The following is a 60,948-nucleotide window of genomic DNA, read 5'->3' on the forward strand; positions in this document are numbered from 1 at the left end:
TTGAAATCTTTTTGAAAAGGCGATTATTGTTAGCCATATATTTTGTGCTTTGAATGTAGTTATGTTTTTGATTTTTATGGTATCCCAACATATTTTACTACTTTGGATGACACTATCTATTTGGTCACTTTCAGTGAATCAATGTATATGGTAATGATAGGTGTTGCCATGTTTTTTAATACAATGGGTGACACTATCATTTTGATGCTGACTGTACATGGAGCTTGTTGCGGCATTGAACTTTTAAAAATAACTGTTGATGATGCCAAAAATAATTTATTTAAAAAAGTAAGTTATTTAATTTAATTTTTTTGCATGGTTAGTTAATTCGATTTAGTTGTAATTTAATTGTAATTTTGATTTTAATTTGTATTTTCTATGGGTTATGCCTGAAATAAATGATTATTATTATTATTATTAAAAATCACTCAGATGATTTACTGTTATTATTATGATGGGTACTCACAATATATATTTTATTATTAATTTTGGCATCGAAAAAATCGGCATCAAATTAATAATAAAATATATATCATCATAATGGGGGTACCACAAGGGTCTATTCTTGGACAGTTCCTCTTCCTTATCTATATAAATGATCTTCCTAATCTTATAGAGAAAAAACATAAGGTAGTATTGTTTGCGGACAACACTTGATTTTCAAGGCGAAAAGAAACCAAGCTATGTGAACGATATTTTATCTGACATCGTGTACTGGTTTAGTGCTAATAACATATTGTTAAAATAGCAAGAAAACTAAATACATTAAACTTACCGTAACAAATGTCAAAAATGTAAATGCAAATATTTTGTTAAACGGAGGGGTGATAGAACCGATGGAATCTGCTATATATCTTGGCATAACTCTAGATTCCAAATTACAATAGGGCCCCCATATTGAAGGATTAGCGAACATACTTAGTTCTGCAGCATACACGGTTAAAAAGATTAGACAATTAACTGACATAGATATGGAGCGACTAGTATACTTTAGTTATTTCCATAGTATTATGTCCTATGGTATATTGCTATGGGGCAACGCTGTCGATATTAATACAATATTTGTGCTGCAGAAGAGGGCTATTCGCGCTATTTATAACCTAGGTCCTAGAGAATCATTGAGAGCAAAATTCAAAGAAATTAACATCTTGACTGTTGCTTCTCAATATATTCTTGATAATGTAATGTATGTTCATAGGCACATAAGTGAATTTGCCAGAAACTGTCATAACCATAATGTTAACACCAGGAACAGACATAAACTGATGATGCCTACTACTCGGCTAAGTCGAGTTAGTAAGTCTTTTGTGGGGCGATATATATGCTTTTACAACAGGGTCCCAGAAAATGTTCAAAACAAGAGTATTACGTTATTCAAAACAATAGTTAAAAATGTTTGTGTGGTAAAGGTTACTATAACATAAATGACTTTCTTAATGATACCACAAATTGGGAATGGAGCGACCGCCCTCAGGCTATTAAATAATAAGTTTAATTGTACAATGTTACTTTAATTGTAAAACATATTTTTGATGAAAAAATAAGACCGCTGAGTTTGTTGCGCCCATTCTTCTCAGGCCTGAGGCATTCATTTTGGAATGGGTGGTAGTTTTTTGACTTTCAATAAGTGATTTCACATCCTATTTTGAATACAAATATTTGAATTTGAATAATTACAATGTTAAAGTTCCGCGGTGATAAAAGTTTTAAAACATAGTTTTACTGTTAGTAAAACTGACAGACACAAACAAAAATTAACCTATCCTTCGTAATCCAAGAAGAATACAAAACTATTACACAGAAATACCTAAACCTGGGTCCTGCAGATATAAAGACCAATTGGTTTGTCATCCATTATCAAAATGGCAAGTGCTTCAAACAAGTTATAGAAAAAAATTAAATTTCTAACATACCACAAGAAATTGCTACTTAATTGAAGTTACCAGATTTCAAGCTGTACACAGGCCATTGTTTCCATCATACTTCTGCTAACCTTTTGGCAGATTCTGGAGCGGACTTAACTATTCTCAAGCAACATGGAGGATGGATGTTGTGTGCTTGGGTAAAGGGTTGGTAAGCAAAGGGATATATAGAAGATTCCATTGAGAGCAAAAACATGTAAATATATAGTGGAAAACATTAGATTGCAACCTTCAGTTAATTCATCCATTTCCATACCCATCTACATCCAAACAACATGGTTCACTATCACATTTACCTCAAAATGAGCCAGATTCGGAAATTATTTCAAACATGCAGAATATAAAATCTACAACAATAAATTTTTATAATCGCAAAAATGTAATGTAAACATGAGTTTTTACTATAGATACTATTTATATTCATTTTAGTTGTTACTCTATTTATTAAATAATAATATTACAAAAAATATGAGGCCCCTCTTAGTGGTTGATGAAAAGTAGTCGAGCGCAAAATATATTTCTGGCTTGGGCGATTACATCGCCAGAATTCTACTGAAGAATCCCTCGCCTGGATTTAAAAAAGAGCTCTAGCCGAAAAAATATTATTTTGCTCCCATACAATCTACTATTAACATACTACTTTCAACTGCTGAAGACGAATAAGGTATAAAAAAATGTAATGAACTTACCATAGTATAAAACTTTACGATTTGCTTTTCTAAAGCACCTGAAATATTTTATTTAATATCGGAAAATTTGAAGTGTTTGACAGAACACGTACTATTATTTTTTGTCACAATAATTGAAACGCAGAAACTCTATTAGCTTTACGTAGTTAGTTATTACTTTATAAGAACTGAAATAATAAATATAATATAATAAATTATTATAATAAATGCAAAATTACTTGTTTAGTTTCGAAAATCTATATGGAATTTGGAGTTAGAAAACATTTAACGCAATGGTGATTGTTTTACTTTGTGAGACTTCTGACAAATGACAATTTACTTGATATTGACATTTGACACTCGAGAAGTTGACATTGGCTCGGCTACGGGGAGCTTTAATTAGTTTTTTAAAGCTCAGCGCTCGGAGCAATAGGCTAGAGAGAGCGTAAGAGCGACATGCGGCAATCGACTTCAATTCAAATACCAGATGTATTTAAGCCGTTTTATTTTATTTATTTATTCAGTAAATTAGTGCTTGCCAATGTAATATCGATAAATAAAAAAGTGTTAATATATTAAGTAATAATTTAATGTAGCTCTGACTCGGGAGACTGTCTTCATACAAAATTCACATAAACCTGCAGATACAATATGACCTCAAAGGACAAACAAACATATTATCACATTTTGAAATGGAAGAATGTATAGATGACAGTGAAAATTCTTGTATTAGTAAGTAAAAAATTTTTAACAAAGAAACAACCGATTTCAAAAACACTATTCCAAAACAATGGATATAATGTGCACTAAAAAGTATAAAAATAATTGCGTATTTTTATACAATCTAATTAATTAATTAATCTAATTCTAGATACGATTATTGTAATTTTTGGAGTCAGTGTCATCTAAGATAGGTTTGTTACTACATAGTTATAGGTGAGATGCGCTTGAGTCATGAGGAGGCGAGAGGCGAGAGTGGGTTGCGGAGGAAGGACACCGATTTATTATTTTTAGTGAATTTGAAGTACACTAACTAACAATTTGTCTAAATATGTGCAGACATACTAAATTTTTCAATGCAGCAATGAACTTAAGTGCTTTGCAATTTGATTACAGACAGTTAGAAATTCTGCCACAGATCGCACCCTTATTGTAAGTCGTTAAGGAGTCTTATTGATTATCATATTCGACTACGATAATTACTTGACCGTTACTATGTTATGGTAGATGACTCAAATATCCGGATAGCATAAAAAAGATTCGGCCCAGTATCGTTAATCTGCTCCTAAGAATTAAAGAGTTCCGTTACTTTGTCATGGATTCCGTAATCAAAACCTAACCAAACTCTCACCAAACTATCTTTGAAGTATATCCTTTCCAATCAAATGTACGTATGTATAGCCAATTTAAGACTTTTATGGTTTTCTCATGGATGCCATTGTCAGATCCAGATCTGACAACAATTGCAAAGGGACCACGGGGCAAGCACCAGCTTTCAAATAAAAAAGAATTATCAAGATCGGTTCACCCAGTCGAAAGTTTTGAGGTAACAAACATAAAAAAAAGAACATACCGATGAATTGACAACCTCCGCCTTTTTTGAAGTCGGTTAAAAATTATGCAATACACACATTTTCATTTTTAATACGAAATTCAAATTGTGTAAGGCCAAATATTTACACTTATTTACATGGTAATTAGGCGCAAGTAGGTATATTTAAGCCCTATACATACCTATTACCCATTTTACATTTAAACTAACAATCAACAAAATCAATGTTTTCAACAATCCCTCATAACTAAACATTAATTAAGATTCTTAAATCTCTATCTAGAGATACACCCGTAGAAAAAAAATATTGAAGAAGGATTATTGACAAAATGAGAACATTCCGACTGGTCACCGCCAGCTAAAACTGCAGTTGTATGACAAAAAGAAACTGCTTTTGAATTCGATTTATAATGTGGGCAACGTTTTAGTAACTATCTTTTTAAATTTTTTGGATTTTCAATCTTTTGATACTTATTGGTGATGCAATTTTGCTGCAATGTTTTAAATTTTTGAGATGTTGTAATGAAGTTTTTATTGTTTCACAATAATCTTTTAAGTGTTTTTGTATTTATCTTTTATTGAGGAGTGTTGTCACTACGCAGCTCATTAAATGATTCAGAAGTAGCATAATAGCATATTGAAGGTATCTAGGAATAGATCTGGCTTTCTTTGTGAGTCTATTATTTTATTTCTGGCTAACTTTAAAGATTCTCGCAATTAAAAACAAACAATAGGTACCTAAACAAAAAACAATATTTTTATAATAAGTACCAAAAATTTATGTTACTGATATTTGAACCAGTAGTTTACAAATAAGCAAAATTATTTAAATATCAAAATAACACAATAGCTATGGCTGTCTGTTTGCTTATTTCATGAAATCTACGGAACTACTGAACCAATTTTGATGGGATGTTCCGGTAAAATAATAACTAAATTGTAATTAAGAAAATATACAAAAACTTTAAATTAGTCGGAAATGATATGTGGCGTTAATTTTCAACAGGGTAACAAGAGCTATTAATATGTAGCTTATTTTGGATTATACTTTTCACATATAAGTAGGATAATTTTGAAATAATATAGTCAGCATGGCATCTCTGAAAATAACTTTTCTTCTCTTGCCCTACAATTAAGAATTTGAAACAAAATGCTTTGAGTTAAGCCGAGAATATTTTGAAAGCTTCTAATTTTGATTGTATAGCCGTCATCCAGACATCATTCAATTTTCCATCCGCCGGGAACCTACACAAAAAATATATTATTTGTTTCGTCTTCGATATCCAGAATGCAAATAGAGTCAAAGCCTTGCTTTCCAAGCGTTCTCGATACTAGCGACATCTATCTCCCTTCCGGTTTGTGCGTGCAGTGCTACCTAGTGTTTCTTTTAAGGACTAAAGTTGTTATGTTGGTATGACGCACAAAATCTTTTCCTCATTATAGCGTCGTCGTCGTTTTTCGTTGCGTTCACATTGTAGCTGTACCTACAACCAATAGTATTGTAGCTGTAACTACAACCAATAATATCAATTAATACAAATGTCCAATATCTAACTTGTAACGTAATACCTTCGTAGCATTATAGATCGTAGAAATATTAATCGTGCATAATAACTGTAATAAGCGCATGCCGAAAGATTCGTTCTGAAAAGAACATTTTATTTTAAATAACGTAATATTAGCTCTGATAAGAACCATTTCATAATGCTGTACATCAACTCATAGAATCATACAGATCACCAGTAGTCAGCTCATCGAAGTACAAGCATCGTCACGTTCTCTCGACGACCGCAGATATACTCACGTGATCAGTCATATGCTCCGCGTTACACAACCGCACAGCAAGGCCGAGCGTACTCGACTGACGCGTCGGGGCGTCGATCACTATTCATGCAATTTTAATCAATGAGCGACAGAGTAGGTGCTAAATGCTCATTGACATCGTATGATTGAGGTTCGACTCGAGTTTACACAAGCCGGCGCTCGCTGGCCGGTTTACTGCGATAGCATTAGTTTGAGAGCGAGATAGAACACATAGTATTATTCTCTATATTTGCGGACGATTTGAAGCTTTATGTTACCGCATCCCCTGTCTCCTGTGCCCAACTACAAGCTGATTTAAATAAAATATGGAAATGGTGTGACACTAACAATATGTATTTAAGTATCAGCAAGTGCTTCCTTATAAAATTTACCCGCAAAAAGAAACCATCGAATTTTGTTTACACGTTAAACATAATACAGAGATACAAGAAGTAAGTGAAATCCGTGATTTAGGTGTTCTTATCGATAGTAAACTCACATTCAATTTGCACATAGACTCAGTCGTTAGAAAATCTACGCAGATGCTTGGCTTTATAAGACGCAACACCAATAAATTCCGTCGTGTAAAAACCAAAATACTACTGTTTAATGCTCTGGTACGAAACCATATTGAATACGCAAGTGTTGTATGGAATCCTTTCCACAGTTTGCAGTCGCAACGCATTGAATCAATACAGCAGTCTTTTTCGAGACATCTAGCTTTTTCAACACCTGGAATATCTTATAGATGTCCTTATACCCGACGCCTCGACTTCTTTAAACTTCAGTCACTAAAATCTCGTCGCAGCTACCTAGATTTATTATGTCTGCACAAAATAGATAATAATAAAATAAATAATTCTGACCTTCAAGAATGCATATCCCTCTCAGTACCCTTTAAATACCCAAGACAGATGATATCCAAGATCTTTCACATTCCTTACTGCAGAACAAACATTGGATTCAACGCCCCCATCGCCAGGTTTTGTAGATTATACAACGAAGTTAACTCAAAAAATTCAGAAATCGATATTTTCAACGATAATTCAAAAAAGTTTGTAAAAATTCTCGCACATCAAGCTAACCTATGACGTTGTTTTTTTCCAAGTAGTATGTACCTATATCCTCTTCATTATAAAACCATATAAATTATATCCTTACTTTATATAAATTTTAGTACTTAGACATTTTTGACTGCATAAATCACACTGTTCACTGTTACCATTGAATGATGTGTTTATCTTTAATTGTTACATGTATCAGGATTGTACCTAGCATAAGTTTATATAAATTTGTAATATATGCAATGTTGATGATCCAAATAAATAAATAAATAAATAAATTCTCAATTCTTATTGATGATTATTACATATTATTAATGAAACGTTTTACTATTGGTTAAAATGTAAGCTTTAGCATTGGCATTTTCTGAACTTGTAAATATTTTTTAAGTAACAATTGTAATTGGTTAACTAGTTTTAAGGATTTTGTATATATATCATGTAACTTTCTAATAAATCTTCTTCCACATATTCCTCACAGTGAAGCAGTTGTTTTATTTAAACGCCAAACGCGGTGTGGTGACCCCGAACAAGAACACCGACGGAAGGAAGCCAGGAAGCCTGAACAGAAGAACATCGAATCTCTGCCCGGCTACACATCAAAGAACAGCTTCACCAGCTCTCCGAAACGACGAACCTCTGTCCATCGAATCTCTGCTCGAGGCATATCCACCCGACGAAGAAATGGAAGACACAAACCAGGCTCAGCCACTCCCAGCGCCCACCGCGACAGAAATCTCCAGAATTTCACTGTCGATGCGCATACCACCATTTTGGCGGGAAAATCCGCGATTGTGGTATCACAGCTTTGAAGCCGCCACCGATGATCTCAAGAGGAGTCAAGCCCAGCTGACACAGATGGTGCTCGTCCAATTAGAAAAAGCTGACATCGAACAAATCTCCGACATCCTATTCAGCCACCAGCATCAGGTCCAGAATCATCGACGTCAAATCAGGTAGATCACACACAATTTTTTTTTTTTTTATTTATTATTTATTTTTAGAAATACCAACATTTGTTTACATCGATGCGTTATATATTTATAATACAGACTAAATATAATGTACTTAATGTAACAAACAATTACAGGTATAGACCACATGCTTTAATAATTTTCACAAAGTAAATATTAGTTTAAGAGGAAAAAAAAATATGTGCTAACAAGTTATAATGGTTAAATGATTTGGTTTTAAAATATTATTATTTAAGATTATTATATATATTATAAAACTAAGAAACATAATTATTATGACTACATTTTATTCACTAAACTTACATACAAATAATTTACGAACTGTATGGACAGAAGTCGTGAAATTAATATCGATGTAATCGCTATATATGTTTACCATCTTGCACAGCCTAGGCATAGGAGAGTTCGCTCCAAACATACATCTTCAAATCGGTGGAACTAGCGGAATAATTTGGTTCCGGGGATATCTACTAGGGACACGAAAATTAATTTCATTCAGAAGCTGACGACAGTCAATCTTGTCATTTAAAAGTTTTAATACAAAGATAAGATCGATTAGAGTTCGCCTAAGGAAGTCATTTTGAAAAATACGAGTCTATTAGCATAGGTAGACAGACTTTTTCTTGAAAGTCCGTTCGAATAAAATAAATGCCAAATAAATCTTTTTTGAATTCGCTCTATTCTTAACATGTGTGTCGCATAGTCAGGTCTCCAAACTACCGATCCATATTCCAATATACTCCAATGAGTTGTAAAGTGAAATTTAGAAAAGGTGGTTACGAAATACTTTTATGTTTCTAATTAAAAATCCTAACATTTTAGATGCCCGAGAGGTAACATACTCTATATGGGGATCGAAAGTTAACTTAGCATCAAAAACAATGCCCAGATCTTTAACTTGATTTAACTTATGAATAGAAGTCCCATTAATGCTATAATTGTACGCTACGTTACTGCTTTTCCGTGAAAAAGTCATAAAGTGGCACTTATCTGAGTTTAATTCCATACCATTATAATGGCACCATAAAGTAATTCTCTCGAGATCTGATTGAAGTCTGGTACAGTCTTCAATTGAATTAATTTCTTTTAATATTTTCAAGTCATCGGCATAGAGATAAGGTTTTGATGATTTTATGGAATTAACGATATCGCTAATAAAAAAATTGAAAAGTAGGGGCCCACAAAAAAGTAGCGACTAGACAAATATGATCTAAACCATTCCAAAAATATGTTGGATATACCATAAGCTGATAATTTGGCGATCAAGACACTATGACACACTCGATCAAAAGCCTTACTGAAGTCAATATATACAACGTCGACCTGTTTCTGTGCATCCAGTAATTCGGTTATAGTTTCACAAAAATCTACGAATGGTTGTTGTTGATCTTGAAGGTACAAAGCCATGTTGAACTTCATGTAAGAACAATTTGAAGTGATTTTGTAGAAAAGGACAAATTAAGGATTCTAAAATTTTGGCAAATGTGGACAAAATGGGGATTGGTCTATAGTTTTTAATTGATTCCTGAGGGCCTGACTTATGTATGGGGACCACCTTGGCTGTTTTCCAATACAACGGAAAGCATCCCGTACTGAGAGATTTATTGTAGATAAATGAGAGGGGTACTGCCAACTGCTCAGCACATTCAACCACAAAAATTGAAGAAATTCCATCTGGCCCAGCTATTTTATTTCTATCCAGTGATTCCTGACATTATAGAAATATTCAGAGTTTAGACAGTTATTGTAAGGTTTTCCACTGTTATTTGTATAAATAGAGCCAAAATATGAAGAAAAAAGGTCACAGATTTGGGGGCCATCTGAAGTTATCACCTCACCATCAGTCATAAGATTGACTAAATATCGGTTATAGCAAACAGAAGCCAGACGGGTACAACGTGAACTTATTAACTTTAATTCAATATAATCTCGGGGGTTTCTGTATTGTTTGAAACGCAATCTTAACTTATTTTTTTCTTTTAAACAATTAATTAATGAACGGTCATACCAAGAAGGATATTTATGATTACATTTATTTTTTAAAGGAACCGTTTCACGTATTATTTGTTGAATATTGGCGTAAAATAAATTAACCATATTAGTAACGTTGTCATGTTTACTCATCATATCTTTCCAGTCAATTTGTGCTAATTTTGAGCGTATAATATCATATTCTGCCCTTCGAAATTAAGTTGCGGGTTATTTTCATTAAAATGTAATTTATTTTCACGCATAAATAGTATATCAATTTCCAGAGGAGGATGCAATACATCAATAGTGCTTAAGGCATCGTGTGATTGCCTGACTGTGCAAGTTGGCAAATTAGTTAAGACCAAATCAAGAATTTTCCCAGATTGGTTAAACATATTATTATTTTGTTTTAAATTCTTAGTATGTATAAAATCAATTAAGGAGCGACCTATTTCAGGAATAATATAATCACTGGGAGCGTCATTCAGTAAAGTCCAATTAATGCTGGTCAAATTAATATCTCCAAGTATACAATTCTCACAAGTTTGATAACATTCTAATATAGAGCTGCATTTATCCAAGAAACCGTTCAGCATAGAACGATTAACTGGTGGAGTCATGTAAATTACACAAAAGGCTATCTGACGAGTAATTTTAAACTTAGAAAAAGGTAAATCAACAAGAACCCAAAGATCTTCTAAGTCTGTTTCCCAACTACATATTCTACGTGAACTAAATTTTCTCGACACAGCGATAAGTACGCCACCACCGTCACTTTTGAAACTGAATTTGGAATCGTGTCTGTCTCTTCTATACACTATGTATCTCGGGTCGAAAAGCTCGCAACTCGCCACACTACTATTTAACCAGGTCTCAGTTAGAACCACTATATCATAATTATTACATAACACTTGGCGATAAAAATGATGTGTTTTAGTTTTTAAGCCTCTTGTATATATATGATAGTATACATTTAAACTATCAAATTTTAAATTAATTTATTACTAAAAATAATCTAATAATTAACACCTAAATAAGATTGTCCAGCGTATTTTTATTTTTGATCAGAATATATTGGGAACCCTCATTTTTCCTTATAAAAATTTTGCCATTGCGAATCCACGTGAATTTATATCCTTTCTCTTTTGCTTCAATTCTTGCCGCAACATGCAAGGATTTGTTAGTAGGTGATAAGTGCTCATTTACAAAAATTGGTGTTATATTATTACTCGGCAGACCCACATGAGCATTGTTCAACTTGTTTTAAGGGTTATCTTTGTTAAACTTAGAGACGGCAGCAATAACCTGAGACAACCGTAAAGAGGAAAGTTGAACAACTATGGAGCGAGGTCTAGGAGTATCCGCTTTTGTCTTCACTGTGCGAGTGCAATGAAGTACATCATTAGAGCTTAAGTTACAGTCAATGACTTTTCCTAGTTCTGTTATAATATCAATAAGGTTTTCGTTTTTGCGTTCGGGTACACACTGTACACATAAGTCTTCTATAGTATTAGTAAGGGCTGTATTTTATTTCCCAAGGTCGGCTAATTTTAATTTAGAACTTTCGTGATCTGACTTCATTTCATCGTATTGGTTACTCATAAAGTTGATTGAGTCCGTAATTGAGGACAATTCTAATCTTATTGGCTTAAGCTCTTTGTTGATAGCACTCATTAAAATATCCTGCATCGAAGAGAAAAAGTCGTTCATAGTACTTTTCACAACATCTTCCACCACCTCTCGAATATCATCCCTAGTAAAAGAAGAGATGGATTTGTCCATGGGTGGTGAATTAAGGGCTTGTCTTTTACTGCCCCTCGTTGTAGAAACATTGCGTACTATCATTTAATTATTTTTTTCTTCTTTTAACTTATTAACGAGATACGAAAACTTTTACTAGAAGTCGCCGAACTCAAGTCAAGGCCATCTCAACACTATCATCGCCACCGATTTCGCTCGTCATCTCGCAATAGAACTTCGTCACAACACCGTTCCCGCACACTCAATAGCTCACCAACACTTTACTGCTATTACCATCGCCGATTTGGTAGTGAAGCACGTCGTTGTACTACGCTCTGCAGCTTCAAGAAAGAGCCATCGGGAAACTAGAACGGACGTTAGCTGCGGCGGAATCAGGCGTCCTCCACACATCATACCGCCTTTTTGTCACAGACGAGAAAACAAAGATGTCATTCTTAGTAGATACCGGTGCTTATTTATCCGTCCTACCAAGAAAACTAGGCCTGAAAGCAACGCCTCTACCATTTAAATTGTACGCTGCAAACCACACAACAATTTCAACTTATGGCGAAAAAACATTAGAACTCGATCTCAACCTGCGTCGACCATACAAGTGGAAGTTTATTGTAGCTGACGTCGCGAAACCAATATTAGGTGCCGATTTTCTTAACCACCATCAACTCATCGTAGATTTAAAAAATCGAAGATAAATTGATGTCAACGACCTTACCCACAATACGAAGTATCGATATACAGGCCCCGTACCACGCGATACTCGCCGAATTCCCCGGTACCACGAGATTAACTTCGATGCAATTATCGCCTAAAATTAACGTGGAACAATATATTGAAACACAAGGACCTCCATTACATTGCCGTGCTCGTCCCATACCACCTCATCGTTATGAAATAGTGAAGAAAGAATTCGAAAACATGATACAACAAGGACTCTGCAGACCGAGTAAAAGTCCATGGTCTTCACCACTCCATATAGTACCTAAGAAGAATGGCGATATACGGGTATGCGGTGATTATAGACGATTGAACAGCATAACCAAACCCGATCTTTATCCAGTGCCGAGAGTCAAGGACTTCACCCATCATCTGTCTGGCAAAACAATATTCTTCACAATCGACCTTAACCGCGCTTACCAACAATTGAAGACCAGGGAACAGGACATAGAGAAAACAGCTATGAGCTTCCTTGTGCGGTGTTTCAGGGACGATACGACATGGGTACCTTCAAAAAAAGCGCGTACACCTTCCTTAAAGGCCGGCAACGCCCCTGTGATTCCTCTGGTGTTGCAAGAGATTGTAGGCGGCGGTGATCACTTAACAACAGGTGACCCGTACGCTCGTTTGTCCTCCTATTCCATAAAAATAAAATCCTCGCATGTGTACTGGTCTGAAGAATGCGGGATAAATATTTCAGCGATTTATTCACGAAGTGCTCCGTGGATTAGACTACGTTTTCCCATTCATCGACGATTTGCTCATAGCCTCAGCAAACGAGACTGCATCTGCACTCAGCAGACGAGCATCGCGATCACCTAAGAGCAGTTCTTAGAAGATTGCCAAACGGAAGTCAAATTTCTTCGATACATCGTATCAAAAAACGGTATACAGCCACCAGAAGAGAAGATTAAAGCCATTACCGAATATTCAAAACCGAAAACTATAAAAGGTTTAAGACGATTTCTAGGCATGCTAAATTTCTATCGTGACCACATACCGAATGCTGCATCAATACAAGCTCCGCTAAATGCTTACCTACACCATGTCAAGAAACGTGATAAAACAATAATTGAATGGGCTGACGAAGCATCACAAGCATTCGAAGAGTGCAAGAATAGCATATCTAAAGCTACCTTACTCGCTCACCCATCACATGATGCCCCTATCGCAATATTCTATGTCTGACAATGCAGTAGGTGCCGTCCTACAACAATACATCGATTACTTCTCAAAGAAATTCTCAGAGGCGGAGAAGAAATACTCAGCGTATGATAGATTCAGATCTCAGCTGTCTATAAGTCAGTGAAACATTTCCGTAAGATGTTTGAAGGACGTGAATTAATTATATTCACAGACCACAAACCCCTCACATTCGCTATGAATAAATCACATACTGCAAACGAAACGCCACGCCGATCGCGCCAATTATTATTCATCAGTGAATTCACAACCGATATTCGACACTTCAGTGGAAAAAACAATATTATTGCCGACGCATTAAGCCACATAGAAACAATTACAGTGTTACCTACGATCGATTACAGCGAGATAGCATACGCACAAGAGCGAGACAGCAGCATAACACAACTCATTCAACAACCAAACTTAACCTTCAAGAAAATAAATGTACCTAACACGAACCTAGAATTATATTGCGAAACATCAACAAGTCACGTACGTATACATACCTACAGAATTCCGCAAACAAATTTTTAATAGTGTAGGTACATAATATTACTCACCCAGGAATACGAACATCACGTAAATTAATATTTCAAAAATTCTTTTGGCCTTCAATGAATATCGACATCGGGAAGTGGAGTAAAACTTGTATAAATTGTCAGAAAAGTAAAATACAACGCCACACAGTCAGCAACATTCAATGTTTTGACGCAAGCGATCGTTTTCAGCATATACACATAGATATTGTTGGACCTCTACCTACCTCTGCTCAAAGACATCGTTGGCGCTATCAGTCACGAGATAGCTCGCGAAGAACTCGAAATAAGTCACGTACTCGTCGCGAACGGACTCCCTCTCGAGTACAATTGCACGGGACGCCACCGCAGGCGTCCTACGTTAGGCAGACACCGCGGTCTAACCCCGTAGAATCACGAACGCTAGACACAATTTTATCTCGTTTAGAAATGATCAAAAACAAATTTTCGTCTACCCCCGTTTCGCAAACGGATTCAGCGGTGCCATCCGTGGCCCAAACTATAGTAGACGCAATCCACTCCATAAATCCGGGGCGTTCCCACTACTTTGTGTCAAACTTTGACCCGTCTATCCACGACATAGATTCCTAGTGTGATGAGGTGGACCGCACACAAATAGCCAATCTCTGGGATGACAGAGAGTGCCTTTCACGCGTAGCCGGTTGTTTAAAAGGCGACGCGAGAACTTGGCTAAACGAATAGGTAACCTCTGATAGATCGTGGGGCAGCTTTAATCGCGAATTCAAACCACTTTGCCCCCGAAAATTAGATTATGCCACGATACTTTTTCACACGATGAATACAACGTCTGCTAAATTCACTTCTTATGCTGAGTACGCGAGGGGTACCCTGCTCCGATTGCGCATTGTCAGGCCTTAGTGAAGAATAAATAACGTAAATAGTTATCCGTGGCATAAACGATGCACAAGTGCGGGCAGCGGCGGCAAATGCGGAACTCTCTCCAGAAAATCTTGTATCCTTCTTATCTATATATGCGAAGCCAGATCAGATGAAGGGTTGTACAGCAAAAACTGCGGCTTACCCTCCGTCACGAAAACGCGGCGCAGAACATACAGATTGGAAGCAACGTAAGACCTGTTTTAACTGTAAGGGCCAGGGTCATTTGTCTCACAACTGCCCCAAAAAGAATAAACCTTCCGAGCCAGGGTCTAAAGTACGCTCTGAGGTTCCAACTTGCACGTTCTGTAAAAAGATAGGGCATAGGGAGGACGTTTGTTTCGCCAAAGAAAGATCTTCTGGACCACAGGGTCAGCAGAACAAACGTAACGTAAATTTTTGTCAGGACACTGTGGAAGAAACAGTGACATAACCACCGCGGTAGTACATGGTATACCGGTCGATGTTTTGATAGATAGCGGTGCGCTTAATGTCTTCCTCATCTCGTCGGATGTAGTAAAACATTTGGCTTGCGCGGTAAAACCTACTAGGTGTGTGTTGAAGGGTATAAGTAACTATGAGATTGTGTCTTCGTCTTACACAACCCTTACGGTTGAGTTTGCCAATATTACAATAGAGGCGGATTTCGTAGTGGTACCCGCCGCGATCATGAGTAAACCCCTCATAATTGGAACTGACATTTTAAATAGAGAGGGCATAACGTACATTAGAACAAAGGACCACCAATGCCTCACACGTACGCCTGATTATCGGGACGCATCTCAAGTATTCACGGTCTCTGAAGAAACTGATATATCCGTAGTTACACCACTAACTGGTGCAGAGCTTGAAGCCCTTAGAAGAGTTATTGACGATTTTGCGGAGTTTTTTTTTATAACTGGCACGGCGACCCCCATGATAGAGTCATTGGTCCGAGACGTCACTTTAGAAGGCGTGCAGCCGAATCGAGAAGCACAAAGGGAGTTGCGACAGGACAACTATGTAAATCGAAACCAACATACCCCAAAAGTTTTTAATATGAACGATTTGGTTTTCGTTATTAAGTTTTCGCAGGCAACTGGAAAGATGGATCACGGGATGAGAGGACCGTACAGGGTCACACGACACACGTCACACGCACTGCCGAGTGGACGGTATGAGCTGCGCTTGTTGACCGGCTCCTACGACACGACGACGCAAGCGGCTGCTCAGTACATGGTGCCCCGGGTCGGTGCACTTATGTGCTCTATCTACCGAAGCAACGATAAAGGATTCAAGTCTAATTAATTTGACTGGAACGAGTGCGCTGCAATGCGTAGTGCAGAACGACGTGTTATGTTACATAATACCTTGGGGATAGGTCGTTTGGTCAGGTTTGACCGAGCAAGATAACGGAACATGACGCGATGTAATGACCAGTTACTCCAACCAGCCCATTCCATCAATCATATGAGAAAGGCTGTCACTGCAGCCACACTAAGACTAAGTGTGAGGATTATCAGAGTAAAGTGCTCAAATAGTGGTGCATACAATAGTGTAGCAAGGTACCAAAGTGCGTCCAAGTGCGTGAGGACGTCTGTGGAGCAGCAGGTGACAACGTGGCAACGAGCGGTGCGAGATCCTGGCTCGTTCAGGGGCTTCGGCCTTGCAGACGCATTTCTTAATGCGTATGGGTTTCAGCCTTGCAGACGCATTTCTTAATGCGTATGGGTTTCGGCCTTGCAGACGCATTTCTAATGCGTATGGGCTTCGGCTTTGCAGACGCATTTCTTAATGCGTATGGGTTTTGGCCTTGCAGACGCATTTCTAATGCGTATGGGCTTCGACCTTGCAGACGCATTTCTAATGCGTATGGGCTTCGGCCTTGCAGACGCCTACGTCAGGTAACCTGCGAGGTACCTGAACGGTCATACCATACCACCCACGTATAACGGATGTCGTGCACGTATAACGTGCTTTTTGTCGTGTAGAGGACGGACTGCGAGACGTACCTCTCGGTGATTTGGTAATCACCCTACACGATGGGTCGTGTAGAGGACGGACTGTGAGACGTTCCTCTCGGTGATTTGGTAATCACCCTACACGATGGGTCATGTAGAGGATGGACTGCGAGATGTTCCTCTCGGTGATTTGGTAATCACCCTACACGATGGGTCGTGTAGAGGACGGACTGCGAGACGTTCCTTTGGCAATAAATGCCCTACACGACGGCGAATGAACATTAACTCATGTGTTGCGTCATGTATGCATAGTGATGTTTCTGTGTGATGAATGGAACTCTATGGAATACTAAGATAACGTCTTGGTATCCCATTGACTGCTTAGCCAGTCAACGTGTGTCTGATGAATGAAAGAAAAGGCCACATAAGACGGGCTGCGTGAGAGAAAAAGTGTAGGCAAATGTGTTAGCTCCCCGAGAAACGTTCAACGACCTTGTTAGTTTCACAGAAGACGATCTGACTGAAGACACCACTTCCGCTCATCATGATGCGGAGCCAGTTGCTGGGCCTTCTCGTCCAGCTGGTGAAAACCATGAAGCGGCCGTGCACAGCCTGCCGGATCTTTCTGATGCCGTCGGGGACGACGCATAATCAGGATGGCCGTGTTGGATACTACCGCCCGGCCCGAGAACATGGGGGGGCGCGCTCATTATAAAAACCACTGCCGACGGCGGGTCGGCTCCGTTCACTCGTGTCCCCAGCAGGCTCACCGACTCACCGAGTACATTCTCATACGGCGTCAATTTCACGCTACCACGGCAGCCGTGTTTTTCGATGTCGCGAAGGCCTTCGACAAGGTATGGCACAACGGCTTAGTATTCAAGCTGTATCAACTGGGAGTGCCAGACAGGCTCGTGCGCATCATTCGAGCCTACCTTACTGATCGCTCCTTCCGATATCGAGTAGAGGGCACCCTATCCTCACCCAGACCCATCAGGTCTGGCGTGCCACAGGGTTCGACTCTCTCTCCCACTCTTTACTCGCTCTTCACGAGCGATATTCCCAAGTTTCCGAGTGTCCAGCTCGCTCAGTACGCTGACGACACGGCACTCTACTTTGGCTCCAACCGCTCAACCTTGAGCAAGAACATTAAAGTGCTTCAAGCCGCCGTCGATGAACAAGGCAACTGGTTCAGAAAATGGTGGATTGAAGTGAACCCCGCCTAGAGTGCAGCGGTACTCTTCGATAACGCGAATAGCATCCGCGCTAAAAAACAACCGACCGATGTTATTAAACTGTATGAAACACCCATACCGTGGGTGAAGGATTACAAATACTTAGGAGTCACGTTCAACAGCAATATGAACTTCAAGAAACATATTGATACGGTATGCAATAGAGCCCGATTTGTCCTCAGTCGCCTTTATCCACTTGTGTGTGGGCGAAGCAAACTTCCGCTCAAACACAAAGTGACGCTGTACAAAACCATCGTACGGCCTATACTGTCATACGCAAGCGTCGTTTTCGCGCACACCCGACCGAGCTACTTACGTCGTTTGCAAGTAGTTCAAAATAAATTCACGCGCATGGCAACCGGAGCCCCGTGATTCATCCGAAACGTTGACCTTCACTGCGACCTAGAGCTTCCGACGATAGCTCAACACTTTAAAGAGATCTCGCGACGCTTCTTTGACAAGGCGCCTAACCATCCCAACATCTTGGTTAGGAAGGCATGCGGGTACACCCCCCTCCACCATAGTCTCAACCCTATTGGTTTAAGTGTCTGGGACGTCTTATTAGACGTCCCAGACACGTAACGGTAGACCCGGATGACGACATCACCATCGCGAACGCGACATCCACACAAACACCGACACAGACACGCACTCACCGTCTTCGCAGGCGTAGGCGCGGTCAACCACCGCAAACCACTGGCACTCGTCACTCTGACGATGGCCAGCGGCCCGCACCCTAGATACACCACACATTGTTTTGATACCCGACGAGACGTTAGTCCTCGTCCTGTAATCGCTTATCGCTCACTCACACACGGACTGACTGACGGACTGACATACACCACTTACACAATCACAAACACACTCCACAAACAGACACAAACACAAACATACATGCACACAAACATTTACACTACGTACATACATACAAACACACATACATACAATCATAAACACATACATACACACTTACATACATTACACAAAACATCACCACACTCGCCGGCGAGTGTGTTCTTATCACCTTTTCATCTTTCATCTTCATTTTCATTCTCTCTCCTTCCCACAAGCACACAGCCGGTCTGAGGTTCGAGTCTCCTCAGGAGACGCCCCGCGACTGCTGTTGCGTAGTCTTTGCGGCCTCCACCGCCCACGTCCTACTTCGCTGTGTAAGCCAGGGCTGCTAACAGCACAGAGGAGGTTTTAGTCGGTATGGGGTGTCCGCTACCACGGACACTCGAGTCCGACATATTACGCCCCGTTCCGGGGCGTAATATATCGGACTATATAACATTTCGAATTTCTAAACCTACTCTAAATCATTTGCGTTCCGAACGAAAATATGAAGATGACAGCTATTTGTTCGCAATTTAAACGTCAATTTGACGAAACCAAATATGTTACCTTTTGATTTTCGTTTGTGTATATTTTGTTGCAAATTGGCTTGCTCTCGTGAAGAACATCAACAACATAGAAGAAACCGACGCCGCTTACGCATTCAATTTAATATTATTGAAATTCCCGACTTAGAGTTTGTAGGAAATTACAGAATAAATTAAATTATATAATGCTATGTTTTACATAACTTATGTATCAAGGGTGGTATTAATATTCCCGAGTTCACCGAGGATGAATTCCAACGTGAATGAAGCAGGCAACTAATTTGACATGTTTTTTACATTGCGTCTACAGACATTTTTGGTTGTCATAAGCTACTACCCAACGTTGGAATGAAATAGAACTCTTCAAATTAGTTGGATTAATATAATGTTCATTTCAATTGTTCACTATTCGTTCACGAATATTGTCTATTGTCCCGAACTTCGTCGATGTGTCCGAAAGCAATATAGAGTAGGGTCACTCCCGAAGCTTCGATTAAATTTCGTTCGCTTACGAAGTTTCGATTCGATTTTTTGATTTTTACCCCAAGATTTTTTGTTCGAATTCTTTAAAAAGGTTTCTAAAAAGAGTTTTTAATTATGGTGGTAATAAATGATCTTTTAAAGTGCTTTTTAACAAACCTCGAAGCCGCGATAGCTACTCATTATATAAGAAAGCTTCAAGTAAATATCAGATATATACTTGTTTTTCTCACAAAAATATTGCTTCTACATATAGCCATCCTTTTAAAGATAACACTTTTCAAATTGGTGGACATACGATGGTGAAGCTATACCTTTTAATTTATATGCCTGAGTACCTACTCTGAATTGGCAGTAAGTTAGTTTTCCTTTAATAATAAAATAGAAAATAAATTTAGTTCTTTTATTAATAACAAAAATGAAACTTATTTTAAAATATCACTAAAGATAGGAATACCACTCTGTTAGAAAGGTATAAGTAGGGTAAAGTTCAACTTTTATCGTTTCTAACAGTTGTACTAATGCAGTTCATGGCCTTCGACCTGCCTGTAGAGCTTGATGTGAAGATGGAGCTGATTAAAAGGGAAAATGCCTGCTTCTTTCACATTGGAGTTCATCTCTGTGAACTCTATTAATACCATCCCTGATACATAAATTCGAAATATTAATTTTTAACTGACTTCAAAAAAGGAGGAGTTTCTCAATTCGTCGGTATGTTTTTTTTTATCTTTGTTACCTCAAAACTTTCGACTGGGTGAACCGAATTTGATAATTCTTTTTTTATTTGAATGCTTGTGCTACCCGTGTGGTTCCATTGTAATTTGGTCCAGATCTGACAATGGTATCCATGAGAAAACCATAAAAGTCTTAAATTTGGTATACATACGTATAGCAAAGTGGATAATAATTTAAGAAAAACTCAATATCGCGCCAACCGATTTCGATGATTCTTTTTTTATTGGAAAGGATATGCTTCAAACTGGTGGTAGTTTGGTTAGGTTCTGATTTCGGAATCCATGACAAAGTAACGGAACTCTTCAATTCTTAGGAGCAAATTAACGAGACTCGGCTGAATCTTTTTTATGGTATCCGGTTATTTAAGTCATCAACCATAACATAGTTATAGCCAAGTAATTGTCGTAGTCGAATATGATGATCAATGGGACTCCTTAACGACTTACAGTAAGGGTGCGATCTGTGGCAGAATATCTGTATTCAAATTGCGAAGCGCTTACATTTATTGCTGCATTGTATATCTACACATATTTAGCCAAATTGTTAGTTAGTGTACATCAAATAAAAATCATAAAATAAAAAAATTACACCGTCTCCAAAAATGACAATAATTGTAACCAGAATTAAATTAATTAATTAGATTGGAAAAAAATACGCAATAATTTTATACATTTTTAGTGCATATTATAATATCTATTGTTTTGAAGTCGGTTGTTTTTTTGTTACAAAAATTTAAAATTGCTGTATCACTTCCGCTTATATTCTGTAATTTCCTACAAACTCTTAAGTAGCGATTTTCACTAATATTAAATTGATTGATTCTTGATGTTCTTCACGTAGAGCAGCCTTGATTAATAGCATTCTTGAATACATTTCAAGCCAATTTGCAACCAAATACACACAAACGAAAATCATTCTTGAAAAACATCTTTGGTTTCGTCAAATTGACGTTAGAATTCCGAACAAACAGCTGTCATCTTCATATTCGTTCGGAATGTAAATGAATTAGAGTAGGTTTATAAATTCGAAATGATTAATTGAGATTCAAGCAATGACGTTCGGGACGAAACTTCGAAACGAATGGAACCGTAGAAGGAAACATCCGAAACTTCAATCGAAACTTCGTTTTTCGTTGAATTAGAGTAGACCTGCTGAATCCTAATAGACTCCTCGCTACATACTAAATTATTAAATTCAGTAGGTAGTATCGAAACAGCCACCTCGCCGTTTATCACGTTAAACATTTTGGATTATTAACAATATCTATATAGCCACTTCTTCTCTTATTCTACTGATTTCATTTTTCAATGGCCACCTCGCCTTTCAATGGCCACCTCGCCTTTCAGTGGCCACCTCGCGTCTCACGTAGCTTAATAATTAACCCTTAACAACCACCACGCTGCTAGGATATCTTATAATGAGACTTTATTCGCCACACAGACACACACTCTCATAACTAATCATTTCAATTATAAGAAATTAAGTACTTCTATCTTACTATCATTGTCATTTGACAGATACGGATCCAGTTCAGTTGGGATATAGGATTGGGGGAGTGGACGTAAGCGGTTTCTAGCATACTTGTTTGGACGATTACAATTCAAACTCTAGAGATGATACCTGTCACCGTCTAGTATTTCAATCACCTCATAAGGTCCTTTATATTTAGGAGCCAATTTTCTTTGATTTCGTACGTGATTTTCGATTAAAACGTAATCCCCTACAGAAAACGAAGTGACTTTTACCTTACTTTTATCGAACCGTGTTTTGTCAAGACATGCGTTATTTTTCATTAACCTATCAGCTTGTTCTCTAATCTGTTCTACATATACCTCAACCTCGTGATCGTCTACGGTTAAGAAACTGAAGGGGCTTGCTACTCTGCCTTTTAACACAATTCTAGGGGGCTTGCATTGGTTACTCTATGAATTGTGCTATTTATGGAGAGCTGGACATCATCTAATGCATCTTGCCAGGACCTACTTGGGCTTGTTTCTACGACAATTAACATATTATTGAGTGTACTCATTATACGCTCTACTTGACCATTAGCACTGCAAGAGCTGGTTGCTATTAAATGTAATTGAATATTGTGACTAGCACAAAAATCTTTACAATCTTTGTTCGCAAAAAACTACCCTGATCCGCGATAACACGCACAGGGGTTCCGAAAAGAGATATGGACGCTTTAAGAGCGCTGATCACACTATTAGTATTAATTCTTGTGGAATGCCTGAGTTACACATATTTGGTAAAGGCGTCTACAAAAACAAAAACGTATTCCCTTAGTTCATTTTTGCAACTGAGCTTACCTGTGGCATCGATGTGGATTGTATGCCAAGGAATATTAGCTTTCAGTATGGGATGTAATCTGTTGTTTACCACTTCGCGATTTAGCTACTCTACATGTTATACAATTTTCAACAAATTATCTGACGTATTTTGACATATTAGGAAACCAATAAATAATGTTCATATGTTTTCTCTAAAGTTTTATCCCATCCCAAATGTAGAATTGACTCAAGAATATGATTTATAATCGATCAACGAAAAGTTCTAGGTACAATTGGTAGCTAAATGTTGCGATTGTTCCTTTGAATTTTCCTGTAGAGCACATTAGATCGTAATTCATAGATTCTACAACTCGCTAGGCCCAGATCATCGCTTTCAAGCTTACTAATAATTTCATTGTATTCGGGGTCTCGTCGTTGTTCTGCTTGTAACCAATACGAAGATAACTTAGCTATATTGACGCATTTTTCTCCTACATAATTTCCTCTACCTAAACTATGAGTATCCCTGACGACAGTGCTGTTCGCCTCAGGTAAGTGATTCCTCGAAAAAAAGTCAACGTGGGCCATTCTCCTACCCTCCCTGTACTGTATATCAAAACCAAAAGCCTGGAGAAAGGCCCACCACCGGTGCACTCTAGGGGTTAAGTCTAGTTTAGCTCTCGAGGCTTTCAGAGAATTGCAGTCAGTAACGACTGTGAAAGTCCTGCCGTACAAATAATGGCGGAAATGCTTAACCGAGTTAATAACTGCTAGTGTTTCTAACTCATAAGAGTTGTATCGAGACTCCGCATGCGTAGTGCGTTTACTGTAGTACTGTACCGGATATCGTTTTGTACCAGATCTTTGGAAAAGGATCGCGCCGTAACCTTTGCTACTAGCGTCCGTATGTAACTCTATAGGTAACTCTGGATTGAAAAGCATCAAAACCGGGGATGAAGTCAATACCGATATTATGTCTTGTCATTTGACAACAATTATGTTTCATACTCTGCTGTCCAAATTATTTTAGAATTATTGTTAGCTAATACGCGGTAGAGCGGTGCCATCTTAAGCGAAAAGTTATTGACAAACTGCCTAAAGTAGGACGCAAAACCCAAAAATTGTCTGAGCTGAGTGATGGTCTGTGGTGGTAGGGAACTAGTCAACGCGGTTATTTTACGGGGGTTAGGCCTGATTTCACCCTCTGATATTTAATATCCCAAAAACTGGACCTGCATCTATAGAAAGGCACATTTTTTCATATTGAACGAAAATCCAGCATCACTAAGAGTTCTTAGTACTACGTTTAACCGTTCCAGTCCCTGCTCTAAATTATTTGCGGGGATAACCAGATCATCCATGTAGCCGATTGCGTAAGAGTGCGCTAGGTCACCAAGAGCCGTATCAATAACTCTCTGATACACAGAGGGAGCGTTTCGTAGGCCAAAGCGCATGGCAGTAAACTCATAATGAGCGTCCGGGGGGTAATAAATGCGGTTTTCTCTATCGAATTCGACTGTACATTTATATAAACTTGATAAAATCCACTAGCCATGTCAAGACACGTATAAAATCGCGCGCCTGATAACCTTTGAACTTGATCACCGATTAAAGGTAAGGGGTACCGGTCGGGAACCGTATTAGAGTTTAACTCTCGGTAATCTACGCACATTCGGTCTGTGCCATCGCGCTTCTTAACCAAGAGTATTGGGCTAGAGAAGGGCGATTTGCTTGGTCTAATAACTCCAGCAGATAATAGTTCACTACACTTATTACGTACTATACCTCGCTCTTCAGTGCCCAAGTGATATGGCCGCCGTTCTACGATTTTGCTAGGATCTACTAAATTAATTTCTAATTCACCTGTCTTTTTACTAGTAGGCGTGCCTTCAACAAAAAGAGGTCTTAAAGCAGCTAAGAAGTTCTATTAGTCGTGGTTTAAGGTCAGCAGGTATATCGGTATCTAAATCATGAAAGTCAGCCACCGCGTTACCAACGTTGCAAATATTAACTAAAGAGGGCTTCTCAACTAAAGTAACTTTATCACTTGATATGTGCACTGACAACCCTAAGGCTAACAAATCGCGTACAATCAAATATCGTTATCATCCGGTATAATGTGAAATAAAATCTGTACGTCATGACCACTAAGAGTAACCCTAGATAAAATTTGTGAGTCACACAATACACTAGATTTTCCTATACAAGTCAAAGTAACAATTGCACGCTGCAATGTACCAACAATCTTACGAGAGACGCTTTCTTTAATTAAGGAACAATCAGCACCGGAATCAAAACAAAATGCGAACGGCTCACCAAATTGCGTAATTATCCCGGTGACAGGTTTCATACCACACACGTCCACTCGTTTCACAACGCTGAGTACGGCGGCGGGCTGTGCGCTGTTGCTCACAACTGGCCATGTTTTTGAACACCGTGATGCCACATGACCCTCAACACCACACTTACCCGCGTAGCAACGGCCGTGTTGGGGCGCTCAGAGGTCGGAGTTGTTTGCTGCTTGTCATGCGATCGCCTGAAACATTCAAGATTTATGGCCAAATTTTCCACAAGCGTAACATTTTGTTGAAACAGAACTTAAGCTAGGGCGTTTATTATCTTGCGTAGTGCTTGCAACGGTCTTTGAAATCTCTTGGTAACTCCGCCTGCGATAAGAAAAAGCCATTAGTTCACGTTGCATTTTAGAGCAGGTAGTTATTTCTTCAGCAAAAATATTGCGTTGAAACCTTGGCTCGATTTGCCCCATGTGTGCAAGCATTAAGGATACCACCATTTCTTCCATGCCTAAATTACTCCAACGTGACATGAGTAAAGTAACGGCTTGCATATGCAGCAAGACATTCACCTTCTTGCGGTTTACCATCTTTAATATCGTCGCTGCACATGTTTCTAACGTATCGAAACGAGAGAGAAAAATTTCCTTAAATTCTACCCACTCCATATTAGGAAAAGCTATCTGAGAGAACCACGTTGCGGCCGAGCCTTTCATGGCTTTACTAAGTATGAGAATTAATTTACTTCCCTGTAAACCACGATCCGATAAGCAGATGTCCGCCGTTGCCAGCCAAGCCCGGGCGTTAGTGTCTGCATCTTCCGGTTGAAATTTGGACAGCATGATGCTCTTATCCTCGGTGCTCGCTGGGTTGGTTAGCGCCTCCACGACTAGCCTCATGCTGATTTATTGGGCTTCGAATAACGCGCGCCATCCGTCATTTGCCGCTGTCTGTTCGGTCACGTTTTGTGCCAGCACCGATCCCACTTCTGATGTCGTAAAAGCATTGTTCTCGTTGACACCGTCATTAGTGGTTGCGGACTTGGTGGGCGTCATCAGGGTAAAATGCAAGCACAAAACACGATGATCACAGTTTTACACTATTTTAATTTAAATTTAAACAATATTTTGTCACTTCACAATAATAATAAACTATCAAGAATTAACAATTAAGACCGAGCAGCGGATTCAGCCTTCTTACTTTAACCGACGATATTACTTTTAACCATCCAACTCGATCAGTCGCTATCACTTGAATCTTCCCAAAACTGTCGGCCTCGCCAAAGTAAAGATGGCGCCTTGACCCCGCTCGAGGCTCGTGCTCTGCTCTGATTGTTCTTTACGCAAATTACAATATTCCTAACTTTTATTAGATTACTAAGGTACTTAAAAATGTTAAAAAATCAAATAAAATAAATTAAGAATTTTAACACTCTCCACGATATTTAATAGTAGCAGTGTTTTCCATTTTGTTGACAACAACAGTTTCCGTGTCGGTTTGGACAGGTGTGCTCACGAATTTTAATCGATGTAGAAGGCTGACTAGATTTTGTATTAGTGATAAATTTGGTTTTATTGACGTTTAGAGTAAGGAGATTTTTGGTCAGCCACCTCATAACCAAGTGGTCAAGGCATACTCAGAGTTGAGGCAAGTATCAGTCCAGTCCCTATCATGAACAATTAGAGCTGTGTCATATATACTATTGCAGTTGGGTAAGGATAACTGACATAGCTCATTCATGTATATAAGAAAAAGTGGCGGACCCAAGACACTGCCCTGGGGGACACCAAAAGTGAGAGTCTTCTGGTTGCTCTGGTAAGTCTCAAGCTTTGTTATTTGTTTACGACCTCTAAGATAACTCCTGAAGAGACTGTGGGCCGTTCCACGAATACCAAGATGTTCTTCTAGCTTTGAGAGAAGAATGGGAATGGATACAGTGTCGAAGGCTTTGGATAGGTCTAAAACTATGCCTATTGTTTTGTATTTATGTTCCCAGTGTCTAATAACCGTATTAGAAAGTTCCAGTACAGCATCTTCAGTGGATTTTCCACTCCTAAATCCATACTGATTATTAGAAAGAAGCTGAAATTTACTTAGGTATTTGGTGAGTCTATGGTTTATCACTTTTTAGAATATCTTTGAGAGGGTACTCAACACTGATACGGGTCTATAATTAGCGACTTTGTCCTTGTTTCCCGACTTATAGATAGGGTGGATAACTGCAGTTTTGAAAACATCAGGAAAAATTCCTATTGAAAAAGACAGATTAAAGATGAAAATGAGAATAGGAATAAGATTGTGCCGAGTCGCCTTCACTACTGCGGGGGATATACCGTCAAATCCAACTGCACAATTTTCTTTAAGGCTAAGGATGATGTTTTTTAGGTCAGCACTATCCACGCTGTAAAGAGCCATTGATTGAGGTGGTGATGACGTGGCCCAACCACCCAGTATCTCAAATTCACAACGATTCTCGGAGATATATTTATAAAGAACAGACTGTTTGATATTAGCCGCCAAAATTCAACCCATATTCGCTAAGTAATTGTTGATATTATTTACAACCTGCGACGGTTCAGCACTACTGTTTAGAAGGCCAGAGGCCGTATCTCTGCTTTTGCTTTAGCTTGCTACCCGTTTGATGAGTTTCCATGTAGTTTTTGTACTGTTTCTAGCCTGTTCGAATTCGGAACGTTCATATTGACGCTTTACTTTTTTTAAGAGATTGTTACAGAAGGTTCGATAGCGACAGAAGATCAGTTTGCGTGTCTCATCTTCTGGGTTTTTTATAAAGCTCCGGTGCAACTTATCCTTGTGACGTATGCACTTCAGCAGGCCAGCAGTAATCCATGGCTTAATGATGCGCTTTCTACTGGGAATTTGAGAAATTTGTGAGTGCGATTTGATGGCTTAGGACATGATGGAAACTAGACATTCGGCAGCCTCATTCGGGTTATGACACTGAAAGATTGAGGAAAAATCTGTGCTGTTAATTTGTTCCACAATCTGAGGCAAATCAATTTTTACTTTGGTGGAGTGGGGGGTTTTGTTTATTACGTTGACGTTGCAAAAGGTTATAATAGGAGAATGGTCAGTGATGGGAGAATCAATTATAAGAGTAGTAGCAGAGCTTTGAGTCCGGAGTATCACATGGTCAATGCAGTTTGAGAGTCTAGTAGGTAGAGTGTACGCTGGTAACATAGCATGCGAAGCTGTAAGATTGAGGTATTCATCAGCATTTGGGTCGGTGTTCCCAGGAGTAATGTTTAGATTAATGTCACCAATGATGGCTACGGTTTTAAATTGAATTAAGCTACTGAGTAAACTGTCCAGGCTGCGCAGAAAATTATTCAAATCTCTATAAGAAGAAGGACGATAAATTGCGATGAAGGCAGCTTTATTTGAGAATTTAAGAAGAAGAGCATTTGCCTCATTTAAAAAAGGTATTTCGACAGTGGTATCAGAGAAATCGTTGAGATAGACAACGACGCCCTCATTTTGTGTTTTGTACGATGAAATGTGCGAGGAGTAGCCAGTTAGTAAGGGAGTATTTGGGCATTTAGTCAGGCAGCACTCAGTCAAAATAATAATGTCTGGCATGTATGTTAAACTACTCAAAAATACCTCTAGTTTATCAAAATTGCTCTTAAGGCTACGAATATTTTAGTGTGTAATATTTTAATATCATGGAGAGAACAATTAAAATACTTATCACTTGCTTCTGGGGTACAAGTATAGCAATTTGAGACGGCTATTTGCTCAACTTCATTTGTGATCACAGTCAGATCATTCATTTTTAATTATAATAGCAACAGTGTAACAAAATTTTTTGCTAGAGTAATCATACTCATGGTCACAATGTAGCAGCCCTAGGGATAATGGACTAATAGTAGCACATACTGAGTGTTTTACTGTAGAGGCGCTTTTTAAGCGTATTGTTTGGGAAATACCTACAGAGTTTGTGGGGAGTGCAGATGTGTATATAGAAGTGTGAAAATATGTTTAGGTGTGAAAGATGATTTTTGTTTAACAGTGTAACATTAATATCAGTAAGAATCCGAAAACTATATTCTGGTGTACAGATATAAAATTTTGAAACGGAAATATTTTCTGAGTCATTATTTACTATACATAATATTATGCAGACTAGTCATTCAACGTTATTAGGATTGTCTAGGTTTTTCAAATCTTGTTCATTGTTGATGAGTATTAGGTCTGTTCCCTCTTGCTTACGCAGAAATATCTTCCCATTAGTCACCCAACAATACTTGAAACCATTTGACTTAGCGTAGTCCTTCGTGATATAAGGCAGCCGTTCTGTTTGAGGGGATAAGTTTTCTGATATAAACACTGGGTTGCACGGGCCATTGATACCCATAGTCTCCGTGCTTAGTTTACGAGAACAGTTTGTTTTATTGTAACCTCTATATTTTCGTAACAAAAGTTTCTTTGTGAGTACACTGTTAAACTCTATAATAATGGTTTTATTAGAGGGATCTCTGGTGCTAATACGGAAAATATCCTTCGCATGCTGGGGGTCTATTGTGGTATTTAAAGCATTTGATAAGCGTGCCAGTTGGCTCAGGTGAGAAAGTTTGGTTTCACCTTTATTATGTGGTATATTTCTTATTTCTACACATGTAGACCTTCTGTGACGCTCAAGGTTTTCTAACTTGTGTTCTAAAGCCTGGATATATTGAAGGTTTTTGTTTCGGTCAGATACTTGTTTATCAATTTGATATTGAATGTTTTAAGAATTGGAAGAAATACCTGTGCAAAATAATCTCACGCAAAATGAAGGTATTGAAAAATTATTTAAAGAAACATTGTTACGTGACAAGAAGAAACATTTTTTTTTAAATATTTGTTATAATATTTCACAATTTATAAGTAACATCTAAGATATTGAAGTATCGACTAACTGCTATAGCTCTAGCTAGAGCTTATATTATGCCAAAGGAGTCTACTTAACTAATGTATTGAAGATAACTAAACATGGGAACAGTAAACAATATATTAAACAATGTCGTTACTAATTACTGATTACGATTTAGGAAAAATACATAAACTGAGTCATTACGATATAAATGTTGAATATAATTAAGTACTATGAGTAAAGAATAAGTGTATAAGAAATATTATGTATTAAGAGTAAATAATAGGAATAAACAATGAATAACTATCGTAAGCAATACATAACATCGTAAGGCAATACATAACACCGCCCCTCTTAGAACAAAGATTGGGCGTTAGTGCCTGATCTTTGCCATGGATGTCGTCTTCGACTTCAGAGATGCATGATGTTGTTGGTTGAGCTAGCGTAGACAACGGGATTGCAGCGCTTATGTGTTGCACGACGTCGGGACGATGAGTCGAAGCAGTTATTGAAGATCTGTATACAATTGCTGGAGTTACGGCGGCGACGTGTATTTGTTCTAATAAAACTATTGGGCCATCGTTGACAGCATTCGAAAGTTTTAAATTATGCCGATAATGAAATAAATCCATGAGAAACTCGATTGATGCTTTTGTAGAAAAATTTGGTATCTTATTTTTTTCTAATTCATCGGAGATTTTGTCGAGATGGTGTTTAATTTGCTTTATTGCATCTTCTGGCAATTCACATTGGAAGCAGAGTTGGAGTTTTTAGATTTTTCATTTCCTCGAAGCAGTCTTCTGTTCTAATATCAGAATTGGAATGTATTTACTCGTTCAGTCGTTTTATGTTTTTTGATAAATAATAGTTTAAGGTCTCGGTATATGATAAGTTTTCATGACTCGTCTGAAGGAAAAATTGAACCTTCTTCTAGAAAGAATAAACTTGAATGAGATGGTAATGGTTGAGTAATATTTATATTGGTTTCGGCAGCGGCGATTGCCCTGAAAGAGACGAAACAGTCTCGTTAAATTTATTTGATTTAAGCCTATATTAAATAAAAGATTTTATAAATTTTGTACATTTTGTATAAAATAATATATAATATAAATTTTATGATAGAACCGATGGTGAAACTGATATGAGGATTATTAATCAATTCGTTAAATGAATTGGATTTTGGGGGAAGATATTGGGCTGTTGCTAGATTGCTGGCCTTGCAATTGAGTTAGATTGCTAATTAGAAGAAAGTGATATGTTGTAATTATTTTAATTATAATAAGATATAACTTTTATTAATCAAAAATTTTAAAATAAAAATTCGAACAAAAATTAAAATAAGAATTAATTTTTAATTGTTTCTTGGGTAACAAAAGGTCTTAAACTATTTGCATGAACTAGCTGATTTTTGCCGGCTTTTCGGATAACATAATTTTCATTAAAACCTACACGTATTATTTCGTACGGGCCGTCCCATTTATCATCCAGTTTTGGATTTCTTAGTATTATTTGGAAGTTAACTATATTTTTGATTTGACTGCCGTACCGCTCTTTGGCTTTTTCCTTCATAGATTGAACATTACGTAAAGCGGAGTCTCTCGCAGCCATCAGGCGTTCATTTAAGTCTTTTAAATAGTCACATGCTGTTTATTCTGGAACAGATTTTATTGAATAAAATTGACTTGGAAAATTGAATTGAAAAGGTTTTCACCATAGAAGCTTGAAAGGATTTTCTTTGAATTTTATTTCTTTGGCAAACAAGACATTGTACCGTCCAGCGGCTAATACGCCAAAATGGCGGCACCGTGCCGTAAGCGGCTTTACTTGGTTCCAGGTAAATAAAACTAGATTCGCTTACCGAGCAATTTATTATCAAATTTTGCCGCGGCTGGCTTGTGGCACACAAATTTATATGGTCGTGAGTATGGGGACTTAATATCTGCTTTTACTCTTGGTTTGTGAGTACTCCCCTGTATGTATGGCCAAAGATGTTGGATGGCCCGGGTCGAAGAAACTCGGCTACCGAAGCCGCGTTCAAGCTGCTTCTAGCGGGATGAAGTTGACGTATCTTGAGCTCCGTAACGTTACTAGAACGGTGTATTTTATACTTCGTATTTTACTCCTGAAATTTAAGAGCACCAAAACTTAGCACGTGGCCTTTCATTTTCGTTCTGGGGCACCAACGTCGGCAACACGAACAGGTTCGATATTAACACATAGAAGAGTTGCCGATACTGTAGGTACAACCGGAACGAAATTTACAGTAAATTAAAAGCTGAAGGCTAATAGAAAAGGGCAATAGAAACAATATTAAGCTAAAATACAAGCTAATAGAAAATGTTATCCTTTTTGAAATTTGTCTTGTAAAAAGATGATGCAGTAAAATTGAGCTGTTACAATGAGTAGACAAATTAATACTAAACTATATCAAAAGTGAATAAGCAAAGCTGAAATAAACATAATGAATAAATGAAGACTACTATAATTACATACACAAAATGAAAACTAAAGGCTGAAATAAAAGAAGCTAGCTATAAATTATGATAAAATGATCAATACCTATTAATTATATGTGCCATTCAAACTTACCCTAATGCGGGAGAAAACACACACTAATTGAAAAAATGAAAGTATTAGTATATTATAATTTTTATCTTGTCCTCTGTTAATACTCTTTCAGAGTTGGTCGTTTTATTTTCTTATATTTCTTTTAATATTGCGGCCTCAATGCTGTCTATTTTCCTTTTATTTTTTGACGGCTCCTTCTTTGGTTCATGTATAGCAACATTATCAGAATGTTCATTATCATTATCAGCGATCACTTCATGCTCCTGTTCTGTTTCTTGCACAATGTTGGCATCAGTTTCAGCTTTTTTTGTAAATTTCAGTAAAAATTTTGGGTTTTTATGAAACACATATGGTTTTTTTGCAGCTTGCCCTGTATTTACATTAAGAGATCTAATGAACGCGTCTCTTATATTATTCCATTAGTTTATAATAAGTTGTGCTGAAACAATAATTAGCTTATTAATACAAGTGTACTTAGCTATTATTACATAGTTTACATAAGCTGAGGCAAAGTTTATGTAACCACAATTTTTTAAAGAGCATTAATGAACAAGATTACAATTTCTTTTGTACTTTTCAGGTACCTGGCCAGTGGTTGCTCTCTACCAATCTGCACTGCAATTACACGCTAGTAATCAGTACATTGAGTGAAATTATAAATTTTGTTTTCCAAAAAATATGGGAAAACTTCCGTAGCGAACATTTAGAAAATATGTCTGAACAAAAGTGGAAAACAGTGGCAGAGGGTTTTAAAAAAAGAGCATTTTTTCCAAATTGCCTCGGTGCTATAGACGGAAAGCACATACGCATTCAAAATTTTCCACATGGCGGTTCAATGTATATGAATAACAAGAAATTCTTTTCAATTGTCCTTTTGGCAGTTGTAGATTCAGATTATTCGTTAATTTTTGTTGATATAGGCGCATATGGCAAAGATTGTGATTCCTCTATACTACAAAACACTCATTTTTGGAAATTGTTGATGCAACGAAATTTACACATTCCACAGCCAAAACCCATTACTGAAGGAGGACTTACAGTTGCCTACGTATTTGTTGTTGATGATGCATTTCCAATGAATGAACATATGTTACGAAGCTATTCTGGCCATAATTTAAGTCAAAAACAACGCGTATTTAACTACAGACTTTGCAGAGCACGTCGGTATGTTGCATAAAAAGTCATCGCTCTAAAATCTTTTCGACTTAATTCCATTTTCGTTGCGTACGTAGAACTTTGATGTGTGATAAAAACAACTGACAAATGATTTCCCGCCAATTGTTTTTTTTTATTACTAAGAAGGTTGCACAGTTTCAAAAAATATAACATTCGAAATTCAAATAGTTCCGATTAGCTAGAAGTGCAAAACTTTTAGTGTGTCCCATGTATGATTTTTAATCAATTTTACGTAATTTTAAAGGAAATCAAAAAGAAAATTAAGACTTATTAAAAAAAAGTGATTGCCAGAGTTCAGTCAGCCGCAACGTTAGAAGAAAGAAAGAAAGAAGAAAATATATTTATTGACAAAAATGGATACATAAAAATACAAAATTAGCAGCGCTTTCCGCACTTGGCATGCCTGTATCGCGGAAAACAAGTGAACATACAAATACAATTAAGTCACAAAACCGGTTCATGAGTGAGCTAAAAATTAAATTTTTAAATGAGTGTTGAAAATATGGTTTGCCCTTACCAACTAGGAGAAAACAACTTTAAATTAATTATGTATTTTATTTATTTCAGCAAGAGTCACTTGGTTACAAACTCACATTGTTACTGTACCAAAGATAATAAAAGTACAGTGCTGCCAATTTAAAAGTTACTGGTGTTTTATTTTTTCCCATCAACAGTAATTTTAAGTTATATAAACAATAATAAATCAATTTCGCATGACAAATTTCATTTTACCTAAGCCTTCCCTTATCACACTATTTCTAGACTAACCCTTAAAGTGTATGGACTACTCTTGAACAACGTTACTGATAAGGTAGCCATCTTATAAGAGGTTTAAGACTCTTGTTAATACTAATAATTAAAACAGTATTATAATATTTATAATATATGGTAACACCCCCTTAAATATTACTTAGTTACTTGTTAGGCTGAATTTTTACTACCTATTTCCTTATATTATTTACTTATTAACTTTACTAAAACTTATTTTCTACTTAGCTTCTAATAATAATGTGAAACACTTTACCTATAAACTTACAACAACATTAAATCTCTGAGTTTGACAAATTGTTGCTTACCCAATGGCTTTGTAAATAAATCTGCAATATTACAGTTACTTCTTATGTACTCAATTTTTATCAAACCAGTATTTATATTATCAATAAGACAATGATTTTTGATATCCATGTGTTTCAATCTCTTATTGTTGTCATTACTCTCTACAATTTTTATTACACTTTGGTTGTCTTCAAAAATTTTACAATCAACTTTATAATCAAAATCTAACAATATTTTTTTCAACTATAAAGATTCAACTAACATATAACTAACTAAGTAACTAAGAATTCAAAGTGTCAGAGCTACATATTCTGCCTCGCATGATGAAAGCGATTCACAGGATTGCTTTCTGGTTCCCCATAAAATTGGACATTCACAGAAATAAAAAATCTGTCCTGATGTAGACTTTCTGTATTTAACATCCCCTGCCCAATTTGCATTACTATAACCCTGTAAATCCTTATTATTCTTTTTGAGCATATATGTTAATGACAAATCAATAGTGCCTTTTATATATCTTACTATTCTCTTTAAACATTGATATAATGCTTTACTAGCACAATGTAAGTACCTACTCAGAAAACTTACAGCTACAGACAAATCTGGTCTAGTATTGTTCAATAGGTGTTGATACACTTTTACAGTCTGACATTTGATATTTATCTAGCAATTTTTGTATTTCTTTTGATTAATTACTGTTATATATTTATTCAAATCTTGCTTAATATTTATACCTTAGTAATTACTAGCTAGACCTAAGTCTTTCATTTTGAAATTTTCACATTATTCATTTTTGAATGAATTTAATTGAGTTTTATCATTTGCAAAGTAGAGTAAATCGTTCACAAATAATAATACATACATGAAATTATTCCCTTCTTTTTTTATGTACAGACATGGATAATTTTTGGACCTCTCAAATTTTTCTTTAGTTATAAAATCGTTAAATTTAATATTCCAGTATCTGGGTGACTTTTTAAGACCATAGATTGATTTTCTAAGTTTACAAATTTTATTATTTGGTAACTGTTCGAAGTAAATCCATCGAACAGCATTATATTACAAATATTGCTTAGTAGATAAAATTAATTATTACCAATGCATAGAAGAGATGCAGTACGCGAGTAACCATTGATCGGTCTGGTCCTAGTTACCATTAACCATTTGCCTATAACCATTACAGGACTGGTCCGAATAACCATTTTAACCATTGTAACCAATTAATAGTAGAAATCCGCGTACTCACAAATAGAACCATTAATTATAATTATGTAGCAAGTATCATAGATAAGTATAGTACCTTAAGTAAATAAATACTTTTACCATAAAACCAATATATACAGGGTGTCCCAAAGTTATGGGACATGAAGGGAAAGTACCTTAAGTATCGAACATAGGCTATTTTACTGAAAGAAGACTTTATGTTATTTTTAAAAGTTGGTACTTCTGCATTCAAAGATTTTCTAAAAATTACTTGCCTCGTCTGGGAATCAAACCGACTGAAATGTAAAAAAAAACTACCGCTACTTTTATGATGCCAATCGAAAGAATGGCCAAAAACTAATAACTCTTCTAAATACCCCTAGTAGTGCACCCCTTTTCACGAACTAAAAAATTGAAAATAAATTTTAATAAATTTAAATTAAGAATAGTGTTTAAAATTTCAATAAATATAAATTAATAATAGTGTGAATAAAAAAAATATTTTATTTTAAAAAAGCGTGGGGTGCTTCGAGGGGGGACGCGTGGGGTTCATTGTCCTTCGAGAATAGTTCGGTTCGTGAGTGTTTAGAGGTATTTTCGTGAATTCGAAGCAAACCAGTGACATAGTAAACAGTCTTGTGAGTGTAGCTGAAGTTGTCCAAGAGCTGTCGTAAGGAGTTTATAAAGAAAAAAAAAACATTTTATTGCAGGACAGGGACCCATATAAAACATGTTTACATATAAGTAGGTAGTTAAAATATTTTAAAATTATAAAAAAGAATATGTATAAAGATAATTAATTAATTATTTAATATGAAATTAAAGTCACTTCAAAAGAAACAAAAATAAATAGTCATTTTACGTTAGGGATCTGGTGTACCCTTAGCCAGTGTTTGTAAAACACATTGTCAAGGGAAGCCTCAGCGACGACTTTAATCATCTTATTATTAGAATTACGGACAGTTTCCCAGAAACCGTTTATAGGGTCAGATCAATCCATTTTACTTAACTTTTTGTATATTTTAATTATGAACACCATGGAAAATCTTTTCTTGAACCAAACAGAGATATTTGACACTTTAACCAAATTATAAACTAACATTAAGAAAGATGGGTCCGGTAGAAAATACTTAGACTACTGTAAAAGACGTTTGGAAATGTTAGAAAATTATTGGAGTGATTACCAGGATAACCACCGAGAAATGAACGATCTGGGTCAGTTGGAGCATATGAGCTGTACCTTACCATAAAAGATTTAATTAATAAGACCATTGAGCAGTTGCGTAAAACAAGTAAACCAGAAATTATGACACAGCCAGGCAGTAGCCGCTTTAGACCAGAGGTTGAAGCGGTACAGCGACCTCCTTTGGCCGGAAACGATAGTAAGCTGGATGAAATGATAAGAAAGCAAACCATAAACTTTAGAGCTTTCATGAGAACAGTAGGGAATATTGAAATAGACCAGACAGATATAGAGTTAGTGGGAATTTGAAGATGCCTTTAAGTCCTTGCAATCTCGATGGAGTATTATTGATAATCTTCATTGGGAAATAGAAGGGGAGAATGGGGAAGATATGTGGTACCAAAATGAATTTTATAGGTATGAAGAAATATATAATGATATGAAAAAGACCATAAGCACTAAAATGTGGTCGGAGTCGCATCGGGAAAGATCGACGCCACAAATGGAGATCCCAACTTTTATTGGAAATCACCACGACTGGGTCGCATTTAAAGAATTGTTTACCGAAGCTTTTTTTGCTTCCATATCTAGTGCTCAAAAAATGCAATTTTTAAAAAGTAAGGTGACAGGAGAAGCAGAACGTCTTATACACCATTTAAGTATTAGTTCGGATAATTATAATGTATGCTGGGAAATTCTTAACCATAGATTTAAGAATAACAAGCTTATATTTACATCTCACATGAACATACTTTTTGATCTACCTAATATGCAACATCCATCTTTACATCTGATGAAAAAGCTCCATGATATTACCAAGGAGTGTCTTAATTCTATTAAAAACCTAGGAGTGGATATAACAACTTGGGATCCGCTGCTAGTTCATCTATTAGCCCAAAAATTAGACAGTGATTCGTTTGCAGAGTATATTAGTTCTGTGAAAAAACCCCGGGAAATACCCATACTTCAAGAATTTTTGTATTATTTAGAAGCAAAGTTTACTACGTTAGAAGCATCATCACGTCGTAAGCAAGACCAGACCAGTCATCAAATGATAGCACAGAATAACCATTTCCGATCATGCCAAAAATTCTCAATTAGAAATAATAATGTTAAGTCCATCGGCAATATTTTACACGTGTCGAGGTCATCGACTTGCATAGTGAGTAATGCTGAACATCGATTATGGCAATGCATGCATTTCACAACATGCCTGACGTCAAGAAGTTGGAAACAATTAGCAAACATCGGTATTGTTCAAATTGTTTAATTGAACATTTTAATAAAACATGTTATTCGGAAAAACGCTGTCGCATATGTTAAAAGAAACACAATAGTTTGTTGCACAAGGCTATAATGAAACAGTTCATCGACCAGGCTATAGTTCCAGAACAAATGACAAAGGTTCCGGATCCAACTCCACACACGTGACCAGAGATGTTTAGTCAGAGATACTTTTGACCACCGCATTGGTAAAGGTTACAGGATACGATGGCAGGCAACTAATTATCTTTACCACACCAGCACCGTTTCTGGCAATGATGTGCTTACAGAAGTTGGAATATGATGAAATCATGAATTAACTTAAAATTAAGGGACTAGCGTAGAACCCTCATAGTATAGTTTTATTTTTGAATTTAATATAGAATTTCTTCAGTAAATACCAAAAAATCTAGATAGCTCCGGCAATTCTATTTTTCATGATGTTATTTTCACCAACTTATGGGATGTTTAAAACACAGGAAATGACCAATAACCAAAGTATTTATTTCGATCCAATATCTAAGTTACAGCTCATCAGAGACAGATGGACATTGATTGTATATTATGAGATGCAACCATATTGGGCAGGTATAGAAACCTATAATAAAATTACGAATTATTTTCATAAATTAGGCAATTCCCTTAATAACACATACAGTAATTGTGACATAATTACTCACCAGTTACGTCATGATTACGAGGAACTTAATTACTATAATGAGCTTTTGAATACACAGCATTTTAAGTTTAACGCTAGACGGCGTCGGCGCCGTGGTATGTCAACGGTGTCGGATATCTTGCCAATGAGTTGTTCGGCGTATTAAACAAGACATTGAAATAATTAAAAGTAATGAAAAGCATTTGGCTAACTTATGGAGGAATCAAATTTCTGTTTTGGAAACCGAGTTTAATGTGCCTAAGAACTTACAAACTACAGTAGATAAATAATATAAGTTTATTAACAAGAAATTAAATGAATTTGAAGAAAGTACCAATGCCTTACAGCGTGATATTCAGAATTTTTCCCACGTGCAGGACTTGTTGCTTACCTCTGTAATTGCCAACAGTTTGTTACATAGTTACATTTATATATTCCTCCAGAAATCGACCCAATAAACTAGATCAGAAGCCTTAATAATATATCTAAGGAAAGATTATTTTACGATGACCTTAATGAGACCAATACATCATTAATTGCACTTCAAAAGGAACTTTGCATGATATTCACCACTATACCATAAGTTATGTGATGATAATAGTCGGCTTAAGTGGAGTAACCGCATGGTTCTGGAGGAGAGGAAGGTATTGCCGCGGCCGCGGGACGGTTCGCACTCGACCCTCGGCACAGCTGCAGGTGTCTAGTGTCTTAACCAGTGAACCAGTGATAAGTGATATAGTGAAAACGCGAAAGCAGAGTACAGCTGACCGTCAGCTGAGTGTCACTGAATTACCATAAGTTATAGTAATCGTTTGCCAAACGTCGCGAATAGATGGTCCTCACACTTTATAGTATGACAATTGTATTTTTAAATTAATTGTAATATTTTAGTATTATTAGTTTTATTTAAGTATATTGTATACACATTCGTTTTTTCTTACATTATTACTATATTATTGTTAGATATTTTGTAGTTAGATAACAATATAGTAGATATATATAATAGAGATATTTTGATAACCTGTTATTGTTATTTTTTCTTTGTTCTCGGGAGTATGTTCGAAGTAAATCCATCGAACAGCATTATAATACAAATATTGCTTAGTAGATAAAATTAATAGTAATAAAACCATGTGTTGCCTTTAGTAAGGCAGTACGCGGGTGACCATTGATCGGGCCTGTCCTGGTTACCATTGACCATTACAGGACCGGCCCGGGTAACCATTTTAACCATTATTATTTATGACCAATGCATAGTACAGATGCAGTACGCGAGTAACCATTGATCGGTCCGGTCCTAGTTACCATTAACCATTTGTCTATAACCATTACGGGGCTGGTCCGAGTAACCATTTTAACCAATTAATACTAGAGATCCGCGTACTCACAAATAGAACCAATAATTATAGTTATTTACCAAGTGGCATAGATAAATTTAGTACCTTAAGTAAATAAATACTTTTACCATTAAACCAATATTCATATATCTACTACTAAGTGCACCCCTTTTCAGTAACTTCATATAAACTGTCTCTTTTATATCGCCGTAAAGGAATGCTCCCGTTACGTCCATTTGGTACACTGGTTCTTGTTTTTGCACGGCCACTACCATCATGATCCTAAATGTTGCTATCTTGGCTACGGGGGCATAAGTATTGCTACCACAATTTTTCTGTTCAAAACCTCTTGCCACAAGTCTTGCTTTATATATGTACTTGCCTTCTATTTCTTTAATCTTGAATACCCACTTGCTGGTAACTATTTTATGTCCATCTGGTACTTCTGAGACTTCTTGCCAGGTATTGTTTACCTCCAATGTTTTCATTTCTATTCTAATAGCCTCTTTCCATTTCTCTTGGTCTGGTCTTTTCATTGCCTCCTCATATGTTATTGGTGGTGGCTCCTCACATGACATGCTTAAGAAGCTGTTGTCTGAGTCTTGATCAATCTCGTAATCTTCCATCCAAGCTGGTGTTCTTATCATCCTCTTAGGTTTCTGTTCTGGTCTCTGGTTTGTTTCACCCTCTCTTCTTCTTCTTTTAGGTTTTCATCATAACTGTTTTCTCTTTCAGGTATTTCATCATCTGTCACATCCGGTGTTTCTTCCTCTTCTATTATTATTTCCTCAGTTGGTTCATGAAATGAATTTATTGATAATTGGTTTGACATTATCTCATAGAATTCTTTTGTATCTTTTGGATCTGGAGTTTCTTTTGTATCTTCCAACTCAAATGTAAAAACATCTGTAATATTTTCCTTATTAGATTTCTCTTTCTTTTCTTCACTTTTATTTTCTTTTACATCATTTTTCTCCAGTAAGTAGACTCTGTAACCTTTCACATTAACACTCTCTCCATAACCAACAAATTAGCCTATGTCAGCTTTGCTGTCGAACTTCAGTCTTTTTTGTGAGGGTATATGTACTCCTACCTCGGAGCCGAAGATTTGTAGGTTAGAAATGTCATATATATGTTTGTTCCACCATAGCTCATATGGAGTCTTGTCTTTTATTCTGCTAGTACCGGTTTGATTTATAACAAATACAGGAGTATTGATTGCTTCCGCCCACAAATGTTTATTTAGGTTGCTTTCCAATAGCATTATTCTGGCAGATTCCACAATAGCACGCATTTCACGCTCCACACACCCATTTTGCTCAGGTGTATATTCCACACTTCGCTGGTGCTGTATTCCAAAAGATTTCAACATATTTGTCATTTCTTCGCATAAAATCCCTTTGTATTGTCAGATCTTCTGTACTTAATTTTGTGACCGGGATTGTTCAATGTTTCAGTTATAAACTCTCTTATACACTTAGTACTGTCACTCTTATTCTTCAAAAAATAAACTTTTCTGTATTTTGTATAGTCATCTTTCAATAATTAGAAGATTTAGCTCCTCCTAGTGATGTTTGTTCTATAGGTCCTCCTATATCTATGTGTATTATTTCACCTGGTAATTCCGCTTTATTTTGGCTCAATGAAAATGGCAATCTGTGTTGTTTACCTTTAATAGATGGTATACATGTTTTCTCGCATCCTGTGTCATATGATATATTTGATTTTTGTAGTATTTTCTTTACTTGATTTATATCTTGATGGACAAGTTTTTGATGCCATTCTTGCAAACTCGTATTGCTTTTACCAACCATAGCTGTTACTTCTTCATATTCGAATTTCATTATGTAAATTTTTCCTTGTCTTTTTGCTATTGCACACACATTTTCATTTTTGACGAACCTGCTCTTAGAGGCTGTAGTCAGCAGCTTGTAGCCTTTGTCTAGTGCTGCACTCATAGAGAATAAATTTACCTTAAGGTCTGGTACATGTAGAACGTTATGCAGTGCCATTGTATGCTCTCATGTTGATATCACCATGTCCCAATGCTTTGATCACTGAACCGTCTCCGATTATGACATCTTTGGGAACTTGAAATGCACTGTAGGTTGAGAAAATGTTTTTGTCCTTGCACATGTGCTCTGAGGCACCACTGTCAAGATACCAATTCTCACTGTCAGGTTGTCCAGCTAATAATGCACTCACAAACGCATTTTTATTATCATCACTTTTGTCTTGTTTTTCATTGTCTATGTTAAACCAACCATTTTGCAGGTTATGTCCATATTTTTTACACATTGGGCAGTATTTAGCACTGTTACCTTTTTCTTTATTTTCACTGTTATTGAATCAACAATTCTGAATTTTGTGTCCATGTTTTTTTTGCATTTTTTACAGTAGTTGTTTAGGTTATTTTTATATTTACACTTTGCTTTTATATGTCCTGTCTTTCCACACTTAAAGCACTTAATTTCTGAGCTTCTTGCCTTAAATGCTGCTATTATTTCTTCTTCACTTTTCTTATTTCCTAGTTCTTCTATAATAAGTCTTGCAGTTAACACTGCCAATGTCTTTTGGTTTGTAGGCACCGAGTCCCATGCCGAGATAAAGTGCCTATAGTTATCTCCGAGGGATGAGAGTATTTTTGTGATTACCATTCCATCAGTTATGCCTCCTTTGGCCTGTTTTATTCTTGTTACTACGTGTTCGACTTTTGCGATGTACGTTGCTACACTTTCATTTGATTCGAGCTTCATGTCGAAAATTTTTTGCTGTAGAAGATGTAGTGATCTTTCAGAATTTTGTTCATAAACAGTAGTCAGTTTATTCCACATTTCTCTAGCCGTTTCACAGTTTTGTAAGTGAATCATTACGGATGGTGTCATTCGGGTTACTAGAATGCCTTGGGCCTTTGCGTCAGCTTGCAACCATTTTGTTTTCTCTTCTACCGCTGTTGGGCAGGTTTCACCGACAGTGTGGAACACGTTATGTGCTTTTAACAACTCTTTTATTTGAAATTTCCATGTCGGCCAGTTTTGTACTCCTTCCAGCCGAATGCTACTTGTTGAAGCAAATGTATTTGTTCCGAACACCTCGGACTCCATCTTGCTGTATTGTATTTTTCGCTTCTGACCGCGAACTCGCTTTTTACCGCGATCTTTTTCCACTCCTAGGTTAGGACGCTGGGCCCATAACCTTTTGCAGGGCTTCGGCTCTAACCAACTAGAAAAAAACAACTTTAAATTAATGATGTATTTTATTTATTTCAGCAAGAGTCACTTGGTTACAAACTCACATTGTTACTGTACCAAAGATAATAAAAGTTCAGTGCTGCCAACTTAAAAATTACTGGTGTTTTTTTTTACAATATTTGATTGAAGTAAAGGACTCCTTTCTAATATTAATATAATATGTTATAAGTAACCATTATCTATGTGTTTAAGCACGTACATAATATTTATTTACGATTTGAGTAGTCATCTGATGTGTTTGTGTGAGTGTGCGTTTTGAAAAATCTTAGCAGGTTATTATTAGCAAGGCTTCGGTAGAGTCGTAGTCTAGGAAATGCAGTATATCCTTAGTTGTCTTTTTAAATTTATATTTAGATTTCATATTTTTTTTAAATTATTTATATTCATTTGTTTTATTTTAGTACACAATTGAAGTTTTAAGATAAACCATTGAAGCCAGCTTAAAAAAAGACCACAAGCAAAGTTTGCCATGATTTCAATAAACGATTCAACAAAATGATTGTAATAGTTCTGAAGTGTTAAATTGTTTTAGTAATACAAATTGTCATTTTTGTACGACAGTGCAATAAATTAATATTGTAGTTAACCACATAAATGCTAGTACTTTTATGCTGATAAATGAAACAATTCGTGGTAAATTATTCCCTAACCATTACAAAGTATACAAAAATACACAACGTTAATGTTCAACTTTTCACTTCTGTCGGCACTACCTATTCTATGTATGCTATTCTCTCTATTAAAACGGTTTTTGACTATGAACAACTTCGTTGTTTTTATAATTATGTTACAATTTAAGGTAAATAATATGTAAAGAACAATTATACAATTTGTATTGAGTATTAATTCCGCTATGTTTGTCTTTAATCAATTCGACACGTGTTTCGCCTCTACACGAGACACCCTCAGGAGATGTTGACTCGCCAAATACTGGCACGAGACTACAAGGATAATTATGGATTTCTGCAAAATAGCGCCTAATTCAATAAATTTTTCGAAAAATTCCAAACATTGACGAGACAACATATTAGTAATGCTGAGACTATTTAGATTCGTTTTTTTAATGTGAAATAGGTATTTAACATATTTCCTAAGGCACATGGGTATTTCTGCACATTACCATAAATAGACTATGTATAGTAAGTAGTAATAATATCGTGTACATCTCGAAACGCACGGCGAATCAGAAATAGAGAGTTATTTGGCGACAAACTGCACAGAGATTCATAGAGCTGTCTTTCATTTAATTTTAAATATTAATTATACATATTTAATTAAGTTTATGATACATTTGTACTGTCACATTAAGTTAATTATACATTTTTAGTTTAAATATATTATCTACTTCTGACTTATAGAGTCAATTGAAAAAACGCAATTTTGTAAGAATTGTAGACAGTAACAAAACTAAATAGAATGTAATATTGCAATATTATTTTCTATGTGTTATTTAAATTAAATAAACAACTGCAATAAATCCTTTTTAATGAATTTTGAATACCACGCTCTCACCCTATTTAAAAAAAATACAATGTATACAAATAGGTTTTAAAATCATTTATTGAACGGCAAAAACTAACGATTAGAAAAGAATGTCTCAGACCTGAGAAGAACACGAAGGGTACAAGGAACTCAGTGGGCTTTTTTAATTGTTATCTCCCCTTTTAGAAATATAGGAAGTTGATACATGAGGAATGGTTATTTACTTCTACCATAGCCTCTCGTATGTATTATACCGTACTGTTTTCGTTTTATGTTCGTATTTTAATATATTGTGTTATCGATGGTGGATGTTCACCCCATATATTGATTCAACTATTTCATCAAGAAGAGCGCTCACATAGAGTGTGCCGCTATGAAAGTTAAGTTAAAATTAGGAGAAGGTTGTAATTGCGTTTTTGAGGCCGCTAATATTTTATCCACCTGATAACACCACAAGGAATCCCGTTGAACGATTGTGACAAACATACAGAATGATTGAGAACCTCGTTTTCGAGGATTTGGTTGAATAATGGTTTTAATTTGCTGATTATAGTTAGCAGTTTTTTATGTTATTCGTATATAAATCTGTAGTGTTGTGTAAATCTAAAATAAACATTTGGTCGACGATGACGTAACATTATCAATCGCGACTCTATTCATTTCTTTGCGTTAGTGTATTATACAACAAAGGCGCAACAGTTTGTCAGCGGCTGCAAACAAAATCATAGCCTTCATAGTGAAAAAAGACTCAGACATTTGAATTGTTAAAAGTTTCATAACAGAAAAGTTCGTACACCAATGATTGATGTATTGTGTCTGTAATTCCGTTGGTATTTCTGTGAGTGCGAGTGTTGTCACAGCAAATTTCTTTCAAAATGTTTCATTTCTTTATAACTGGGTGCGTAATTTATTGTTTTTATTTGAATGTTACTTAATTTGTATTTTGCTATTCAAGTCAAATATACTATATTCAAATCGTTTTAAACTAAGCGCTTCTGAATCGTTTTTATAAATATTTCTTTTAACTTACTGAATCTACCATATTTTCCGAAAAAGTAGAGCTCATGAGAAGAATATACAAGAATCACGACGGCTATTTATTGAAATAAAATAGTGTATTATAAAATAGCTGAAATGTACATAACATTTATATATATTTTATAATTTATAAGGTACGGCATGCATTCAATGTGTGAATCGAATTAGTTATATCGTAGAGTTAAGTAAGAGATTTGTAAAGGTCACTGTTTAGCTATCTATAAAAAATATTTGCGCAGAAATAAAAAATATTTTGTGCTGAACGAAATAATAGTACCTACGTACTTTGACAGCTTACAATTTTTCAATTCAAAGAATGTCATTGGGCTTATTATATTAGTCTGTAGATACGTTGTGTGTATTATACATAAAAGGACGTGGAAAAAGTCTTTTCGCATAAAGTATGTATAAAGTTGTAGATAATATAATTTCCTCTTCTAAATTTAAAAATAAAACAATTCCATAAGATGTGATTCCCAGGTACTTTTAATTAATTGTTTTCCTTTCGAAAAAAGTCGTGGTCAAAGGTCGGTCAGACTTCGCAGAATGTTGCAATACTCGGGTTAACCGCAATATGGTGATGCTATGGGTATGGTTGGGTTGGAAGGACTGCGTTTATTATGGGCTTTTCTCTCTTTCTCTCTAAACAGGACCATCCATCCATCTCTACTGCCAACAAATTGTGAAATGAGAATAAGAAGCAAGAAGTTCAGAGAAAGCAGCCGCAATCAATAGAAAGGGTGCGGTCGGTTACCACGAAAGCGGCAGTCAACATACATCTTCCACTCAGAAAAGATCAAGATAGTTTGTCTGGGAAGTGTTCATGCATGCACCATATAGCTCAGACCTTGCCTTCAGATTTCCACCTGTTTCTGTGTCTTCAAAATTTTTACACAGTGTCAGCTTAACATTAGGAGAGGACTGACAAAATTACTTGACGCGTTTTTTTTTTTTTTTAATTTAATTAATTTCTACAGCAACGGGTTTATGTTATTACTATCTACGAAATGGCACAAAGTCATCGACCAAATTGACACATGTATAGGTACTTGTTAAATGTGAATTCAACTTTGATAAAATATTGCTCCAGTTTTCAGAAAATTTCGAAGAAATATTTATTAACTTACCTGTTGTCTTTGAAGTCTTATAAAAGTTCGATTTAGTAAATAAAAAAATATTCTGTTTGTAATCAGGCTAACTGCAGGCCTTTTACCTTCAGAATCATGGAAACGAAAATTATTCGGCAGCTTGGTATACCTAGAGGGACCTTCTGGTATACCTAGCACATAGTTGGGCGGCGGTTATCGAAAGCAAGGGGGGGAAGGCCTGGCATAGCGTAGGCCTTCAGCCGTGTATATAGATGCTTATAACATATTGTTCAGGCGCTTCTCTCGAAGCGTTCATCAGAAGATTCCAAGCAATGTGGAATGAGCCACCTTTCACGGTGTTTCCAGGACGATACTACGTGGATACCTTCCAAAGGGCGTAGACCTTGATAAAAGACCGGCAACATTCCTGTAGTTCCTTAAAATATTCCTGATCATCATCATCATCATCATATATTTCAATGGGGTTGAAAGTTTCGTGATATTCCATTGCTAGAGACATATTATCGATTGCAAAATAATTATATAAATGACAAAAGCAATTAGTACGCTGTTTGTTTGAGTTATTGCCAATTGAACAGGTGTCGTTGAGAGATTCGCGCGGTCGGTTTAATTTAAATATATCATAACCCAATGCTACACCTACCCTGTGCTGCGGACCTGAGTACGGTTCAAGGGAACTCTCTATCACTTTACTAAAATTTGTAAGCCACAATATGTCTTCTGTGCTATTGAGGGCTTAAAATATATTTAATTTAATTTAATAGAACGGTCCTTGCTTATATAATTAAGTGATTTAGCAGCATTGTTATCATTAACGATGTTTTAAACGTGTGTTAAGTGATTATAAATAAGACTAAAAATATACACTAACAATTTTAACATTTGGTGTAATTTATTGTTCAACTTTTAAAGGATCTTCATAAATACAGCCTAGCTTATCGCCTACTTGATTTTGCTGTAGAAGCTCGCACAAACTCGAAATTCCGCGCGATTGCTAATTCTGCGGTCATCTGGAAGGCAAAGCCAAATTCGCTTCGATGAAGCTGGGCGCCAGAAATTAATCGCGGAAATACTTTAAGCCGGACCACATTCTAGCACTCTACAAAGCGCAGGTCCGGATATGGATTACTACAGTCATCTCTGGTCTGGCGAACTCCAGTATCAGCACAATCCGAAAGACCGCGTGCAACGCGAAACTACTCGAATTTTCGGAGACCCAGAGTAAACAGCTAGATCACTTGGCGTTGTATAGAGACGTCACTTCGTTATGTGTCTTGTACCGCATTTATCACGGGGGAATATTCCGAAAAGCTCTATGACCTGATTCTTGCTGCCGAATTCATATCATCCGCACCATCTGAATGTGTGGCGGTCCTTCACAGTGCGGTCTTTAAGGAACTTTCTTCCACGTACTACAAAGTTGTGGAATGAGCTTTCTTGTGCGGTGTTTCCAGGAGAATACGCGGAACTTTAAGACAACGCTCCGGTCTTGCAGGAGAATGTGAGCGGCAGTGATCACTTAATTAATCAGATGACCCGTACGCTCGTTTGTACGTTGAGGCCAGTTATCAATAGAAGCACGCACTCTTTCCATGGTAAAATTCTTCACTGCCAATCGTACGGGTTGTTTTAGGGTCTTCATATTATCATGGCGTTTAGAGCAAGCCGTACTCTCTAAAACTGATTATAAATTGTGATTGGATTATTATCCAGTGGATTAAGATCGGGACTAGACGACAGCCAGTCTTTAGCTCTGATGAAGTCCGAAACGTTTGTTTTCAACTAAGACTGCGTAGACCGAGCTTTATGACCCAGCGCCGAGTCATGCTGGAAGGACCATTCTTGGTTATTGAACATGGTGTTGTTAATGGTCTTCACTACCTCCCCAAGAATATAAGGTATAATATCATATATATGTATAGTATAATATAATATAAGGTATCTTGATACACTTGTGCTTATGTTTTGATACCTTATTCACAAAAGTATGGCTCAGTCACTCCTTCATAGCTTATTAGTTATGGTGTGGTGGTATATTCCCCACCAAATCATAACTGAAATCGGATAGCACCCACGTTGCACTCTGGCGACTAATTGGAAAGCTTCCTTAGAGCTTTGAGTGTAAATACGCTCAATTTGTTTGTTAAAATGTTGCTCGTTTCTCTGCCTTTGCGTACCGCTTCAGTAGTTGTTTCGATTTTACCACCCTATTCTTTTTTAAATTGTCAGTTAAGAAATGACCAGTATGTCTATTATAGGCTGCAAGTCCTAAGTCACCTTTTAAAATAAGCGACATGGTTCTAGATGCTATCTTCATCTCCCGAGATAAAATCTTTTGCTTTCGGGCAGGATTTCTTCGAATTCTTTCCCTTACTGCTTTGACCACCTTTTCCGTACGAATACTACGTGGGCAGCCAGGTCTTTTTCTGTCACAAGCAGAGTAGGTCTCATTGTTATAGATAGCCCGGTACACAAACATTTTACTAATACCAAGCGTATGGAGAGTTTTAATAATTGGCATTTGGCTACATACGTACTTTCTGTAATGCAATCACAACGATTTGGTCGTCTTTATCACCCCACTCCATTTCAATATCACAAAATATTGTGCAAATGAGAAAAACTCAATGAACAATCATATAAAAATGATAGATTCCAAAGTCAAATGTAATATTTTGTTTATTTTTAAGCGTAACAGTATTTATGGCCAGACTTAGTATTACTTTCATCATCACTACTTGAAGACTAAATGCATTCCGCGTATTTTTTTAATTTGGCTCGCGCTCGGAGTTCTCACCATTCAGCCAGTCTTCTTTGTTGTTTAAAGTCAGAGTTTTTTGTAATATTAGGTGTAAGCATTTATATAAAAATATTTATATATTTCTTTATGAAAAATATACTGATAAAAAGGTGTATGTAATTAATGTAGTATTAAGATATGAGGAAGCTGATTGATTCGATTGTGCTAAATAAATTAAATGTGGGTTGAGACACGCAATTCGCCGCACAGTTTTGGCGCGCTCAGTAAATGTCACGGCGGGAGTTGCCAGTTCAATAAAACTATCTAGTTTATGTTACATTCCCCATTTGGCCCTGTAATACCTTAGGGAATTATTTATTTAATTACAGGAAAACTGATTATATATTGCGAAGTAGAATATTAAAAGATATTTCTAATGTTTATTATTAGTACTATAATAAACAACTTTAGGGGTAGACTACCCTTAACATTTAGGGGATAAAAATAGATGTTGTTCGATTCTCAGACATACCCAATATGCACACAAAATTTACTGACAATCGGTCAAGCCGTTTTGGAGGAGTTTAACTATAAACACCGCGACACGAGAATTTTATATATTAGACTAGCTGACCCGGCAAACGTTGTATTGCCACATAAATTGCAGATTTCTTTTTTACTTACTTCACACTTATTTTATATTTTGGATAATTCACACTATAGTTTTCTAAATTATAGCCTATGAGTTATTCTGGTGTGTAAGCTATATTATTATAAAGTTTCATCAAAATCCATTCAGTAGTTTTTACGTTAAAGAGGTACAAACATACATCCAGACATAAAAAAAATCACATTTATAATATTAGTAGGATAATAAATTCAAAAAGGTGACAACACTTGCATTTTGGACCATTCGCGGAATAATTGACATTGAGTGATCAGAAAGTGCGATGAGTCTCGCGCGATCAGATAGTGACGTTGACATTGACAGTGACAGCACGAGCTCTGAAGAAGACGTGGACTCAGGCATCGTGGATGAACTCGCCCCGATGCACCGGGAACTTTACGCTGACAGCATGGATTTACCCGAGTTTTTTACTCATTGGTAAGTTTGTCTATTCTATCAGCAGTAGGTAATAATAATTAATATGTGAAACTCGTAAATAATCTTTAATAAAATAGATTAAAGCATCGCCTATTGAAAATTGACTGTATGAAACAGTCCATCGGCAGCACTCACGAAGCATTCTTATATAATTTCTGAGTCGGTAAATGGTTTTGTATTTTTTCGGCAATCGCTCGAGATTTCGAGACCCAGTATACCGATACTAGGCGCAGCTTTAAGAGAAGTGTTCTCAAAGAGCGGTGATACGACAAATGGGGTTTTTTTAGTGGTAAACGCGCAAACTTGAGTCTTCTGGGGGTTAAATTGGACGAGGTTCAATTTACCCCATTCCGCGACCTTCCCGAGAGAGGACTCGATAGAAGACACAAGTTTCTCCCGGCATTGGTCGACGATTTCCCGAGAGAGACCTGCATGGCCCGTGTATACGGCATCACAGGTGCTGTCATCTGCATAGCAATGCATGTTGGAGGTGTCCAACATATCATTGATATGCAGAAGAAACAGCGTAGGAGATAGCACACAGCCTTGGGGCACTCCAGCATTCACGGGCTTCGGGTTCGAGCAATATCCGTCGACAACGACCTGTATGCTACGCCCAGTGAGGAAGCTGGAGGTCCACTTGCACAAGCTCTCGGGAAGCCCAAATGATGGAAGTTTTGAGAGGAGCGCCTTGTGCCATACACGATCAAAGGCCTTCGCTATATCCAGGCTAACTGCCAGGCCTTCCCCCTTGCTTTCAATAGTCGCCGCCCATCTATGTGTTAGGTATACCAGAAGATCACCTGCCGACCGTCCATGGCGAAAGTCGTACTGTCGGTCGTTGATCAACTGGTGACCCTCTAGGTATACTAAAAGCTGGCGGCTAATTATGCTCTCCATGATTTTGGAGAGCAGGGAGGTGATAGCAATAGGCCTGTAGTTCGCCGGATCCGAACTGTCTCCTTTTTTTGGATCGGGTGGACAAGGGCGGACTTCCATGAGTCAGGGACTACGCCTTTGGAATAAGAGTGCCGGAATAAACGCGTTAGCACCGGCGCCAACTCAGGGGCACGCGTTCTAAGCACGATTGGAGAAATGCCATCCGGCCCGCTCGACTTCCTGACAACGAAAACAGAGCTCGCCTTACAGTTTTCTGTCTGAACTGTACTTCAGGCATAGAGCTCTGACACCGCGGGATGGTCGGCGGTGTTTTTCCGTTGTCGTCAAGAGTCAAGTTGGAGGCGAAAAGAGCGCACAGGAGCTCGGCTTTCTCTTTTGCCGTATGGGCCTGGGTGTCATTCCTCATGTGCAACGGTGGCATAGACGGCTGGTTGAAGTTACCAAGAGCAGCTTTCGACAACGACCAGAACTTGCGTGTTCCGGTCGGGTAACTGGAAAGCTGCTCGCCGATTTTGACGACGTGCTTAGACTTCGCACGGGCAATTTGCCGCTTAAAAAATCTGGAGGCACGGTTATATTTCCTCTTAAGAACTTTGCAGTTCGGATCCTTTCTGCCCAGCGCCGCAACCCAAGTTCGATACGCCTGTTTTTTGCAGTCAGGTGCTGCTTTAACTGACGCATCGAACCAGGGCTGTGATCTGCCACCGATCGGTACTACAGAGCTTGGTATAAAAATATCCATGCCCTGCAGTATCACATCGGCTACTGCAATGGCGCAGGCACTAGGATCATCCGAAGGGAAACAAACCATGCCCCAAGGGTAGGATGCAAAAAAGGAACGCATCCTATCCCAATCTGCTGACTTGTAGTGCCAAACGCGGCGTCGCGGTGGTCTGCGACGTTGGCGTCAGATAGGCACTACACTCCTGACCAGGCAATGGTCGGACCTTCCGAGAGGGGCGTCGACAAAGACCTGGTAACCATCGGGATGTGTAGTCAGCAGAAGATCTAATAAGGACGGCACGTGGCTATCCACATCCGGGAGCCGCGTTGGCGACTCAACCAATTGGGACAGACCATACGCCAATGCAAAATTATGCACAGATCGCCCTGCGTAGTCTGTGGTACGTGATCCAAGCTATTTGGCTTGAAATCACCCAAGACTACGATTTCAGCGGAGGGTATCTGTGCAAGCACGTCGTTAATTGCCGCCTGAACGCAGCCTATGAGATGATCGGTTTCTGTGTTACCACTATGGGACCTGTTGACACACGCATAGATACGGACGCGGTCGTCTAAATCTACGCGGAGCCAGAGAGTAGACAGGTCCCTACCCTCAAAATTGCCGAGACGGCGACAGCAGATATCCTCCCTAACGTACACACATACCCCGGCATGAGGCAAAAAGTTGTGCTCAATTTTGTACCCAGGGTACGTTAAATATATCGTATCGCTAGATATCTGCGTCTCCGTAAGGAAACACTAGGCCGGCTGCGCCGTGTCAAGGTGGTGGTGGACAGCGTTTAAATTGGAGTGAATTCCCCGGATATTGCAAAAGTCCACGTTGATCGTGGAGCGGGGAGCCATGGTGTTACTGCCTCGTTTGTCCTCGGTCATGCGCGGTTCTGTGCCCACCCCAGAATACGAAGGGCAGCCCAAGCGAGAGTGCTCGGGGAGGGATTCTCCGGCTCTGCTAGAGCCGGTACCCTCCTGGGGTAATATCTTTTTACGGACCGCTCTCATATTTTGTTGGGGGGGGGGGAAGGGATGGCCTCCGGTCCTCGACACTAACCTATGCGAAACATAGCGGCACTAGGCCGCTACTTCACGCCGGTATTCTGTGCGAGTGTGGTAATTAACCCGGACGAGTCTGGCCCGATTGTGCTGACGTCATAAGACGGCAGCGTGACTCTCCCACTTCTAAAAAGCCCTTAGTCGCCTCTTACGACACCCATGGGCCTGGGACTCCCCTATTCTTTTTTCGCCCCGGGGAAAGTACAGGGCAATAATGTTCCTATAATTGTCACGAACCGAAAACCCAATTTCCCAAAAACAAAAAAATGTTGCAAAAATCAGGTATTTATTACATTAGAGAAGACTTTCCCGCGGAAGTTATCGAGTGGAGGAAAAAGCTAAGTACCCAGATACAATATAAGTATTAGTTCTGTCAGAAAAAGTAAACACTCAACATGGATGTCCCTCAAGAAATTCGTTTCTCAATCTCCGGGCCGATAACAGCTGTAAAAAGAGAGCAGGAAATAAATAAATTAATACACAATAGATAAAGTTGAAATTGACAAAATATTTCAGATAGATAAATTATATGATTCCAAACTGATTACAAATATAATATTATGGTATATATATTACAAATAAAGGAATTAAATAAATGTCATTGACAAAATTAAAATTAACAAACTTCTTGGATCAAAACACTTTTACCACGCTCTCTCTCTTCATTTATTTAGAAACTAGCTGACCCGACAAACGTTGTTTTGCCATATAAAGTATAATTCACACGATAGTTTTATAAATAATAAATAGCCTATGTGTTATTCTGGTGTGTAAGCTATATTATTGTAAAGTTTCATCAAAATCCAATCAGTAGTTTTTGCGTTAAAGAAGTTGAAACATACATCCAGACATACAAACTTTCACATTTATAATATTAATAGGATTACGAACGAATTCTTCTGTCACAGTCAAATTATATTAATAGAACTGAGATTATTATTTACAATAATATTGAAGTACATTGTTCCCAGTAATATTAATCAGCAAACTGCACGACGTCCTCGTTGTCGGCAAATGTAACTCCCCCGCCACCGTCATTACCAACAACGTTGACTTCCTCATTACTGTTAGCAACTTGAACTCCCGTGCTGTCCTGGAATATTCATTATAATTAATTTTGGAGACATATATTCCAAATAGGCTTAAGATTGGCTTAACTCACTACAGATATTCGCCCGTAAATCTGAGCCATCTCGGCGTTGCGGACGATGTTGTACTACTATCGATATCGAGAACTTCAACAAAAGAGCTTAGAAATTCTCATAAAATATTGACAAATAGTATAAAAATAGTATGGATTGCACTGGACTAGAAACGATGGCTCCGAATATTAAAGAAATATAAACAAAACATAGCTCGCGTTATCACAGGCGGCAGTGGCGGGGCAGGGAAGTAGGCGTGAGCAGTGTATACGTAAACAAAAAACAATAATAGGTTGGAATAAACACGTTAGTGACAGTCACAGTGAGGCGAAGGCGTGTTTTCAGGAATACTTGTGGTCGGGGAGTCCTTCTGAAGGAAGTATATATCAAAAGATGTGCAATAGTAGGAGAATTTTTAAATCAAGATTAAGATGGTGTCAAAAACATCAAGATCAATTAAAAATGAACGTACTCGCTTCTAGGCACTGCGCGAAGGATTTCAGAGGTTTTTGGAAGCACACAAATCAATTGATATGTCAGCCTGGTCTTTCTGTGACTGTGAAAGGTACAAATGATCCCAAATTAATTGCTGACAAGTTTAAAGATAATTTTGTTGTGACATCACCATTAGGACCGCCACAGTCCCAGACATCAGGTTGGGTGAGTGGGGAGTGTATAAATACTAGAATTATGGCTAAGGATGTATTAAAAGCAATTAATTCGATCACCAAGGGTAAATCCCCTGGCCATGATGGGCTGAGTGTGGAGCATGTTCAGCACGCTGGACCTTATATGTACAAGGTGCTGGCCATGCTGTACAACTTGTGTGTTTCCCACTCATACCTACCAACGGACATGATGAAGACTATTGTAGTACCTGTAGTGAAAAATAATAATGGAAATTTATCAGATATAAATAACTATAGGCCTATATCTTTAGCTACTATTACAGCTAAAGTGTTTGACAGCATTCTAAATGCACAATTAAATAGATTCTTGCAGTTGCATGATAACCAGTTTGGTTTTCGGCAGGGACTTTCCACGGAAACTGCGATATTGTGCTTGAAGAGTGCTGTCAAATACTATACAGGTAGAAATACATCGGTTTACGCTTGCTTCCTTGACCTTTCCAAGGCCTTCGATTTGGTCTCATATGACATCCTATGGGAAAAGATGAGAGCATCCGATATTCCAAACGAGCTTATTAACATCGTTAAGTACTGGTATGGGAACCAGTTGAATAATGTGAAATGGTCGGGCACCATGTCTGATTCGTACAGATTGGAATGCGGGGTGTGGCAAGGGGGGTTGAGTTCGCCCTCCATTTTTAATATATATGTTAATGGTATGATTGAGGCGCTCAACAAACAGCATGTCGGTTGTTACATAGACGACGTATGTTTCAATAACATAAGCTACGCGGACGACATGGTTCTGCTGAGCGCTTCGGTCTGTGGACTCAGAAAGTTGATAAGCACTTGTGAGGGCTATGCAGCTGAACACGGGCTGGTGTATAATGTTAAAAAGAGCAAGTGCATGGTCTTTCAGGGAGGGCCTAGAAAAGTAACAGAGATGCCACCTATAAGGCTAAATGTAACACCGTTAGAAATGGTTGATCTATTTAAATATCTTGGCCATTTAGTAACATCTTCCCTGAGGGATGACGCAGATGTTGAGCGGGAACGGAGGGCGATGTCGGTAAGAGCTAATATGGTGATCCGTAGGTTTGCAAGGTGCTCTTCAGATGTTAAGATTACTCTTTTTAGGGCCTACTGCACCTCATTCTATACCTGCAGCCTGTGGACTGACTATACGCAAAGATCGTACAGCGCCCTTCGGGTCCAGTACAACAATGCATTTAGGATGCTGTTGAGGCTCCCTCGCTATTGCAGCGCCTCAGCGATGTTTGCCGAAGCCCGTGTTGACTGTTTCTATACTATGCGAAAGAGAGGCACGTCACTGGTGCGCCGAGTCCGGGGGAGCAACAACAGCATGCTGGCTGCACTGGCGTATCGGCTTGACTGTGTTTATATAAACCGCTGTTGTAAACTGTACGTTGTACAGGGACTGAGGAATATGGGGCTTTGTTATTAATTTTTTAATAATTCAATGATTTATGTACTTATTTTATGTTATTTATATATTAATTATAATTATATCTGACTGTATTATTATTTATGTACTTATTTTATGTTATTTATATATTAATTATAATTATATCTGACTGTATTACATTTAAGTGGGCCATAGTAGCCAAATAAAGAATAAAGAATTTAAATTATAACTACATAATTATCTCTTTACGTATGAGTAGACAGGCTGGGTAGACTTTGAAGTTTTTTTTTTATTTATTTTTTTATGAAATACTACGATGTTATGAAACAAAATTTCAACTCGCCAACATGGGGCACACTTAAAGTTTTGCACTTCTAGCTAATCGGAATTATTTGAATTTCGAATGTTATATTTTTTGAAACGTTGCAACCTTCTTAGTAATAAAAGAACAATTGGCGGAAAATCATTTGTCAATTGTTTTTTATCACACATCAAAGTTCTACGTACCCAACGAAAATGGAATTAAGTCGAAAAGATTTTAGAGCGATGATTTTTTATGCATTTAAAAGTTCTCTCTCTCCGCAAGACTGTGCCGCGTCTTCAAAATGCTTTTGGGAGAGAAGCACCTTGCTTGAGCACCGTGAGGCGATGGTTTGCTGAATTGGAGAGAGGTCGGGTTTCTTTACATTACAAATTTGGTGAAGGGTGGCCTTCAACTGCCGTTAACGAAAATAATGTGACTATTAAGCGGCTACTTGAAGAAAACCCGCGGATTACCTATGAGCCAATTCGAGGACTATTGGGGATTGGTATGAGCCAAATTCAGAAAATTTTACACGAAGAATTGTAAGTTCGGAAACTTTGTTGTCGTTGGATCCCTCATGAACTAACAGTGGAGCAGAAGCAGGCTCGCGTGGAATGGTGCTCACAAATGCTAATGAAGTACGACCACGGACATTCTAATGCTGTTTACAACATTGTCACAGGAGGCGAAACGTGGATTTATTGTTTTGAACCCGAAAAAAAACAGTAATCTTGTGAATGGGTGTTTGAAAATGAGAACAGACCAACAAAAGTGAGGCAGGCCGGAAACGCCCAGTGGTATTCTACCATTTGTTTACCCAGGGTGTTAAAGAAAGTTCGCAAAAGACAACCAAAAAGCCGCGTTCTCCTACATCATGACAACGCTTCTTCACACACGGCCAACAAAACTTAGTCATTATTAGCTTTCTAAAAAGTATAACTCGTCACCCATCCTGCACATAGCCCCGACCCTGTGATTTCTATATTTTCCCTAAAATCAAAGATTTGATGAGAGGTTTCACTTTTACCAATTCCAAGAAGGCAGTGATAGCGTTCAATCAGCACGTAGAAAACATGCCTTCAGATCTGTGGTCCTCTTGTTTTAAAAAATGGTTTGAACGCAAAAAAACATTTTTAAAATATAAAGTTTAAAATATAAAGGAAAAATTTTGAACAGCAATAAACATAATATTTTGGTTATAACATCTTCTTTTTTTAAGTAATGCAAAACTTTTATTCTGACCTACGTATATTATGTACTTAATATGGAATATAATAAAAGTTCATATAATAAGACACACAAACGTTAAACACGCAACTAAAGAAACTTAAATGAAAATTGCGGCAGCATGAAGCACGACTGCAGGACGGGATATGGACCAAGAGGATAAACTGGTTAAATGGGTCAGTGCCGCGGAGGGAGACTACTTCAGACTTCCGAAAACATTAACACGGCTGGGCTATCCGAAATACAAGAGAGTAAAGACAGGAAGCGCTAGCAATCTTTGGAGGATGTTAGTAACAGTTAATTAGTTAGTTAGACGTTGTTCTGTAGATAATAAAAAAATACTGTTGGAAAGGAATTTGCTAATAATATTTCAACACATCAAAAATTATTTCGTAAAAAATGCTCCCTGTTGTTATAATGAAATTGTTTAACAGTGGAACAGTCAAACCGTGCGTCACTAAATTCTGTCATAGAAAATATGTCTATACAAAACAAATATTGTAAATAAAATTAATTATGGGTCCCAAATCGAAATAAAAACTATCCTATCTCTCAAGTTGGACCAAACTGCACTCCATGTACTTCCCATTAAAATCTGTTCATTAGTTTAGGAGTGCATCGCGGACAAACAACGTGTCACGTAATTTATATATATTAAGATTTTATAAGATATAAAATCTTTTATTTAATAACCTAAGCACCAGTAAAGGCAAATAAAGCAAAATGTACCCCGCCATTGCCAGCAAAGTTAACCTCGCTCCCGTTGTCGCTGCCGTTATCAGCAAAGCTGACACCGTCATTGTTGTCAGCGAAGTTTACATCGCTATTATTGTCAGCAATGCTGACACCGTCATTGTTCTCAGCAAAGCTGACACTGTCCTGAAAAATCAGCAATTAATTAAAAACTTACTTCAGTATTGTTTTTATATCCTTGGGATAAACCAAGGAAGATTCAAAATATATGCTAAACACTATGAATGCACCAGGGGGCAGCTTCTGTGTACAGAATGCCGGTTACCAAGATATCCTCTTGTTGGGAAGTGATTTCCCTGCCTATTAAATTGCACTGGCGCTCAGGATTCTTGAAAATACTGAATCTGAGCATCACTACGTAGCAAGTCTTACTAGCTACGGCACCTATTAAACTGAAACACAATAGAAAAAGGCTCCCATCTAGCTTCCAACTTGTTCAAAGAAACCTTCCACTAGTTAATTGGCCAATTATTCTCAACATAAGCAACTGTACGAATCGTCGATTTTTTCTTCTAAGAGCTCGATCATTACGTATACAGTTTTGTTTTAAATTTATCTATACATATAGGTCAATTTGACAAGTCTTGTACTCACATCACCAGCAAAAGTAACTCCGCTCATTGTGTGCTATTTACACGGAACAAGTGATATCGAGTGAAGCGTCGATTCTGTTACAAGTAAATCACTATCTGCTCGATAACACATTTTAATCTATGTGTCCTTGAAACGATTAAAATACTGTCGAGACTAATCAAAGCTATACGAGTAAGTACAAAAATATAAATAACCAATTCACTGTATTGCAAAAGGTCTTTCATCATCATCATCATCAGCTGGAAGACTTTCACTGCTGCACAAAGGTCTCCCCCAAAGATCTCCGTGACGATCGGTCCTGCGCTGCCCTCATCCAATGTATTCTGGCGATCATGACCAGATCGTCGGTTCATCTTGTGGGAGGCCAACACTACGTCTTCCGGTACGTGGTCGCCATTCGAGGATTTTTCTGCCCAAACGGCCATCTGTCCGTCGAACTATGTGCCCTGCCACTTGAGATTCGAAATGATTAGGGCTATATCGGTGACTCTGGTTCTCCTATGGATCTCCTCATTTCTGATTCGATCTCGCGGGGAAACTCCGGACTTTAAAGGACTTCCATAATTTATCAACATCGCTTTATTTATTATTAACAAAATTTAATTATCTTCATTGCATTTTATTCTCAATTATTAGCAACGTTTAACAGAACATGCGCCACGTCAACGTCATACATTGTTCGAGACTGGCACAAGTACGTCCACTTGGGCATAGTATTAGTTGCCGCACTTTGCGACTATGCCTGCGGTATCTA

The 60,948-nt window shown here is 37.4% G+C and overlaps 1 protein-coding gene and 2 long non-coding RNA genes across 6 annotated transcripts in view; all 3 read right to left on the reverse strand.

Annotated features, from left to right (window-relative positions):
- The window catches only part of LOC126966720 (uncharacterized), a 14,886-nt gene extending 11,985 nt beyond the window's left edge, over positions 1-2,901 (reverse strand). For both annotated transcript variants that reach the window (XM_050810971.1, XM_050810960.1), the window contains exon 1: positions 2,612-2,901. The gene's annotated coding sequence lies outside the window, so the exon portion shown is untranslated. The remainder of the gene's footprint in view (positions 1-2,611) is intronic.
- Positions 2,902-32,165: 29,264 nt separating this feature from the next.
- LOC126967627 (uncharacterized) lies at positions 32,166-34,665 on the reverse strand. The gene is made up of 3 exons (XR_007730053.1): positions 34,594-34,665; positions 32,846-33,263; positions 32,166-32,378 (listed from the first exon to the last, which is right to left on the reverse strand). It is a non-coding gene; the product is annotated as an uncharacterized LOC126967627 (long non-coding RNA).
- Positions 34,666-54,388: 19,723 nt separating this feature from the next.
- On the reverse strand, positions 54,389-60,268 carry LOC126967485 (uncharacterized). 3 transcript variants are annotated; one of them, XR_007730005.1, is made up of 4 exons: positions 60,195-60,268; positions 59,577-59,726; positions 55,080-55,212; positions 54,389-54,563 (listed from the first exon to the last, which is right to left on the reverse strand). It is a non-coding gene; the product is annotated as an uncharacterized LOC126967485 (long non-coding RNA). The 3 variants fall into 3 exon arrangements; XR_007730004.1 differs by having other exon boundaries at positions 55,064-55,212; XR_007730003.1 differs by lacking the exon at positions 54,389-54,563 and having other exon boundaries at positions 55,014-55,212.
- Between the last annotated feature and the right edge of the window lie 680 nt (positions 60,269-60,948).

Source organism: Leptidea sinapis, chromosome 1, assembly GCF_905404315.1.
Source record: "Leptidea sinapis chromosome 1, ilLepSina1.1, whole genome shotgun sequence".
Classification (NCBI taxonomy): Eukaryota; Metazoa; Arthropoda; class Insecta; order Lepidoptera; family Pieridae; genus Leptidea; species Leptidea sinapis.